Below are 72089 nucleotides of genomic sequence, written 5' to 3'. Positions count from 1 at the left end.
CGATACATGGCCCAACGGACCAAAAACGGTGACGCAGCACCGGGACAGATTCTGGACGCTGACTTGTTTTGACTTTTCCCATTGACTTAGAAGGAATTTGGACCTCAAACCAACGCCATTGGTTTCCTTATGAAATTATCTTTCCAACCATATGTGAATCGTCGAAAACGGAGTCCGGATGCGTCCTGGGCGTCCGTTTTACTGCTCGCTGGTCCTGGAGGTCGAGGCTGATTCGGACTCGAGTTGGACTGGACCTCCTGCTGTTGTTGGACGTCCTAGCTGCTCCTCCACGCCTCCAAGCCTTCCTCTATGTGTCTCCTTGTCCTCTCCATGATTCCTAAGCAACACATAATCATTAGGTAGTAATCTATTCTCAAAATTATATAAAGAGTTGCTTAGGAACGAGCTCACCTCTAAATTTAATTGTCGTGCGCGAGCCCTTGTGATTGGACCTTGAAAGTTCAATGGAGGATCATTGTATGTATCCGAGGGAGTGATGTCCTCATCATCCTCCCCCTCTTGAATTGGAGTCGTCCTCGACTCAAGCTCATCATCGGCTCCCAAGTAAGGTTTCAAATCTGCAATGTTAAAAGAAGGACTAACCCCGAACTCTGGTGGCAACTCAAGTTTATATGCATTATCATTTATTTTCTCAATTATCTTATAAGGACCAGCAGCTCTTGGCATTAATTTAGACTTACGCAGCTCTGGAAACCTATCTTTTCTTAAATGTAACCACACTAAATCACCCGGTTCAAGTTTGACTTCTTTCCTACCTTCACTACCAGCAATTCTATACTTTTCATTCATCTTTTCGATATTTATTTTAGTTGTTTCATGCAACTTATGAATAAAATCAGCACGTGCACTAGCATCACTATGTGTTCTTTCAGTGGTAGTTAAAGGCAAAAGATCAATAGGAGCGCGAGGGGTAAAACCATACACTACCTGAAAAGGACTTACCTTGGTGGTAGAATGTGTTGCCCGATTATAAGCAAACTCCACGTGGGGCAAACATTCTTCCCACATCTTCAAATTTTTCTTCAAAATAGCTCTCAACATGGTACCCAAAGTGCGGTTCACTACCTCCGTTTGGCCATCAGTTTGTGGGTGGCAAGTAGTAGAAAACAATAGTTTTGTACCCAACTTATTCCATAAAGTGCGCCAAAAGTGACTCAAAAATTTAGCGTCGCGATCTGAAACAATAGTAGAAGGCATACCATGCAAGCGAACAATCTCTTTGAAAAAGAGGTCAGCAATATAAACGGCATCATCACTTTTATGACAAGGTATAAAATGTGCCATCTTAGAAAAACGATCCACAACAACAAAAATGCTATCCCTCCCCCTCTTAGTCCTAGGCAATCCCAAAACAAAGTCCATCGAAATATCTGCCCAAGGAATAGAAGGAACAGGAAGAGACATATACAAACCATGTGGATTCAAACGAGACTTAGCCTTTTGACATGTGGTACAGCGTGCCACGAACCGCTCAACATCTCTCCTCATCTTTGGCCAAAAGAAATGTGTGGCCAACATATCCTCCGTCTTCTTAGCACCAAAATGTCCCATCAATCCTCCTCCATGTGCTTCCTGCAACAACAAAAGACGAACGGAACCAACTGGAATGCATAGACGGTTAGCTCTAAACACAAATCCATCATTGATCACAAACTTGTTCCACGTACGTCCCTCTTTACAGTTCAGCAATACATCTTTAAAATCAGGATCATGCACATATTGTTCTTTTATTGAGTCAAGTCCAAAAATTCTATAATCAAGTTGGGACAACAAAGCATATCGTCTAGACAAAGCATCAGCAATTATATTATCCTTCCCTTTCTTGTGTTTGATAACATAAGGAAAAGATTCAATAAATTCAACCCACTTAGCATGTCTACGATTCAGATTATGTTGAGAACGAAGATACTTAAGCGATTCATGATCTGAATGTATAACAAATTCTTTAGGCCACAAATAATGACGCCACGTCTCTAAAGAACGTACAAGTGCATACAATTCCTTATCATACGTAGAGTAATTAAGAACAGGGCCATGCAATTTTTCGCTAAAGTATGCAACGGGCTTACCTTCTTGCATCAAAACACCTCCAATGCCAATTCCACTAGCATCACATTCTAGCTCAAAGGTCTTACCAAAATTTGGAAGTTGCAGCAATGGCGCGTGCGTAAGCTTGTCCTTCAAAGTGTCAAAGGACTCCTCTTGTGCCTTACCCCAATGGAACACCACACCTTTCTTTGTCAACTCGTGTAAGGGGGCAGCAATGGCGCTGAAATCCTTCACGAAACGACGATAAAAACCTGCAAGTCCAAGAAAACTTCTCACCTGTTTGATGGTTTGGGGCACCGGCCAACTCTTTATGGCTTCAATTTTCATCTCATCCACCTCAATTCTCTGTGGAGTAATAACATAGCCAAGAAAAGAGACTCGATCCGTGCAAAAGATGCACTTCTCAAGGTTACCAAATAAACGTGCATCACGTAAAGCATTAAAAACAGCACGTAAGTGATCCATATGTTCATCCAAAGACTTGCTATAAATCAATATATCATCAAAGTAAACCACCACAAATCGTCCAATAAAAGCTCTTAAAACCTCATTCATCAAACGCATGAAAGTGCTAGGTGCATTAGTTAAACCAAAAGGCATTACTAACCACTCATATAATCCGAATTTAGTTTTGAAAGCTGTTTTCCATTCATCTCCAAGTTTCATTCTAATTTGGTGGTAACCACTACGCAAGTCGATCTTTGTAAAAATTACAGAGCCACACAACTCATCAAGCATATCATCAAGTCTAGGAATAGGATGGCGATATCGAATAGTAATGTTATTGATGGCTCTACAATTGTCACACATACGCCAAGTACCATCTTTCTTAGGAACCAAAATCACAGGAACAGCACAAGGACTAAGGCTCTCGCGTACATACCCGCGGTCCAAAAGCTCTTGGACTTGCCGCTGAATTTCCTTAGTCTCCTCGGGATTGGCTCGATACGCAGCACGATTTGGCAATGTTGCTCTCGGGATCAAATCGATTTGATGCTCTATCCCTCTCATAGGTGGCAGTCCCGGGGGTATCTCAGCTGGGAAAACATCCTCATACTCCTGCAAAAGGTTAGTGGCAGCAGGAGGTATCGAACTAATAACATCATCAAGCGAATACAAAACTCGTTTGCAAACCAAGGTGTAGCAAATATCATTATTAGAAATTTCAGCAAGGTCACTTTTTAGTGCAAGCATAACACCACCCTTCAATTTTATGCCCTCTACCTTAGAACTAGGTGCAGACTTATCCTTTTTAGGTGGGTAAAGAGAATTAGCAACTTGCTGATTTTCAGATTTAGTATCACGCAAATTAGCAGCTCGTTCTTTATCAGCTTGTACAATTTCAGCAGGGGTCATAGGAACCAAAGTAATTTTCTTTCCTTTATGCATAAAAGTATATGTATTACTTCTACCATGGTGTATAGCATCATTATCAAATTCCCAAGGTCGACCCAATAAAAGTGAGCAAGCTTCCATAGGTACCACATCACAGTCAACATAATCAGCATAGGAACCAATGGAAAAAGAAACTCTGCAAGTTTGTGTTACCTTAGCTTTTCCAGCATCATTAAACCACTGAAGGTTATATGGATGGGGGTGTTGGCGTGTGGTCAAGCCAAGCTTCTTGACCAAATCTGAACTCACCAAATTATTACAACTACCTCCATCGATGATGACACGTGCTCGCCGATTTTGGATGACGAAGAAAATCTGGAACAAGTTATGGCGTTGCAGCTTCTCTGGTTGTTGTACCTTTGTGCTGAGCGCCCGCTGCACAATGATGCTCCTATAGGTCGCTGTGTCATCACTGTCCAAGATTTCGTTGCTCTCCTCAACAACTGGTTCTTATTCTTCTTCTTCCTCAATGTCAGAGGCGCTGATGTACCCATCTTCCGTTGCAATGTATGCCCGCTGACTTGGGCAATCCTTCTGCACATGACCGAATCCATGGCAGCAATGGCACTGAATGCCAGAGGTGCGTCCCGTTGATGCAACAGAGGAAGCACTCTTGGAAGGTCCCTGCAAAACAGAATTTTTACCTGAGCCTGAAGGTCGTGTAGTGACCGGATTTGGTGCCGTAGCTGCTTGTTGCTTGCTCGCTGGTGAGGGAGCCCTATAAGTGGATGGTTTGGACAGCCCAAAGGATGGTCCTGTGCGCGGCGTGTATGTGGTGCTGGCCTTGTACTTGCCCTGCTGCTCACGCCCCTGCAACTCCTTCTCTGCAAGCATAGCAAACTGAAACAACTGGTTGACATTGTTAAATTCTTTATAATCAATAATATCCTGGATTTCACGTCTCAAACCCGAATAAAATCGACAAATAGAATCTTCGTTTCCCTCTACTATGCCACAACGCATCAAGCCCTTTTGAAGCTCACCATAATAATCCTGCACAGATTTATCTCCCTGTTCTAAGCGCATCAATTTCTTACGCAGGTCTCTATGATAAGATGGGGGAACAAATCTATCACGCATAGCAACCTTAAGCTCTTCCCATGTACGAGGTGTGGCACCATCTGCAGCTAAACCAGTCCACCAAATAATAGCAAAATCTTTAAACTCACTAGTGGCTTGTCTAACTCTATTTTCTTCAGGTACTTGGTGGGCACTAAATTTTTGCTCTACTGTCATCTCCCAATCAAGATATCCCTCAGCATCATAATGTCCCGAAAAAGAAGGTATAGTAAATTTAACCTTAGCATAAGGATCTTCAGGAGCTCGATTATACATACCTCGATGGTGGTGGTGATGTGGAACGCCACCCATACCTGTGGTGTTAGTGCGAAGACGACGCCGTAATCTGTTTTGCAATGTCGCCGCTGGATCAACATTAACATCGTCATCATACAACTCATCACCGGTGTTGCTTCCATTCACATCTTCGTTGTGCACAGGACGGTTTTCCAACGCATTTACCCTGTCGGTGAGCTCAGATAACCGTTTGTCCACCCGCTCAACCGCGTTTGCGAGTTTCATCTCAATTATCGCTTCAGTGACAGCCTTGATGACTGTCTCCTTCATCTCCTTCTGAGCATTGTCTACAACAGCTTGTAGCTGCTCTTGGCTGACACACTCCTTGAAGTCCTTTGGCGTTTTATCTCCTTCAACTGACATTGTGGAAACAAACACAACAACAAACAGTGAAGGTTATCCCTAATAATCGTACTACAAAGGTGGAGTGGTGCCTCTCAATCAAGATCAGCAAAGGTAGACACCTTACCAAGCTCTTACCAGGGTTCTTACCAGCAAAGCAAAGGATACCTGGAAGGCGTGCGAGCGATTGCAGGGATGCAAACCAGTGCTGTCCAGAAGAATCTGTGGAGCTTGGAAGGCACACAAAGAGAACAAATATGTATATGTGGAACACAAATCAGAAACAGATAGTAATGCTGAATTATAGTCCCAAGTACTTGTTCTCGTTGCTGGCCTAAAGTGTTGCAAGTACCAAGTATGTGTGATAAACAAGGTGGAGAAACAAGTATGATGGATAGCAAGAGCAACAGAAACAAAGAACTAAACAGCACACGCTAACACAGCTCACTTTGCCCTTCTCTATATGCTCCTCTAGATATTGTTCCTCTTTTGCCCCTCTCTTTTTTCTATTTTTTTGGGCTGTCGTTGTTTTTTTGAGAAAATTCGACTTTTTCTTTTTATTTTTTTGATATTTTTTTTTCACTTAGGAGAACACAAGAGGGAACCACAGAAAATTTGAGCTTAAACAAGTGAAAGATGTGGCCTGTAGAATTTTCTGAAGTTCAGCCGGAAAATGAGAAAAATATTTGGAAATTGAAAACTCAAACTTCGGAGGCGAATTCGGGAATTCTGATTTCGCCGAACCCGGCAAAGCCGGGGACGAACGGATCCGAAACGCCATTTCGATGCGAAAAACTCTGTGACTTTTCTGAAAATGGAGTTCGTACGCGAAAGTTATGCCCGATTTAAGAAACGACTCCGAATTAGAGGACAAAACGGGAAGAAAGTGGGGAAAATATGCGACGGAGGCTAGGGTTTGATGGAAACGGTGGGGAAAAAACACACGAACTGGACTCTAACACGACCTAACCAGCAACAAGACCTTGACCAGGACACAAACTCAACACGACGAACTCTGAAACTGAAATATGCAAAAGCTAAAGGCGCGGAAGGGTTGTAGGACAGGAAAAAAAAACGATATGGCAGTGGACTATGGAACGAAGGCGAAAACACTCGAAACTAAGGGTAGATATGAACCTGACGGTATACCTGAAGCTCTGAATACCACTTAATATGAACAAGGGTTCCCGATCTTCCGAAAGGTTCTGGTAACTCTCGATTTGGTGGAAACGAGACACAAGTCGATCCGGCTTCCGAACAACACGATCCGAAACCCCGCAATCGCAGCACCACGTCTCCTCTGGTTATCAACCGGCGTTGCACGGTTGACCTCGCCAAGAAGGCTAAAATCCTTGCCTGCGAATCGAAGAACACAAGCAAGAACAAGGAAGAATGCAACCAAATTGCAGATGAATGATTAATCTCACGAGTTGGGGTCTCACAAACCGACGAAACGGCGAAACTGTTCTTGACAGAATAATCTAAGCAAAACCCAACCCTAATTAGGGCGGCGGCTACTGTATATAAAGGATTAGGGTCAGACAAGGACCCCTGGACGCGTCCCTAATGGACTCCAACACGATACATGGCCCAACGGACCAAAAACGGTGACGCAGCACCGGGACAGATTCTGGACGCTGACTTGTTTCGACGTTTCCCGTTGACTCAGAAGGAATTTGGACCTCAAACCAACGCCATTGGTTTCCTTATGAAATTATCTTTCCAACCATATGTGAATCGTCGAAAACGGAGTCCGGATGCGTCTGGGCGTCCGTTTTACTGCTCGCTGGTCCTGGAGGTCGAGGCTGATTCGGACTCGAGTTGGACTGGACCTCCTGCTGTTGTTGGACGTCCTAGCTGCTCCTCCACGCCTCCAAGCCTTCCTCTATGTGTCTCCTTGTCCTCTCCATGATTCTTAAGCAACACATAATCATTAGGTAGTAATCTATTCTCAAAATTATATAAAGAGTTGCTTAGGAACGAGCTCACCTCTAAATTTAATTGTCGTGCGCGAGCCCTTGTGATTGGACCTTGAAAGTTCAATGGAGGATCATTGTATGTATCCGAGGGAGTGATGTCCTCATCAAGGGCCACCATGAGACAATGTTTTGTCCCTTGCGTGGGATCAAGAGGGAGCCACACTCTTGCGTGGGTGCTCCAACGAGGACTAGTGGAGAGCGGTAAGTCTTTGATACCTTGGAAAAAAATGAGCGTCTCCTAGTCCCTCTCTTTACATTTTACATTTATATCATTTCTTGTATGTTTATATTCCACAATTTATATTCCTAGAATTGACATGCTAGAATAGGATAGGAACTAGGTTGCACAACTTTGTGCATTAGATAGTAATACTAGGAACTAGAGCATATCTAGGTTAATGTTATTTTCATTTGTTGCTCTTAGTTTCTAGACTTCCAAAAAGTTTAAGAACCCAATTCACCCCGTCTTAGGCACCTTTATCCTTCATGGTGAACAAATGAGGGGTAAGCGGCGCGCAAGTTGGCTATCAATTCTTTGGCGGACGACTTCGGTGTCGGTGTTTTCACATGTGCGTCAGCAGAAAATGAACTGGGTGCACAAAAACTGGGTTGGGCAAGCCACTTTTTTGTCCTCATTCAAACCCACGCTAAAAAGCATGGGTGTGGCCAATTTTTTGGTCAGGCTAGGATTCACAACAATCCAAACATGTTGCATGTAGGATGCAACATAAAACTTACACATTTCAGTATTTCACTAATAGGTTAGTGAAGAAAAACAACCAAGGACAGCCAAAAGACATCAATTTTTCATAGTGACTAATACCAAATTCATTAGAAGTTATAACTATATGTTTAATACAATAGAATGATCCTTTTGCTAAGCATATATATCCCATGGTACTTTGGCTAATAATGTCTTGTCAAAACATTAAAACTTACAAAGAAACACCTGAGACTACACATTAGTTGCTTGGCAATATCAACTGAACTTTTTAAGATAAAGGACCACATTTTGTAAGTTTGTCTTAGTATGTAATTTATGTAAACTTCGAATGTATCATGTAAATCATCAATCTATCATCTTCTATTGGTGAGTAACACTGTAGAGTTTAGAAAATTCATTGGTAAAGCATAACATCCAATAGAATCCTGAAAAAACAAAATGAGAAATGACAAGAGATAAGCATTTCAAATTAGGGAAATATCAGATATAACTAACAAGTGTTATCTAAAACTTATTGGGTTACAGTAATACAGGTAAAAGGTAATGTTAATGAAAAAATAATTGTTCTAAAGCAAAGAAAGCATGAAGCTTTGTGGAGCACTCATTCTCCATACTATAATTCTTCTATTTATCTTCCTTCGCTGCACTCAGAGAATTATGATGTTTCCCTTACCTCAATCAGATTTTAGGACATATCAGATAATAGAAAGGCCTAATACTAAGTGGATAGATTGGCTATTCAGTAGTATCAACATTGAATTTGAGTACTATATCAAAGGTCCTAAAATTAACTAAACACTCAACTTATCTAGCTAGTCTGGTAATGGGCCAGTGTAACACCCTAGTTTTCAACTTTTTGGAAATAGTAATAAATATCCTTTTCCTTAGAATAGGGTGTTATTCTTTGCCTCAAAATCTTAGGAGAAAGAAATTATTTTCTAAAAGCTAGAAAAAAAATGAACCTAGGCTATATTATAGTTTGTTGCATTCATGTTGAGTTTAGCTGCATTAGAGTTTTTATTGTGTGAAAAATAAACTATTGAAAACCCCGAGCGCGTCGTTCGAATTTTGAAAAATAAAAGTTTGAAAAGGTTTTATTAAAGGAAAATCCTTTTTCTCTCTCTGGGCCGAATCTTCCTTTTCCCTCCCTTTTTCTTTTCTCCTTTCCGGCTATTTCTATTTTCCTTCCCGGGCCGGCCCGCTCCCTCCTCCCCTCACTCCCGCCTAGGTTGGCTGAAGGCCACGGCCCAGCAGCGCCGAGCCGCTCCTCCCAGTGGCGCCCGGCCAAAAGCCGCCTTCTCTCCGCAAGACGTCGCCAGGGACGCTCCTCCTCCATGACATCCTGAAGGGCTTGGGCCCATGCTGAGACGTACGGAGCCAAGCGATCAGACCAGAGGTTGCCAGCCGGCTGGCCCTTACGTGTATACCTGCAAGTGAACCATGTTAAATATAATTGACAGTAAGATGAATGTTATGAATTATTGAATTCTTTATATGTACCTATGGACGTGCACTGGAACAGTGTGAATGTGGACGAGAGGGAAAGCCTCGTGGAGGCCAAACTGTTGCATGACGCGGTGCGGTGAGTACTCCTCGACGTAGATGTCGAAGACAAGCAATGTCTCCGTAAGCCAGTACTCCTCGTCTCGGGTACACAATGGTGACAAACCCAAACACGCACGGCCTTGGACGGCCAAAAAGCTGTATGGCTGCCATATCACGTCGTCCAGACAAAGCCGGTCGAACTGCGATCAAAAATGCTCATAAGCGCTACAAGGCTGCTCATGCGCCCAGTGTGGCTGTGTGACAAACACCGTTAGAATTAATTAGAAATAACGTGTGCCAATTAAAGTGTTAAAAAAAGTATGTACCGGCGTTGACACCTAAGCGAGGCCATGGTAGGCGCGTCCTCCTCGGGCTCGCCGTACCATTCCTCAGGGTACGGGGAGCGGTCCACCACTAGCCGGCCTATGGCGAACCGCTCGTAGGACCATAGCTACAGAAGAAGTGGGCACCCAGCAAAAGTAGCAAGTGGCTCCTTTGTGCACGAGTCGCACAGCGCTCGATACATTGCAGCAAGGATAGCATATGCCCAACTGAACTGTGGTACCTCCTCGCCAACAGCATCCGCTATCAACCTGGCGTACGGCACAAGGGTCCTCGCAACCAGGTGGCCTTAGCCGCTGGTGAACATAACCCAGTCAAACAGCCAAAGCAGATAGGCCTCCAAATGCCTGGACACCGAGTACGCGTTGGCCTGCGGGTGCATGTACGCCGGCTGCAAGTATGGTAGGTGGTAATAAGGAACATAACTAGATACTCAAATAGTAAATGAGAGGTTGCATTGTACGGTACCTGGAACAGTAGGATCCACTTCTTCGTTGGCCCTTGTGGATCGGACAAGAACTCAGGCATGTATGGGGGTGCGTCGTCTGTCCACTCAACCGGGGCAAAGCGCTGATGCATGATGTTGATCCAGTAGCATTCATGTCGATGACCCCAACCGTAGCTCCCGCGCAAGGTAAGCCTAAGAGGTAGGCTACGTTCTGCAAGGTCGGGATCATCTCGCCGCAGAGGAGGTGGAATGTATGTGTCTCCGGCCTCCATAGGTCAACCAGTGCTGCTATCAATGAGCGGTCAAAATAGAAACGACGCGCCGCTGCCTCGGGGTTCTCCGTCGATCGGGCCTCAACCAAACGGCAAAGCGGTAGGAGTCCCGCTGCTGCCAACCTGCACCATTGGGAATATAAATAAACTGGGAGATGCAATACAAAAATGAAATGGCACATGCGTATGAAGGTATCGACATACATGTGCTTCCACCGATCGTCGATCGTAAGTAGCTCTCCAGGGCCACGTGGTCGGAACACTCCTAACTCCGTCTGGTGCACAACAGATAAGAAGTTGCGTTGTCTCTTGTCCACTGCAGGGTCGAGAAGCTCGGGGGTCGCAGGGTCCGCCATATCTGCATTTGAACGATATGTATATTAATACATTGCAACATGTAGACAAGAACAATATATATTGAATGCAAATTCACTTTACAACTATATGCAACATGAATATTGTCGGAGGGTTAACTCCTATGGCAGGGATCCTGAGGGACCCCTTTTTAGAGATTCGGCCGAGGGTATGATTCTGAATATGTTTGCTAGAGAAATAAATTGATGTAAATGCGATGGCAGGTGGGGTGGAATGATCTGATGCAGAAAAGAGTAAATGCGCTGTGGGATTTTTAGATAGGTTCGGGCCGCACTACGCGTAACACCCTACTCCTGTGTGGATGCTATAAATGCCCTGAGAATGTCTCTCAGGAATGTGCTGGTTATAAGAATATTTGTCTATCCTAGAGCCTAGGGCTCCTTGTTCTTCGGTGGTCACAGCTTCTATGCCTGTACGAAGGCGTTCTTCAATCTCTGAGTAGGCGCTAGAGAGTTTGAGCGCTCCTCTGTACCAACTCAGACTCAATCTCGATCTCCGCTCTCTTTTTTTCTCTTCTGTCCGCGCCCGCCAGCTTCTTAAATATCCGCCGGTGGTGGCGTGCCCCGAATGGGAGGGCACGAGTTCCAAGGCGCCATAAATGGAAAAGGCAGTCATCATGGCCTCTGCGCGAAGTGACGGGGGTTGAAAACGCGCCCCGCGCCTGGTCTTCAGTCGTCATGATGGCGCTGGCAACGGGCGCCGCTGAGAGGGCCCACCGGGCAGCCGCAGAGTGGCCCGGCGTGCCCACCCGGTCTTGTTCGCCTGCCACAGCAGCGCGGCAGACGGAACGCCTCAGGTCTCGCGATGCTATCCCGAGGCGCGCCGGATGGCGCGGGATGGGACCCGTGCATTAAATGTCCCCACGCCCTTCTGCCAGAGTATGGCAGGGACTGACACCGAGCGTGGCGGGAGCAGTTGGAGGTGACAGGCCACGCGCGCCCTTAAATGCGGCATCAGGCCTTTCACTGGCTGATACCTCATCGCTGGACCCCTGTGGGGGCCACTGACGGGGGGCTTCCTGGGCCGTCGGGGAACCGAGTGCTCGGGGGTCACTGTTCACCTTCCCGGGCACTCTCTCCCGAAAATGCCCTCTCTTGGTCCTCGGGGGACCGAGTGCTCAGGGGTCACTGTTCACCTCCCCGAGCACTCTCTCCCGGATTTGACTGTTCGGGTCCTCGGGGAACCGAGTGCTCGGGGGCCACTGTTTACCTCCCCGAGCACCCCCTTCCTGGTTACTTGGTTTTCGCAGATCATCGGGGAACCTGGGTCCTCGGGGATCACTGATTGTGGCCCCGAGCGCCCTCTCCCGGGACTTAGTCTTTTTTACCTCGCGGAGATGACCCCCGCGGGAGGACGCCACGTGGCGGATTGCTGGCCTGGCCTCGGGATTCGGGGACCCCTGGTTCCTGATTCACCGACAAATATATTACGACATGTACTTACAAATGAAAGGTTCAAATGCTAGACAGTGAAGTACAATTAAGACAGCAAGCTACGCTAAATACAATCACACTAGAACGCGTCGTAATACTCACCTACACAACATGTGCATTTTTAGGATAATACTTGTACGTGTGACCTATTTCATTGCACTGGTTGCATCGCTTGACCCTAGGACCCGCCTCGGATTCATCCATATCATTGTGAATTCGGCGAGTTTGTCGACGGCCCAGTGCGTTCTTCATCTTTTCCAATTCAGGCACATAGATTCGTGAAGGGCCTGGATTACTAGTAAAAGTGTCAACAATGTCGTAACCTTACAGCTCATGATTCCAAGTGTTCAGTATCTGATCCTTCATGAAATACTTTGAAATATATTGCCAGGGAAGCATATTGTGCTCCACACACGCAGCTATGACGTGTGTACAAGGTTTGTGGAGTAATTGTGGCTTCTAGCTAGTACAAATGCATGTCCCACTCCTAAGCACGCATTCTTGCACATGTCGCTCACGTCTTCCACCCCTCCGACCCTTATCCCGGCACAGGAACTGAACCTGTGCTCTGCAGTCCCCTCTTGATTAGCGCGATGCATATGGGTATTCTTTGTGGCCTTCTCCATATACTCACATAGCATCCGTCCATAAAGCATACGATTATCCTCCATTACTTTTTTAGCAGCTGTGTACCGATCAATAAAGTATTTACAAGTCCCATGCAAAATGCCTTCTACAATTCCAACAAGTGGGAGGGACCTCATTCCTCGCATGACCCAGTTATAAACCTCAGTAAGATTTGTTGTCATTACTCCATACCTTGCCCCACCACTGTCGTACAGCAAAGCCCATTTTTCATTTGGCTCATTACGTATTCACTGTGAAAAGCTCCTAATAGCTGACCCTGACCTCCTTACTATCTGAGGAGTATCTGTTGAGAGAGGTCCAAGAGCTATCGGTTCATCACCAGTGGGTGCAGCCTCCGCTGTCTATTTTAGGGTTAGTTCGTCCAGTCTTGCCCATAGGGCATTGAACTTCCGTTGCTGGTTTTGACTGTATAATTTTTTGAAAAGCTTCATCAACTCTTTGTTTTTGAACTATCTGTAGAAGTTCGCACCCATATGGTGCATGCACCACCTGCTCTTCAGGTCGGACCACTGTGCTGCAACACCCCGACGAACACTCCCATGTTGCATATCCAGCAAAGCCTGCAACAACCCTGCATGTCTATCATGAATCAGACATACATCTGGCCGGTCAAGAACAATAGCATGTTTCACCCGCTCAAGGAACCAATACCAGTTGTCCCCGTTCTCACTCTCCACGAAAGCAAACCCCAGTGGCAGGACTTGGTTGCTACCGTCGACCCTAATTGCAGACAATATCTGTCCTTCGTACTTCCCAGTCCGGAATGTCCCATCCAGGCAAATGATAGGTCGACTGTATCAAAATGTTTTGATGGTTGCAGCGAATGCAAAGAAAGCACGCTGTAATACTCGTTTCCCACTGTACTCCGCATCAGTGGAGGGGTAATGCTTGATATCATAGTAACTGCCTGGGTTCCTTCCACATATTATGGCTAATTAACGAGGTAGATTGTGATATGAATCTTCATATGTTCCGAACCTCATCTCAATAGTCTTCTGTTTCGCCCTCCATGCTTTCGCATAGTTTATTGTATACTGGAACCTTTGCTCAATAGCTCGGATTATTGATCGTGGCTCATACCTTAGGTTGTCCACAATCTCTCCATACATAATATTAGCAATAAAGGCAGATGACAGGTTCCGGTGGGAGAACTCTATTTTCTCAATGTGACAATTATGTTCCCTGACTATTGAGCATTGCCAGTAGTCTACCCATTTCCCTCTGAATGCGTGCACCCGCCAAGGACATTGAGGCACCAAACACTTCACATCATACTCCCTTTTACTAGATTTAACAACCTTGAACTGCCTCTGAAGAGACAGCGATCAGAATTTAACTGCATCAATAATAGCCTCCTTTGTAGGGTACATAGCACCCTGAGATACCTCATTCTCATGATACTGCCACGGTGTCCGATCAGCCTCGCTAACCACCAGCTTTGAAAATTCATGATCCCTCCACTCTGCAGGCACTGGAGCATTACCCTCCTCGTCAGATGAATCCCCATCGACAACGGCTTCCTCCAGCTCTTGATCCTCCAACTCCATCTCTTCAATTATACTAGGGATATGCTCCCCACATCGGCTACACCCATCGGTTGCATCTCAGGAATATCCCCAACATCTGCCTTGGTCCTGATATTTACCGGGTCTGCTTCATCTTCCACTGCCTCACTTGGTCCCGCTACTACTTCCGCAGAGTTCACCTCTGTTTGATCTTTCAGGTAAGCCTCAACTAACAAAATTAGAGGCAGGCCACGTTCACAAGATATATCTATATACTGCCTCCAAGTTGATGTCGCTTCGATAGGAACAAGCTCGTCAAAGTATCCCTGACTAGCACGGCTGAGGACAGCTTTCAGCTTAAAATCATGTTGATGCAGATCCAGTTGAAAAAACCGCATCAGCCACTTGCACACCCGCAATGGTCCTCTCATTAGCTTTACTAAAACCCTTCATGACATGATGAAATCCAGACAGATCTACACCGTTAGGACCACAACTAATTTCACCCTCACCATAATATATCTGAAAAATTAATATATCTGACATCCCTGGAAACATCCGCAAATATAACCAATGTTAAGACTGACGAACTATATTTCTGAGTATTGGAACTAAAAAATTTACCGATACCGATTCATACCTAACAATAGGTTCTTCAATAATACCCCTAACCAAACTTACCTACAAATATTATTCCATACAATCTACATTTAATAGCTATCCTACCATGTCGGAATTAATATTCACAATATACTAGCATTTTCTAAACTCTAAATCCTAGGTCATACCGTTATCATACAGTGCTAATTTCTATGTCACACAATATTACCCTACAATTATTACTCTGTACAATCTACATATTCAAAACTAACATACTACAAAAAGTATTCTGCATTTAATTACTATTCTACCATGTCGTAAGTAATATTGATAATTTTCTACTAAATACAATATTTTCTAAACCCTAGGTCATACATGTCTAAACCCTACGTCACACAGTGATACTGTACTTATTAACAACAATAAAAGTATACAAGAACTTACGGAAAGTGATCTTCAAATCCGCGGATCAAATGCAGTAGGACTTCACCACGCTCTCTTCCTCTCCTCTCCTCTCCTCTCCTCTCCTCTCTCTTTAGAACTTTCTCTTTTTTCGGATTAAAATGAGAAATTTTTCTCACTTTTTGCCCTTTTATAGAGAAGGGGGAGGGGGAGGTGGGCAAGCAGCCTCCCTACCGCCCCTTGAGAGAGCGGCAAGGGCCCTAGCCGTCCTCTGAGGAGGCGGTTAGGCCTCCTTACCGCTCCCTAAACCGTCCTCTGAGAGGGTTGTAGTCCTCTTAGGGGACAGCTCTCTCAGGGGCTGCAGGCGTTTATTTATGTAATTTTTTCGATAAGGAATCTATTTATTTAAATTTTTAATAAAAATATAAAAATAAAAAAACACGTCCAGCTCTATGTGTTTTGGGAGTAGCCCCAACCATTGCCCAGCCCAAACCCCACTCCAGCGGTCCAACTCTATTCAGTGATTAGACCCAAATCTGGCCCAATCCTTGACCCAAAGGCCGGCCCATCATCAGGCAATTTCTCCTGGTCAGGCTTCCCTAAAAAAAACAATCCACTGCATCCACAGCCGCGAGGGATATGCTCCACCTCGGCCAGCAGCCGCCAGAGCGAACGCGAGGCGAGTCCGTGGCATCAAGGTCAGTGGATTTGCTGCCTCCGGCCAGGGACGACAAGCTCGCTTCCTCCGGCCTGCAACAGCGTTGTGGTTGTCCTCTTCATCGATGGCATCTTGGCGAGCTCCTCCTTTTTCACGTTGAGCTCCTCCGTGCCGTCATCCGCTTGCAGACGACATTGTTGTCGTCCGCTTTCTTCAACGGCAAGCTCCTTAGCGGCTTCTTCAAGTGGTCTTTGGCTGTGTTAGTGTGCTAGAGTGAAGTCAGCCTTGCCCTCCGCGATGAGGTAGACAGAGGTAACCACGCCTCCCGGTTGCTAGCTCCAACCATGGATGTGGGCTTGAGGATTGGATCTAGGAGATTTTGATGGGAGATTGGGAGGGATTGCAATGTCTGACGGGATGGAAGGAAGAAGAAAGGTTGGGAAAAGAGATACAAGTCAAGTGGGATTAGATCTTTTGTCAGCCTCCCGATCCCGATGGACGCGCACCCCACCACGCTTCCTCCTCTTCTCCTTCGTGCCCTTCTTGGCTCCTCCCTTCAGCCGCTGACATTGCTGCCGCTGTCGCTGGTCCGTCTTTGTTCTGCCCACTGCTACCGCCGACTTAAAGGTGTTGGTGCTGGGCAAGCCGATGTGCACGACCACTGTGACCCCCGGCCTGATCGACGCTTCTTGGCCGCTGCTGTTGCAGGAGGTGACGAGCACGGTGTCATGGGAGGGTGCGGCGCGACGACGGATTAGGCTGACGAGCAGCCGAGGAGATGCGAAACTGCGAAGTACAGCTTTTCTTGCCCTTTTTTGTTTTCACATCACACTGCGGGCTGAGCCCTTGCTAGCCTTTTTGTGTCAGGACCTAGTCCAATCCTACCTCTCCTTTATACAGCCCATAATGGCCTAACAGAAATTAACCCACGGATCGGCCAGCCCTTTTGGCCCACGGATCGGCCGGCCAATTGCCAGGCCTAGGCATAACACACTTGTCAAACTCAAGTAAGCAATCAAATCCAAAATCAGAGGAGATAAAAACCAAAAGAAAACCAAAAGTACGTAAATGAACATAAATCAGCGACTATTGTATAGGAGTTGCGTTTTTTTAATTTTGCTATTTATCTGATGATAGATTTCTTGATGTCAAATCTATCTAATTTGTGGCTTTTTGATATACTTTGAAAGTTATGCTAATTTTAATTAGTTTTGATTGATATGCTAACGAGTACTGCTGTTATCGAATTTAGATGTTCTCCCGCAATCCACTTTGATTTTTTCGAAGACCGCGGGCCTCTCTCTCCCCCACCACGGTGGGCTTGGCTAGGAAATCAAGGGAGGGGATCATTGTGGTGCTTCTCCAAGCTCGACGTGCAGGGGAACGGCAGAAGGAGCACCGCCTCGGCCATCCCACGCTGCCACTGCGGTCATGCCCATCCCACGCCACCATCGTCGTTCTTCGTGAGCTCCACATCGGATCTCATGTTGCCATCGCCATTCTTCACGAGCTCCACGCCACTGCCCTCCTCATCAATACTGCAACCCACGTTATCACCGCCATCCTCGACACCCCACCATCCTCAGAGCCGTGGCCGCCATACATTCTCACCTCGGCCCTGACACGCTTTGCAACCCTCCCCCCCCCCCCAGTGGCTCCTCCCGTGGCTGGTTTGGTGGCTAGGATTTTGGATACTAGCCACCCTGTTGTCGTACTCCGGCCAACTATGTTTAGCACCACCACATCTCTGGCTACCTGAAGTTCGACCTCCACTGGTTTCTCTCTCTCTCTCTCTCTACCTGAGCTCCCCCTCTAATCCCCATGATTTTTGTGTCAAATTTGCACTGCTCGATAAATGATGGATGCCTCTGTCATGAATGAGTGATATAATGATCGATTTGAGCTATATTAGTGATAGAGTTGTTCATTTGTGATTTTAGTGGCTGATTAATGACATCAATGCTTGATTTATGATTTTTCTTTCTAAAATTTATGTTACTGTCGCTGAGATTTTTCTCTCATTTTTAATACATGAAGGAGTATTAAGCTACATGTAATCAGTGTCTCTGGTTAATTTGTCTTTGTTGTAGAATGCTTTTGTCTGAAGCATATAGGAGTAGCATATTCAGTTATCATAATAATATATCTGAATGCTTTTGTCTTGCTTCATACAGTATACTTTCATTCATAGGTATCTCTCCCATCCCTATCGAAGGTAAAAATAAATTATATATGTGAGCTCAATTTTTTCATTACTAGCTGATTAGTGACATTAGTGCTTGATTTGTGATTTTTCTTTCTAGAATTCATGTTACTGTCACTAAGACTTTCCTCTCATTTTTGAATACGTGAAGGAGTATTATGCTACATTTAATCAATGATCTCTGGTTAATGTGCCTTGCTGTAGAATGCTTTTCTCTGAAGCATATAGTTGCTATATATATGCATGGGATAAGTTTTTTCTGTTTCTATACATGTATTGGTAAATTAAGCTGAATAAATAGGATAAGTTTTTGTCTTTCTATACATGTATAGTTGCTGTACATATGCATGTTTGTCTCTCCATGTATCTATTTTCTCTCTCTCTCTCTCTCTTTGTCATGCTATCTCTCTCTGTATCTATTTTTCTCTCTCTTTATCCTTCTATCTGTATCTTGTTATCTCTTAATCTGTATTTCTCTTTATCCCTCTCTATATCTCTGTCTCCTTTTGCTTTTCTCTATCTCTCTCTGTTTGTATATGTCAATTTCTTTTCTTAATCTTTGTTTTTTTTCTCTTTCTCTATCTATGTGTGTCTATGTATATATCTTTATTTTTTTGATAGATTTCTAAAATGTATTTATCTTTATTTATGTAGTTATATATATATATATATGTATGTATGTATTTACCTATTTATATATCTATCAATATTTCATTATTGATTTCTATATTTGCTTCCCACTGTTTCTCTCTTTCTCTTTCTCCCCCTTCTTTATGTTTTTCTGAGATATCTCTATTTTGAATCACCGTCTTTCTTTGTTTTTATATGTTGGATGTATATTTCTATCTATTTCTCTATATGTATATTTATGTATATAGGTATTTATGTATGTAGCTATTTCTCTATATGTATATTTATGTATCTCTCTGTCTATTTTTTTATGTTTAAAATATTTCTCTCTGTATCTCTTTTTATCTAAGCAAAAATCGACCACATGGCTCTCTATGTGGACTACTGACTAGGATTATGTAATTTTGACTGTGTTTGGATGAAGGTGTATGGGATGATCTAATCTTAACCGTTCGACATAGATCGGATGACTCCCAAATGATCGCTCTCATCTCCGGTGTGACAGAGTGCGACTATGACTTCTACATGGTGGTGCAAGACTAGAATCTCACCGGAGCTAAGTTCCCATGGTCCAAAAACTCTGCCAAGCGGTCGATTTTTTTATGTTTAAAATATTTCTCTCTGTATCTCTTTTTTATGTTTAAAATATTTCCTTCTCTATTTATCTCTGTACCTATCTCTTTTTATTTTTCTGATGTTTAAAATCTTACTCTCTGTATCTCTCCTTTTCTTTCTCTTTTGTCTCTCTCAATCTTTATCTATCTGTATTTCTCTATCTGTATGTTTGTATGTATATATATATGAATATATATTTGTATGTATATATATATGAGAATATATATATGTATGTATGTTTCTCTATTTCTCTATATATTTTTTCTCTTTTTGTCTCCCTTTCTCTTATGTTGTTTGCTTCTTTTTTTTGTCTATTATACTGATTTTTATTCTGGAATCATGAGATATTTGTTTTTTTTTTAAGGTTGCAACAAGTGGTGATGTCCCTCATGATTAGAGCACCTAATCTTGGCCATTTTTATGCAAGTGATAGAGATTATGATGTACGAGATTAGCACCCAACACCACTCTCACCCGGTATAATATTCAGATATTGGAAATGAGCCGAAAACAGTTAGTAACCGAGATAATACCGGCTACTAAATGCAGACAACCTTTCAGATTTGAGCACATAAAACAAAGAGAGTTTGTCATGTAGTTGTTTTAATTATAAGATATAGCAGATTATCAAGTATTTGTTGTTAGCCTTTGTACGTTATGGCTGCTTGTTTTAGACTCAAAACTAAAATGCGTTTAATAATTTGCTATTGGTTTATGAGCTTTTTAGGAAACCCGTTAGTGGATTAATCTGGCCGTCAATTTGTTTGGCTGGTTGATAATACTTTTGCTTGTGTATGTGATAAGTAGCTATTGTCTTAAAATCTGACAATTTTGTTACATAAAATCTGTTGCAAGACAGATAGCGTGTTTATTTTTTTTCTAACCGATCATTTACTTTTATTAATAAATAGTGATTCTTTTATAGAGGAGTGGTAGTAAGTACTCCATCTGATTATAAATGTAGATCATTTTAGCCTCCTCAACTATTCTCTAAATATAAGTTATTCTCAAGTTTTTATGTATTTTTTCTCTTTTATTCCCGTTTTACCCTTATTTAATAAATACTATCACCCTCACAAATGAATGAGTTATATTTTTTAATGTAGAATAAATAAAGAGTAATAAGATTATTTAATCTACTTTTTTAATCTTTATGTATAAATTTAAAACTTATAATGAGAGGGAGAAAGTATATACTAACGAGAATGAGGTCCTTCCTGATGAAAAAAAGAACCGGTCCTACGGAGTTTACATCCCGCCGTCCCAACCGCGTGAAGTCACGGGCCACTCCCATTCTCGAATCGAGCACCTCATTCCTCCGTTCCCCAACCCCGACTCTTTTTGTCGTCTTATCCACCCCACTTCGCGCCGGCGCGGAAACACCGCCCAAGCCCTAGATCCATTCATCCGTCCACCGCGAGTCCACCACCTCCCTCCCTTCTCCCGCCGTCCCCGCCGCCTCTTCGACCACGGGACCGCGCACGCAGCGGAGAACCTTCGCGGCTTGGGATCAACTCATTCCTGTGCTGGTAAGATAAACCCTAGCCTTTCTTGGACGACTTGTGTTCGGTCGGAATCGTTTTCTTTTCTTGGATGAGCTCTGGAATCCGAATCTTCGTTTCTACGACTCCAAATCTTTCCTTCTGGTATGGGCGCTTGTGCTCTAATTCCAATCGATCGAATTTGTTTGCTGCGCGGCGGAGTACTAGTCGCATTTTGCTTTCCAACACTTTCGGGGTTCTGGCTGAACCCCTCTGCCCCCAAGTTAGGCCGGTCTATTGAAAATGACTTCCCTCCAATTTCCGTGGAGTACGGATGCTTGGAATCTGCAACGTACCTGAGGCGTAGCTGCAGATGGAATCTGTCTATCTCTAGTTTCGAGGATTTGGAGTTCAGGATGTATTTAGCTTTTGCTTGGACCTGAATGTTAACTCAACCTAATGGAGCGGGGGTGATGCCCTATGTTTCTAAGAAAGATTAAGTGACTGTATGCACATAATTAGTGCGTAGAGATAATTGTTTATGTATGCTGTACAGATGAAAATTGATGCTATTTCATATACTAAACGTATGCTCCAGTAGTTATTTTTACTGCTAATCAACAGCGATTTTAATAATGGGGCAACAAAGAGAAATGCATTCTTCTAGTTATAGTTGAACTTGTGTGATGGGTTAGTGTTTTTTTCTTTTCTTTTGAGAGCTCAAGTGGATGCTCCCATTGGATGAGTTTTAAATATGTGAAAAGAAGACTTCAGCTCAGAGGATGTTAGCATTTCATTCAACGTTCGTGATAAGTTTTTAACAGGGTAGCTGTTTATGGCATATGTAATGGTTGGTGTGTGATGAATTTATTGCGTGGTGTTTTTAATAAAAGGGATACTTGGGTAGCGATTATGTTTTTTGTCGGAATCACTACTTGTTTGCCTTAGTTTACAATTGCATAGAATTAGTGTTTAGCTTTGAGTTTGAAATATTCATTCTTTGCATATTAACTAGTAATATGTAGGACCCTTTTGCGCTGTTTTGTTTTTTGTGCTCCGGTAGTCAACTTTTTCTGTTAGTACGGCTGTGGTGTTAAATTTTGTATTGTCCATTTTATTGCAGGTTGTAGTACGCTGTGATAAACATTAAAGATCTGTGGGGTTGCCTGAGGAAGCCGCTTTAGACTTCACTGCTGTGTTTACATTTGTTTCTGAAATAATATTCTCTTCCATATCATGGGGTTTGAATCCACATTACCCCTAACAGAGCATGTAGATTATAAGAGTGAGATTGAAACCTCACAAGTTTTCAGCTGTGATTCAACAATTGTAGAAGAGGTGGAAAAGAGTCTCAGTGAGGAACTTTTACTGCTAGTTCCTGTGGAAAATAAGGAAGACACAGAATCCCTTTGTACAATTTGTGATCTTGAAAATAACAAGGGCGATGTTGCTTACGCCATCACTCCAAGGGTTGTTACACTAGAACTGTCAATCTCTAGCGAGGCTCCAGATGACAGTCTTTCATTGGGTTGTGAGACACCACGTGAAAGCATCTTTGATCCTTTTGCTCCAGGACCAGTGGAGGTGGCCTGTGCACCAAAAAAGAAAGTGATCAGAGGTGCGGAAATTCCCTCTCGAAGGCAGCTGAATTTTGATTCAGGTGACTACCCAGTTAAAAGGTTAAGTTTTGATTGGAGCGATTCTGAAGAGGAGGATCAATATCTCCAAGTCATTCACAAGATGATTCTTGATCTATTTATTTCAGACGGTTCTCTTGATCGACAGGAAGAAAATGAAAAGATACTGACAGATTCAAGCCCGGATGAAAGCTGTAAGACACCTTTTTCAAAGCCTCTACTTACTGGCGTTGCAACCACATGCCCAGATGCTCCTTTGAGGCCATCTCTTAAAGTGTTGAAACTCAGCCCAAGCTTTTGTCGAAAGATCGACTTTGATTCAGTTAGTCCAAGGTCTTCAGTTGTTAAAGAGAATAATTGATAGCCAGTTCCTCCTGTTTGATGAGTAATGAGCTGCGTTTTTGGGACTGAATTATGCATGCTGGTGATCTGTGCCTTGGTAACAGCATTTGGTCTTCCTCTGTACCGCATGCCTAGCTAAACCTGGACCTGTAGGGACTATTGCTGATGTTAAAGAAGTAGCAAGCAGTTTTAGGTATACATGTAATATATGTTTGTTCTTCTTTTGTAACTCTCAAATTTATGTTAGTACATGTCGTCGCTGACCATGTGATTTTGTCAATCTTAAATGACCGGTTCAGTCTGATTGATGTAATGCAGCTAGTGCAGTTTCTTCCTCGTTATCTTTGTCTGACTCGTTCTATGCTGAGCTTCTGGATGATGCAGTGCATTGTCAAGTATGTCCTATGCGACTCACATGAGAGCTGAATATTTCAGGTTGGTTGATTGACATGCAAAATTTGATGTTGCTCTTTGTGCGTAGACCTTTGTGATGTTTGTCGATATCGTTTTTCACTTTTTGTTTAGCTTGTAATATACCTATACCTGTAGGGACAATTGCTGATGTTAAAGAAGTAGCAAGCAGTTTAAGTTATACATGTAATCTATATTTTGTTTTCCTTTTCAACTGGGTTAGTGTTACCTCCCTAATTTATATCAGTATATGTGGTCTCTGACCATGCGTTTTAAATCCTAAATAACTCGTTCTGTCTGCTTGAAGTAGTGCCAGTTTCTTCATGGTTAAATCTTTCTGTCCGATTCGTTTCTAGGCTGCGTTCAGGATGGTGGAGCGCTTTGGAAAATATGTCCTCGAGTCCAATAGAAACTGCAACAATCGATCATTTTGTTCTGTGGAAATGCATTGCAGTTCGATCATATTTGAATATTATGGGTCGGTTTGGTCTCGATTTAAATTCTTTGTAGGGAATGAATTTTATAAGAAAAATAATTTTATAGTTAAAAATAATTTTATAGGGTAAACTATAATATGAAGTGATTCTGTATAGGAAATAAATCAGAATTTTTTTTTCAGTTTTCAATATTTAATTTATTTTAGAGAATCATTCCTACAAATTTCACTTTAAAAACTAAAAACTAAGCTCTATCAGTCCTACGTGTTGGTTGATTGATTTGCTAGCAAAATATGATGTTACTCTGTGCATGTTAGAACCTTGCGATGTTTGTCGATGCATTTCTTTTTTCTTTCTGCACCTCTGCGATCAGACGCTCTTGGTTGGGTCACCGTGAATGCTGGCATGCTGCTCTTGCCATCCCAACATCCCATCCCCTTCTCGCAGTCTTGCTACTAGTAGTATTTCGTTCGTCAAGAGCTCCGTGCCTCCATGCCAACAGATCAAAAGCAATGCGCCATTTTTTCGTAGGAATCGCAATTTGCGATTGGTGTACTTTCAGATGGTAAGCATGCTGCCAATGTCACAGACAAAGGAACGCAAATGGGTTATGTTTTGCCAATATTATTATCACTCAGCTCACCCCCAGATCCTGTTGAGATTTGTGCTCCGGGTGCACGGCTGTGGCCATCCCACATATCAGCAACAGCAACAGCAGACGCTGGCGTGCTGCTATGCACCGGTGCAGTTCACAGTCTCATGGTAGCTATTGTCCTACCTATCGTTAGAGTCTCATCCAAATTATTACTTAACAATGTCACAGTATCTTCAACAGCTTACCTATAATACTCTATTTATAAATTCATATAGAGTGAGCTCTTATTAGAAGGTAAACTCTTTTTTACACCTACATCAACAGCTTACCTATATGCTCACTCTATATATATTTTTCTTCTATCTCTCTTCCTATTATGCATATATACTCTATATTAACTTCATTTTCACATCACAATAATTCAAACTTTTATGTTTCTACCACATACAACTCAACAACATTTCAAATCTATAATTTTTGAAATTCAAATTCAAACATAACATAGGATCCAAATAAACCAAATAAAACATGAAGAAACATGAACAAGCTATTGGTCATGGAGTTACCACATATGCTCCACAAGATCGTCTCGAAGTTGTTCATGTGTCATGCGGTCTTCCATCTATCGATGCACTTCAAGAAACGCCCATAATTGATCTTCATTCCTCTTAGTCCTCACAATTGTTCCCACATTCTCATACTCGAAGTCTTCCTCTTGTCCTCGCTCATTCTCAATTATTATGTTGTGCATAATCACACATGTTGTCATGATCTGTCAAAATGCCTTTTGGTCCTAGAATCTAGCAGGTCTATGAACAATTACAAAATGAGATTGCAACACCCCAAATGCTCTCTCAACATCCTTCCTCATAGCTTCTTGAGCCTTGGCAAAGAGAATTCTCTTGTTACCTTGAGGGTTTGATATTGTCTTCACAAATGTGAACCATGCGGGATATATGCCATTTGCAAGATAGTAGCCCATTGGATATTGCTAACCATTGACTTCAAAGTTCACCAGTGGAGCTTCCCCAACAGCTAGCCTTGCAAAGAGTGAAGATCATTGCATCACATTGATGTCATTGTGAGACCTAGGTAACCCAAAGTATGAATGCCAAATCCATAAATCCTAGGATGCAACAGCTTCAAGAATGATGGTTGGATCATGGACATGCCTAGTGAATTGCATGTGCCATGCCGCAGGGCAACTCTTCCACCTCTAATGCATGCAATCGATGCATACAAGCATCCCTAGGAACCCTCTTGAAGCACCAATTGCAACAAGCCTTGTAGTGTCCTCTGCAGTTAGTGCTCTCAAGTACTCCTCTCTCAAGACCTCAATCAAAGCTTTCACCATTTTTCTCAAAATCAATATGGTTGTGCTCTCTCCAATCCAAAGGTAGTCATCAACAAAATCAGCTGGAATGCCATATGCAATCATGCGCATTGCCGTTGTAATCTTCTGCAAAGCACTATGCCCAAGTTCCCCAGCTGCATTCCTTTTCTGCTTGAAGGATGGATCATAGGCTTCTTGTCACATCTAGTTTTAACGGACAAAATCAAGTATGACTTATGTGTGCTTAAGAGGTTTAACATACATAAGGAAGTCACAAATGAAGATAAAAATACCAATACTTTAACTTAAAATCGTTCAGCTCTTTAAAAAAGACTTAAACTATTAAACTAAACAACTTTGTTGCCTAAACGATAGCAAACTAAACGATGGCAGCGGGACGAAAGCATCGGCGACCAAGCAACTCCACATGCACTGACCAGAAGACACACTCCTAGAACACCAAGTTGTCGTCTTGGAAATCTTCAAAGTCCTCCACTGAGCAACATATGTATTGTAAGAGATAGCAAGGGTGAGCACATGGAGTACTTAGTAAGTGTGGTAAAGTAATGATATGCAGGCTTTCAACAAAAATAGGCTAACACATGATATATTTGCATAAATACGAGTAAATAATAATAATGTAATTAAAAAGCATTAAGTAGTTATTAAGTGAATGTAATCGATACAACCCAATAACTATCACCCAAGATTACCCACCTTGCAAACCATAACCATCTAGTACCACTAGTACTACCATACTATAACCATGACCATTCCACCATCATATCCAAAATCAACAAATCATATGAGAATCCAAGTCTCTCATAATCATGAGCATGACTAATATATTAGATTTTACACTCTGTAGATGTTGTCAACCTTTCCCCACAAGTCAGTGAATTCCATGTTATCGTGTTGCACAAGACACTTAACACACGTCAGTGGTGTGCCGCCAGAAGATCACTGCATGATATTACAACTAACTAGAGCCCACTTCAGTATGCATCTGCCCACTAAGTTTCACCACCAGGGATTATGGAATATCCTTCCAACCCAGAAGGCCCCTTTTGTGCTGACTCGACACACACTAGAAAGATCTCTAACCAGTATGCCAAGCCTTACCCATATAGCCTCGTGGTTGGTACGTCACTTCTTAGGTTATTGCTTCATGAACCGGTCTTTATTTAGGTTATTTGAGCAAATACTAACCAACAACATAACCATGATCACTATCGCCATCATCACTATGCTCAAGGCCTAAAGTTCTATGTTACTAACCATTAACAAATTAACCATCATTGTTGCTTATGTTCATGAATCAGGTATAAGACACTTCCCAACATCCTAAAAGCATGGCTAAGCACTTCTACCCACAAAAGAGTCCTAACCATAAACCACCTAGATTCTAAGGGTTGGTAAGGGAAAAACTAGGGCAAACCCTAACATAGGTGACTACCTAGTAGATTAACAGACACTGCATACAATTTCTAAAATAAAAATATTTAAAAACATAGGTTCAAGATTATCAAGGACGCTTGCCTTCTCCTTTCAGCTAGTCAGTGTACTCTAGCTCTTAGTCCTGACGTTCCTCAAACTGATCCGGGGTGTTGTCATCTAATCGCACAATTACCGACAAAGCACATAAAACAAATACACTAATACCAATACACAAAACAAAATAACAACAAGACAAAACCTATCTAGAAATATAGATCTCTGAAAAACAAATCTAATGGCGCAACAAATGCTAAAAAAGGAGCTAGGACGACAAAGTTACGCTAAAAACAAGTTTAGGGTTTAATTCTGAAAAAGAAAAGGACTTAATTTGAATAAAACAAAAAGATTAAGGGCCTTTTTGTAAAAGTAGAGGGATATTTTTATAAATATAGAAATGTTTAGTGACTAATCTGTAAAAAGACAAAGGCTTTTAGGTAAAATATAAAAGTTTAGGGGCTTAAGTGTAAAATTGCCAATTAAGTTTATACTGAAAATCTAATTTATTGCGCAAGCATTGACTGGTCTGCGGACTAGGAATGATTGGCGTGACACAACAGCACTTCTGCTGACATGGCAGCTGAGGTGGTTCGATGACGTGGCAAAGTTGCTGACTGTGTTTATGATGGACACGTGTCAGCTTCCTATTGGACACCAAAGGGATAAGGGCTGGATCTAATCTAGTCCGCTCGTAACAAATCTAACGGCCCAGGAGGAAAGGGGCAACAGGAGGGGAGAAACACGGTGGCATCGAGGGAGGCACGACAGTGCACAGCAGGAAGGGTCGTCAGGAAGGCATTCCGTTTCGTCGACGGCAACGATGAATCCATTTGAGGTCTTACCGAGAGAGCGTGAGGCACTTGAGGAGGGTTGGCAATGGTGGAGGCGGCGAAGGAGCTCGGATCTCGTCTGGACGGTGGCTCCAACGATCAAAAGGTGAAGGCAACGATGACATGAGGTTTGGGAGACTGCGGCAAAGCTTCTGGGCGGCTCGAGTGGGGATAATTGGCATTGGAGCGGCTTGGCGATGTGCTCAGCCGAGTGCGGCGGCTATAGAGATGGCGGGGATTAGATCTCGGTGGATTGCTCGGGACTCGGTGAGTTGGATCGATGGGAAAAAGATGAGAGGTGGCGGGGATATATATAGGCAGGCAAAAGGGCTCGGGGAGAGGCAGAACTCTAGGGTGACGAATCAAGCTCAACTTGGACTCGAACAGTGGTGCATTCAAATCAGAGACGGAGATGGAGGTGCAGGCACGGGACGAAGGCGGAATGGGATGCAGGCGCCTTCGCTAGCGCGAGGCGGGTGAGTGGGAGGGAGGAGCAGCTGGCTTGGCTCGGCTGATCCCAAAGGAGAAAGGGGCAGCCCGGGTAGAGGTTAGGTTTTTCTTCTTTTTTTCTATTTCTATTCTATTACTTTTGATTTTCAGACTAAGCAAAACCAAACCAAATCAAATCCAAATAAAATCAAATAAACCCTAATGCCTATTTCAGCGTGAATGCACTTCAATCAAAATATAACCTATGCCAAATTGAATTTATTTTAAAAAATAGGTTTTAACCTATTCCATTTATTTAAACACTAGTTAAATTCTAGAACATTTTAGAAAATTGCAAAAATCGAAAATCAGGGTGTTACAAACCAACCGTCTTGGAATTAATCTCACCCTCGAGATTCGGATAGATCTGAGAAGAGATGGGGAAACTCTATCTTCAGATGTTCTTCTCTTTCCCATGACTCCATTGCACTTTGCACATTGATAATACTTGTTCTGATTACTCTTTCTGATCTTTCAATGATCTTGACCGGATACTCTATCTGGGAGAGATCCTCTTGAACATCCAATTTTTTCATTGGTAACTGCTCTTCAGGCACTGGAAGACACTTCTTCAACTGGGAAATATGGAACATATCATGCACATCCGACAGTTGAGGTGGTAACTCCAACTAATAAGCAACTTCTACTCTCTTATCAAGTATCTTAAAGGGTCTAATGAATCTTGGTGACAACTTTCCCTTTGACCTTAAATCTTGGAAGACCTCTGGTGGGTGAAACCTTAAGATGGATAAAATCTCCAATTTCAAACATCAATTCGCTACGTTTGTTATCCGCATAACTTTTCTGTCTCGACTGAGCAATCCTTAGATTCTCCTGAATTATTTGAACTTGCTTTTCTGCATCTCGTAGAATTCTAGACCAAAAACTTAACTTTCTTCGGTCTTATTTCAGAAAAACGATGTTCTACACTTTTTTCCATACAAAGCTTCAAACGGAGACATTTGAATACTTGCCTGATAACTGTTGTTGTATGAGAATTCTGTGTACGGCAGACTCTTATCCCAACTTTTTCCATACTTTAGAGCACAAACTCTTAACATATCCTCGAGTATCTGATTTACTCTCTCAGTCTAACCATCTATTTGAGGGTGATACGTATAACTGAAATTTAGGTTCGTATCCATATACTCATGTAGCTTCTGCCAAAACTTAGAAGTAAACTGAGTTCCTCTATCCGAGACAATCTTCTTCGGCATTTTGTGCAAACATACTATTCTTAATATATACAACTCCGCTAATCTGGCTCCACTATATGTAGTCTTAACCAGGATAAAGTGAGCGACTTCAATCAGACGATCAATTATAACCCATATTGAATCATATCCTCCTTGTGTACAGGGTAATCCAACAATGAAATCCATACCGGTTTCCTCCCATTTTCATTTAGGTATTTTCAAAGGTTGTAGCAATCCTGTTGGCCTCTGATGTTCTTCTTTGACCTTCTAGCAAATATCACAAGGAGCTACATACTCTGCAACATCTCTCTTCATTCTATACTACCAATAGCGATTCTTGAGATCCTAATATATCTTTGTATTTACAGGGTGAATGGAATACCCTGAATCATGAGCTTCTCTCATAATCAACTCTTTAATGTCCTTCTAATTAGGCACATAGATTCTCTTTTTGAACCACACGGTACCTTGACTGTCTTTTGCAAAAACTGGTGCTTTATCATCCTTGATTAATTGCCTAATTTCCTTAAGTTTCTCATTCTCAAGTTGACTCGTATGAATATCTCGTTCTAACGTGCAATCAACTTCCATGGTGGTTTCCTCTATATCTGCCACAAATCCAAGATTAAGCTTCTCAAACTCTTCTCATAACTCGGGTTGACTATCTCGAGTCATCATTGAGTTACAATAACTCTTTCGACTCAAAGAATCAACTACTACATTAGCCTTTCCTGGGTGATAATGGATTCCCACATAATACTCCTTGATTAACTCTAGACATCAGCGTTGATGAAAGTTTAGATTCGGTTAAGTGAATATACACTTCAAATTCCTGTGATCTGTATATATCTCACACCATTTTCTAATGAGATAGTGTCTCCAAATTTTCAACGCATGAACCACTGCTGCTAGTTCTAAGTCATGAGTAGGGTAATGGTCCTCATGCTTCCTTAACTGCCTTGACACATAGGCCACGACTTGACCTTCTTGCATGAGAACACATCCAAGTCCTTGTCATAAAGCATTGAGTAGATATCAAAATTCTTGTTGATGTCCGGTAGAACTAGCACTGGGGTGTAGTCTATCTATTCTTCAACTCTTTAAAACTTGCTTGACAAGCTGGACTCTATTTAAAAACCACGTTTTTCTATAGCAATGAGGTGAGAGGTTGAACTATCTTTGAGAATCCTTTTATGAAACAGCGATAATATCATGCTAAACCAAGGAAACTCTGAATCTCTGACATATTTGTAGGCGGTAACCAATTCAACACGTCCTTTACTTTGCTTAGATCTACTACTACACCACCGCTGTTATGATATGGCTGAGGAAAGCGATTTGATCTAACAAAAAATCACACTTGCTAAGCTTGGCATACAGCTAATGCTCTCTGAGTGTTTGCAACACTTTTCTCAAATACTCTTCATGTTCTTCCTCACTCTTGAAGAAAACCAAAATATCATCAATGAACACCACCACAAACTTATCCAAGTAATCCATAAACACTTTGTTCATAAGATTCATGAAGTAGGTTGGTGCATTGGTCAAACCAAAAGACATAACAATATACTCATATAATCCATATTGAGTACTGAAGTTGGTCTTGGGTACATCTAATGATCGAATCTTCAACTGATAATATCCAGCCTTAGATAAATGTTAGAGAACACTTAGGCTCCTCTCATCTGATCAAACAAATCCTCAATCCGAGGTAACAGATACTTGTTCTTGTTCTTAATAGTTACATTATTGAGTGATCTATAATCTACATGCATTCTTCGAGTACCATACTTTTTATCCAAAAAAGAACTGGGGCTCCCCAAGGCGACATACTTAGTCTAATAAAACCTTTACCTAACTACTCTTGAATTTGCTTTTTTAACTCAGCTAGATCATTAGTGGACATTCTATATAACCTTTTAGCTATGGAGGTCGTACCGGGTACCAATTCAATAACAAACTCAATATCTCGATCTGGTGGCATACCTGACAATTTATCGGGGAAGACATCGTAAAATTCATAAACCACTCTGATCTGATCAATGGGTGTACCTTCAAGTAAATTGAGAGAACACTCTTCTACTGCTAGAAAAATAGCTATGAACTAAACTTTGGTTCCATCTCCATTGGTCAGGTAGATTTCTCTTCTAGCACACTCTATTACTCCATCAAACTTGGCTAACCAATCCATTCCAAGGATGACATCTATTGCATCATTCAAACCTTCCAGGAAGCGTTCATACTTCTTCTTATCTGTATCCACTTCATTTGGGGTATACCTAGACAACTGGGTGAACTTGGTCACATACTCCCTCACAGTCATTGGTCCTTGCTTCAAACTCATGAATTATTTCTTCTTCAGACGAACATCTCTTGATGACACATGATGAGTGCGGAAACTGGCTTTGAATTCCATCCAAGTGATAGCTGATGGGTTATCATGTGCGGCACAGTATGCTTCCCACCGGTCCAAAGTTTGACCGGCGAGCTGGTGCGAAGCATAGAGAACCATCTCTTTGTCAGTGCATTGTACGACTTATAGCTTACTTTCTATACCCTTTAGCCAATCATTTGCATCCATAGGCTCCATTGCATGACTGAAGACTAGGAGCTGAGTTCTCTTAATTCTCCAAGTCTTGATGGTTGGTAGGGTTGAGGAGTATGAATTGGTGGTTGTTGCTGCATTTGCACCATAGTTTGAGTTAAGGCTTGCAAGATCTAAGTCTGCATAGCCATGTGTTGTTCCAGGGTCATTGGAGGAGGCGGGGTGGATTCTAGTTGCTATTATCATCCTCATTGTTACCATTGATGTTACTTCTTATGTTAACCATCTGATTGGGGTTGAAAAGAAAGATAGAAGCAGATAAGCGAGACTAGAAAAGATTTAACTAAGAAAACCCAACTATATTATATTATATAGATATTAAAGATGTGTCTATGGATAAGGTGTCAAAGTATTCCACAGCTCATATCGACACTCAAACAAAAAATCAAAATCACACACTTAGCACCATAACAATTCTCACACTATCAATATTATCCTTCACAATTACCTCAACGCTCGACCTAGACGAACGATTCTACTAAAAGACTCTACTATTGGGACTCCTCTCTAGTACGAGATCCCGAGACGGAAATAGCTATTCCTTCTTCTTCTATGGCGAGGGCATTGAGGCAGGTTCTCTTGAGCGGTGGTCAGTGGATAGACATGTCTTCTTCTTTAGCTTCTTCAAATTCTTCATGGCTGACACAATGCTCATCCTCAAGAAGTGAAGTGAAAAAAGCAAGGCATTACGGAACATCTCCCAATTCCCATAGGGCACAGTCCAACTCATCCTCCAAGGAAATAATGAGTGCCACTTGCTCACATAGCATGGGGCTTTCTTCGAAAAGGCGCTTCATAAATGGTTCATCACTTCCACGAGTTCTCCGGGGACAGTATGCATAATGAGAGTCAACCATCTTGCTATTGTGTTGATCTAGAACACGGGATATGGCTTGACGTGTTGCATCTCGAACGCCGGCGGTGAAGGTTGCTCTTGGGGACATTGCTAAGTGAATGTCCACAACTTGACAAATCCAGACCTTCATCTTGGTTTCGCTCGTAGTTGTAGATAGTGACTTTGACCTTCCATTCTACATATCTAGAGTGTTGCTTCTTAACTCTCCTGTAGACTAGCTTCTGCATATGTCTAAGTCCAAAAAGTATTCCCCACAGTAAGCGAGGAAGGTGTCCAGCATGAAGATCATCACTCTTATAGACGTCAGAAATGGGGTGCATATTGCGGAAAGTGGGATCATCAATCTCCTCTTCGGTTGGGACATGCTGAAGGACGGGCAGATGACCCCCAGTTGACTTGCGAGCAGTGAGAAATTGATGAACCATCTATAAAGGAGAAGATATGATATAAGAACTAGCCTTAAAGATAGCAAGAGGCAAGTAAGGGAACAAAGGAAAAGCTTCTATAGGTTCATACGGACTAGGGAAAACCTTAGAGATGATCATTCTAGCTAGGCTTGCGGTCGTATAGTCAATATGGTTTTGATACCACCTCTCTCACACCCAGCTTTAACGGACAAAACCAAGTACGACTTATGTGTGCCTAGGAGGTTTAACACACATAAGGATATCACATGTGAAGATAACAATATCAATACTTTAACTTACAACCGTTCAACTGTTACAAAAAGACTTAAACTAAACAACTTTATTACCTAAACAATAGCAAACTAAACAACGACAGCAGGACGAAAGCATCGGCGACTAAGCAACTCCACAGGCACTGACCGAAAGACACACTCCTAGAACACCAAGTCATCGTCTTGGAAATCTTCAAAGTCTTCCACTGAGTAGCATATGTATTGTGAAATATAGTAATGGTGAGCACATGGAGTACTCAGCAAGTGTGGTAAAGTAATGATATGCATACTTTCAACAAGAATAGACTAACACATGGTATATTTGCATAAATGCAAGTAAAGAACAATAATATAATTAAAAAGCATTAAGCAGTTATTAAGTGAATGTAACCCAGAAACTCAATAACTATCACCCAAGGCTACCCACCTTGCAAACTATAACCATCTAGTACCATCAGTACTACCATACCATAACCATGACTATTCCATCATCATATCCAAAACCAACTAATCATGTGAGGATCCAAATCTCTCATGACCGTGAGTATGGCTGATATATCAAATTTACACTCTATAGAGATTGTCTAGCTTTCCCCATGAGTCAGTAAATTCTATGTCGTCATGTTGCGCAAAACACTTAACACACACCAATGGTGCGCCGCTCGGAGATCACTGCATGACATCACCACTAATTAGAGCCTAATTCAGTATGCATCTACCCACTAGATTTCACTGCTGGAGATTACAGAATACTCTCAACCCAAAAGCCCCTTTTGTGCTGACCTGACCTGACGTACACTACAAAGAACTCTAACTAGTATGTCAAGTCTTACTCATATCAGCCTCGTGGTTAGTATGTCACTTCTTGGGTTGTCGCTCTACAAATTGGTCCTTATTTAGGTTACTTGAGCAAATACTAACCAACAACATAATCATGATCACCTATCACCAACATCACTATACTCCAGGCCTAAGGTTCCATGTTGCTAACCATTAACAAATTAACCATCATCGTTGCTTATGTTCATGAATCAGGTATAAGACACTTCCCAACATCCTGAAAGCATGGCTAAGCACTTGTACATACAAAAGAGTCATAACCACAAACCACCTAGGTTCCAAGGGATGGTAAGGAAAAAACTAGGGCAAATCCTAACATAGATGACTACCTAGTAGATTAACAGACACTAAATGCAATTTGTAAAATAAAAATATTTAAAAACATAGATTCAAGATGATCAAGGACACTTGCCTTCTCCTTTCAGCTGTTCAGTGTACTCTAGCTCTTGGTCCTGATGTTCCTCAAACTGATCCAGAGCGTTATCGTCTAATCGCACAATTACTGGCAAAGCACACAAAACAAATACACAAAACAAAAGAACAACAAGACAAAACTAATCTAGAAAAATAGAGTTCTGAAAAACAAATCTAACGGCGCAAGAAATGCTGAAAAAGGAGCTAGGACTACAAAGTTACGCTAAAAACATATTAGAGTTTAATTCTAAAAAAGGAAAATGACTAAAAAAATAAAAAGATTAGGGGCATTTTTGTAAAAATATAGGGACCTTTTTATAAATATAAAAAAGTTTAGTGACTAATCTGTGAAAAGATAGGGGATTTTAGGTAAAATAGAAAAGTTCAAGGGCTTAAGTGTAAAATTACCAATTATAGCATTTATTGGAATTATTTTTATACTGAAAATCTAATTTATTGCGTAAGCGTTGACTGGGCTGCGGCCTAGGCATGACTGGCCTGACACATCAGCACTTCTGCTGATGTGGCGGCTAAGGTGGCTCGATGATATGGCTAAGTTGCTGACTGTGTTTATGATGGACACGTGTTAGCTTCCTATTGGATACCGAAGGGGTAAGCACTGGATCTAATCTAGTCTGCTCGTAACAGATCTAACGGCTCAGGATGAAAGGGGCGACTGGAGGGGAGAAAGGTGGTGCCAGGGAAGGCACGATGGCGCATGGCCGGAAGGGTCTCTAGGAAGGCGTTCGGGCTCACCAGCGGCGACGATGAGCAGCGAAACATGTAGAGGGGAACATGACGAATCTGTTTGAGGGCTTACCGAGAGCGGTGAGACACCTAAGGAGGGTTGGCGATGGTGGAGGCGGCGAAGGAGCTCGGATCTCATCAAGACGGTGGCTCCGATGGTCAAAAGGCAAAGGCAACGATGACACGAGCTTCAAGAGACTACGACAAAGCTTTTGGGTGACCCAGTTGGGGCTAATCGGCACTGGAGCGGCTTGGCGATGTGCTCGGTCGAGGGCGGCGGCTATGGCGACGGTGGTGATTGGATCTCGGCGCATTGCTCTGGACTTAGCGAGTTGGATTGATTGGAAAAAGTTGAGAGGTGGCGGGGATATATATAGGCAAGCAAAAGGGCTCAAGGAGAGGTAGGACTTCAGGGCAGTGGCTCGTGCTCAACCTGGACTTGGACAGTGGCGCGTTCGAATCGGAGACAAAGACAATGGCGCGAGACGTAGGCGGAACGGGACACGGGCGCCTTCGTTGGTGAGCACGTGCTTGGGCAGGGTGCGGCCCACGCGGGAGGCAGGTGAGCGGGAGGGACGAGCGGCCAGCTTGGCTCAGCTAGGGTGAAAAGAGAAAGGGGCAACATGGGTAGAGGTTAGGTTTCTCTTCTTATTTTCTATTTCTATTCCTTTTTATTTTTAAACTAAGCAAAACCAAACCAAATAAAACCAACAAATCAAATCCAAATAAAATCAAATAAGCCCTAATGCCTATTTCAGCATCAATGCACTTCAATCAAAATATAATCTATGTCAAATTGAATTTATTTTAGAAAATAGGTTTTAACCTATTCTATTTATTTAAACACTAGTTAAATTCTAGAATTTTTTTAGGAAATTGCAAAAATTGAAAATCAGAGTGTTACACTTCCACAACATTTGCAATGTGCAAGAACACCTCCATGGACGTTATGAATCGTCGCCTGAAATTGCATCACCATACACATGGACCTTCGCAAAGTAATCATTCACAAGCCACGCATGGCCTAGCTGCATGTTTTGACAAAATCCTGACATGCATAGGCACAGAACCACCATGTTTCGGACGCTTGTAGGATTCAATGTTAGCAAGCAAAACAACCACCATCTCGAAGTCGTCATCATCATCCGACTATGAGTCATCAAAAACATATTGCATAAGTGAACTCATCTGCACAAAATCCATTCACAATTCTATTCAACTACACCGCACATCAGTTGGCATTGATCATAGCAATTGCAAAAAAAAAAAAAACCTTGCAGGAATTTGGACGAACACCTTACGGGCATCCACCTCAACTACAGCGGGAGGCGACAGCGAGGGTGGTGGGGGGTGTGCCGGGGGTGTGGGAGCCCATGCCGGTTGTGCGGCAGCTCACGTCGATCAAGCTCGCCATGGTGGGGAGTTGCACGAGGAGAGGGCAGGATGGAGCTCGAGGAGCTTGTCACGGGGGTGGGGCTCTTCCAGAGGGCTGAGGCGGTCCTTGAGGCGTAGGACAGGTGGTGGTGGAAGCGAGACATGGCGCCGGACTAGGAGACGAGAAGCGGCAGGTGGTCAATGCGTTGCTCTGCCTTGATTCTGGCAGGGAAACATAGGTGGCGAGGGCGAGATGAGTTGTGGGGGGCGACGTCGGTTATTCCGGCGGTGGTGGGTGGCTGAGGTAGGCGACAGGCAGTGCGGGGGCGGTGGCATGGGCAGCGGTGACTGAAACCTACAATGTCTACACGTCGTTTTCAGAGGAGGTTAGGGTGAGCTTGGTTTTCACCCTATATCAAAGGTGAGCTTGATGATCTAAATTTTTTAGGTATTGACATTTATATAGGGGATTATTGGAACAACAAAAGCTTCTATTTTAATAGTTTCTGGTATTAATACTCATATAGGTCAGCTGCTCAAGATATTCTTACCCTGCAAATTATTGAAAATCATTGCTCCCGTTCTTAAAAAAATAGTCGCTGTGGATAATGTGCCAATACCACATGGCTAGTTTGCAGACAACTTGCGTGTGACTGCAGCGTGGCCCACTGGCCCCTCGCTCTCAGACAACGGCTTCCCGCCGCGGGGTTAATCAGATGCAGCTGCTCCTCTCCCTCCGGCCGCCACCCGCCGCCGCCGCCGCACACCCCCGCGCGGCAGCATCGTCCCGGACGCCGCAGCTTCCACCACGCCGGTCCGCCTTCCCTCCCCAAGCTTCTGCCTCCGCCTCTGCTGATTTCCCGGGTAACCTTTAATCTTGCTTTGTTAAAGATTCCGGAAGACGATGCGGTCTTCTTGGAGAAAAAAAATTCTGAAAAAATCGCTTTTTTCCCTCCAACCATTTGAGCTCCGAATTTTATCACGAAATTATTTAACTTTCCTGGGGAAGAACCCAGCTTGACAGTACAAAACCCCGGAGCAAATGCAGGATCGGTTCCAGACGGCGCCCAGATGCCACCGCGCCGGCGCCGGCGGCGGAGCGTGGCTGGCATCGACCAGGACGAGCTCCTCGACCCGGACGCCCTCGCCGACCCGGACAGCAGCTTCTACGAGATCAACGGCGTGAGGGTCCACCACAAGGTTTGCAGCCATGAGGATGAGGACTCGGACTCACCCTTTGACCAATCTTTGGATGCCACCGCCGCGGACGACGGCCGGAAACAGATTGGCCTTCCCATAGTGCTGCTGCACGGCTTCGGCGCGTCGGTGTTCTCCTGGAGCCGCGTCATGCGGCCTCTCGCCCGCATCGCCGGCTCTAAGGTTCTTGCATTCGACCGGCCGGCGTTCGGGCTGACGTCCCGGGCCAGTTGGTCCCGTGATGACAGCAAACCTCTCAATCCATACTCCATGTCGTTCTCAGTCATGGCCACATTGGCATTCATCGACTACCTTGGCACCGCGAAGGCCGTCCTTGTCGGGTACTAGTACAGTGTGAATTGCATCGTTTACTTCTGTCTATGTGCATTTCTTTGTTTGACGAAACAGATGTGTGTGATGATCATGGTCCCAGGCACTCAGCTGGCTGTCTTGTAGCAGTGGATGCATACTTTGAGGTGCCAGAACGGGTTGCTGCGCTTGTGCTAGTTGCACCGGCGATATTTGCACCAAGGAAGGGGTTGAAAGAGAGCAGTTTAGGGGAACAAAAAGAGCAAAAGCAGAACGTTCCCAGTGACGAAAATTCACCTCCAAATCCGTTTGCTAGGATTTGGGGAAGATTTCTTGAGCTATGTAAGAACATTGCAGGGATTGTTTTGAAGATGATAACAGCAATACGAGATGTGGTTCGATCTTTGTATGTTAAAGCTCTTGTTGCTGTTCTTCGGTCATCGTTGGGCGTGATGCTGGTAAGAATTTGTTTATGTTTTGTGCTAAAATGCTAATATGACAATTATTTTAAGTAATGAAAAGGACTCTTATCAGATGCTGCTGCTAACTATGTGATTTGCGTAGGTGTACAAGTATAAATTTGAGAGAATTCCAAGTTCACGTTTCTTTACACTCCAGCTATTGTACCATTCGACTATTTATGTGATTACTGGTTTTGTTGTACTCTAATGTGGAATAGCTTGATCAGATGCTCCAGTTGCATCTCACTTTTTATGTTTTAATTAGCTACATTTTGTTTCAGCTATAAGTAACTAGTCTGATTTCTTTCTTTGACTCAGACTAGGACTACTCTGATGATAATGTTGATCGATGTCGCTAAGATTTATACAATTTTCAAAATCCTAAAATATGCACAAAAGAAGATATTTACTCAAATACAAGCGTATTTAGTAGACATGTGCATGTATGCATTCAAAATTTTAGGTCCCGTTCTTTTGTTGATTGGACTTTGGTGAACCAGGTAAGATGGGCCATGGATAAATTTGGTATTCTCGGTGTCCGTAATGCATGGTATGACCCAAGTAAAGTAACTGATCATGTCGTACAGGGGTACACAAAGGTGAGATTTCTGCACTACAATCCAGAAAATTATCCAATTATCAAATATTAATTCATGCTGTAAGATTTCAAAACTGTGCTTGTGTTTTAAGCCGCTAAGATCTAGGGGTTGGGAGATGGCTCTCTTGGAGCACACCGTATCCATGATCACAGATTCTTCAAGAGTACCAGTCTCAAAGAGGCTTTCAGAGATCTCATGCCCAGGTTCTATTCTATGCTTCTTCTTTTGGCCTTCTATAAGGATGTACAATTAACAGAAACTGTATAATTGTCTTGTTTGTGTTTAAATAGTTATAATACCCTTGTATTTGAGTAAACATCTTGTATAATCTTATATGAAGGCTTAGGGCCTTCATATATAAAATTTTATATGAAGGCTTGGAGTTATACGAAGTTTTATATACAAGATGAAGGCTTGGAGTTATATGAACATCTTGGCACTGTATAATTTTATATGAAGGCTTGGAGTTATATGAAGTTTCTATATGAAGGTTTGAGGCAGATAAACAAATCTACCTCTGAATTCTGAATACAGATGTCTTAACATTGCAGTGCTCGTGGTGACTGGTGACACTGACCGCATTGTTCCTGCTTGGAATGCTGTGCGTGTAGCGCGCGCTATACCTGGAGCAACGTTTGAGGTGATCAAGAATTGTGGTCACTTGCCCCAGGAGGAAAGACCTGAAGAGTTCCTGTCAGTCGTTGAGAGGTTCCTACGTACAGTGTTCGGAACTCCGAATGAACAAGTGTTCCAAACAGCTGTATGATGAACTATGTATGATCTGTACTTGCAAACACAGGCCGAAAGGATGGATCTAGATTCACAGAGTGGAGATAAGAAGAGAAATTATGGCGAACTCTTATTGTGGGAAATCATTGCATAGGAAGGGTTTTAGAATATCGGGATTCTATGTTGTATCAACCTCCCATTACTCTTATGTATATAATTGGAAACCTACATTACATCTCCCTTGATTAAGCAATCTTATCGTTTATCCTTTAACCATTCATTATTAGAAGCAGCGAAATCATGTATCACCATGAAATTGTAGTGGCTTATTTGGATAGGTGTCCTGATCCAAATGCTTGTAATAAAATACTGCTCAGTTGGTTAATGCCTTCAGGGACGGCAACCCGGTCTCGAACCCAGAGTGCACCAATTTGTGGCTACATCCGTGAGAAACTGGTTTTAGCGAGTTTTCTAACTAGCCAGAGTTTGGTACTCCCTACCTTAGAATTAAAAAATTCCGGGGGGAGGGGGAGGAGCTTCTCGTGGTCGAGAAAAAAAATACAAATACGAATGAAATCCCAAAAGGATCCTAAAGTTGATCTGAATTCTCAAAAATGCTAGACAATGCTATCTTGCACACATACTAATATGGTATACAATGGCTTCTCTAGAATATGTGGTTACTCCATCTAATAAGTGGGTGCACTGAGATAAATGCTGCATCGCATAATTTCCTTTATTGGCAGGAGTAGTTTCATGTAGCAGCAGTAACATCGACATAGAAGCTATCGTTAACCAGTAAACATCGACAGATGCGCTAACGTCAACCAGGTCATGTACCGATATGCGATCTTCTGCATGAATTCTATTTGCGCACGTTTCTACTATACAACATTTTTGTTGAGCATCATCACCAAATCCACAAGCTTGAAAAAAGGGCCTGCAAAAGGTACCATAAAATGAATAATAAATATTATCCTATAATGGTGAAGATTAATTGATCCATAATTTTGCATTTATGATAAGAAAAAGAAGAGAACACAATGAAACTCATATGAGGTCTACCAATTCTGTACATAATGTGGAAATGTCATATATACCTCTGCTGTGAAGTACCCTAAACATATTATTTCAGTATTGGGCTATAGATGAAACTCTAACGTTGGACAACAAATCAAGTTACCGCAGATTACAAGTTTTTTTTTAACTGATTATTGAAGTTTTTCACATTGCGTAAATTTCCTGCTGTTTTATGTTTAGTCAATTCGGAGATCTATTGATTATTGGAGTTGAACACACAATGCAGTTAGATATATCACTCAGTATCTATACTTCTGTAGGCCAACAGCCAAATGTACTTGCTAAGCATTGATGCTTTGGTCTTTCATAATTTAGACAAAGATCGCATATGTAATAATTTTACAGTAAATTTGAGTAAGTTACCATGTAATCTTCTCAACCAATTCCTCTTTGTAGTGACGGTCTGACGGATGTACCTGTAAGTCAGAAGATAGTCATATGAACATATGCGACAGGTCTTTTTTTCTTCCTCTGTTTGGGATGTTTGGGAATAGAAGTTGGAGATATCAAAGCAAGGCTTCTGCGTCTCGACTAGACTGTACTGGAATGCAAACATTACACACTTTGATGGACAACATTCGCTTCCAATCAATCAAAATATACATGCCAAGTCGCACCTAATGATATATAGGAACTTGCAATATAAATGCACAAAACAGCACTTATAGTTGGAAAGCAGATTATTGACATATCAGCATTGCAAGGAGTACATATGATTCCGTTGTCAATGTAGAAACTTCTTCTGTACTTCCTTCCCAGTCAATTGTCCTAACCTGCTGTCACACTTTAACACACAGCGCCATTGTTTCTTTCAACAAGGTTACAACATTCCAAGTCTTTGTTTTCTTACTAGGTAATATTTGCTTGCTATTCAGAAAAATGACTGCATCTTTGCAGGACATGCAAGAACGAAAATGACAGTGTTCAGAACTCGGAATGAACAAGTGTTCCAAGCAGTTGTATGATGAACCATGTATGATCTGTGCTTGCAAACACATAGGCAATCTTCTTGGTTCATCCTTCTACCATTCATTACTAGAAGCAGTAAGATAATTTATCCAGGACATTGCACAACCAAATAAATAAAAAAATCCTAAAGTAACCCCCCCCCCCCGCCCCCACAACAGACACGCACGCTCACATCCAAACACACGAACTTTACACAAACAGGAGCATATGATCGCTCAAGGTTCCCGTCCTTTCATCCACTCTTTTTTCAAGTATTATTTGCAAACAACTGTGAAAAAAGGAGATTGTTGGAATCTGTAGAAACATTCATTCCATATATACAGATCTCTCTAATCACAGTGAGTTTTACAGTCAGCGGCTGTTTTTACTGATGTTGATCTGAATTCTGAAAAATGCTAGACAATGCTATCTTGCACATATACTGATATGGTATACAATGGCTTCTCTAAATTCTTCTTGTACTTATTCCCTCCAATACGTGGGAACACTGAGATCACTGCCGCAGCTCATCATTCCCTTTACTGGTAGTAGTAGTTTTAAATAGCTCCAGTAAACATCAACAGCTAAGCTATCATATCAACTAGATTATTGTGCCGATTGGTGAGCTTCTGCATGAATTCTATTTGTGCACTTTTCTTGTATACAACATTGTTGTTGAACCCATCATATCATCACCGAAACCACAAGCTTCAAAAAAGGGCCTGCAAAAGGTACCATTATATAAATAAACATCATGATACATTGCTGATGATTAAGACATTCACATTTTTACATTTATTGATACAATGTGGCCAAAAAAAGCATAATGAAACTCATATTCTGTACATAATGCCATACCTCTCCTTTTTTGTACACAATGCAGAAATGTCATATATGCCTCTGCTATGGAGTGCCCTGCAGATATTTTCCCAGCAACAGAATATTAGATGAAGTCTAATTTTGGACAAGAAATCAATATATTGCCGCTTACAAGTATTTACACTGATTACTGAAGTATTTCACATTGCATAAATTTGCCTGTTGTTCTAAGATTAGTCGATTAGACATCCATTAATAATTGGAGTCGAACACATAATATGATTAGAAAAATCACTCGGTATCTGTAGGCCAACTGTGATTGCTATCTATGAGCTCCCAAACTAATGTGTTCAATAGCAAACATCTATCTTTTGTTTACTTCCTCTTTATCATTTCGTTCTTAGTTTGCTTGAAAATGTGCACAAGACCTCATGTTTCAGTGCTACGGAAGCCATGTCAACCCCCGTTCCAAAAATCATCACCTTAAACACCACCCCCCCCCCTATCAAAAAAAAAAGTATTTATAAGTTACCTTGTAATTTTCTCAACTATTTTTCGGCCAATTCCTCTCCTCTGCAGTGATGGATGTACCTGTAAGTCACTGAAGATAGTCATATGAACACATGTGTCAAATCCCTATTTCTTTTTTCTTCCCCTTTCTCCCTCCTTCTCTCTTCTTCCTCTCTCTTCCGTCTCTCCCGTCCCCTCCCTGTGACCCCGCCGCTTGCCAACGCCGCGCCGCGCAGTCCCGTCTCCGCACCAGCAGTCCTCGCGCCCCGTGCCGCCTCACGCCCCGCGCCGTCACCTCGCGCCCCGTGCAGCTGCCTCACGCCCCGTGCCGTCTCGCCCCGCGCGCCCGCCCGTCGCCAGTACTATTTAAAGAGATGAACAGTACACAGACTCCCCACCCCCCATCCTCACCTCCATCTCTCCCTCCGAGCACTCCGCCGCCTCCCTCCGAGCGCCACCGCCGCCGGTGAGCCCCCCCGGCCCTCTTCTCTCTCTCCCTCTCTCCTTTCCCTCCCCTGTGGGCGTACCTGGGCCTCCGGTCGCCGGCCGTCGCCCTCCCGATGCCGGACCGCTGCCGGCCGCCGCCTTCCTGTCGCTAGCCGCCGTCCGCCAGCCCGGCCGGCGAGGCCCGCCGCCGCCCGTCGCCCCTCCCTCTCTCTCGCCCCTCTCGTTCTCTCCGCGCTCGAGCTGGGCCGGTCAGCCGACTCCCTCTCTCTTCTCTCTCTCTTTTATCTCTCTCTCTCTCTTCGTAGCTGACAGTTGGGCCCCACCGAGCCGAGCCGTGAGCCGAGCCGAGAAGCTGAGCCGAGCCCTGAGCCGACCCAAACGGAATATTCCGGGAATATTCCCCTATTTTCTTTTTCTGAATTTCTCTCCCGGCAAAACTTCCGAAGCTCATTTTTCCTCCATCCTAACTCCGCTTTCAACGATTCTTTCACTGATATTCATCTAATTTCGAGATCTACCTAATCATGTCAATTTCATAATTTTTGTAAATTGTTTAGTCATTGTTTTAACCGTTTGATTGATCGTGTGCGTCTTTGTCGTTGTTGCGATTATTAGAGGAAGGAGCATTCAAGAAAGATCCCGAGGATCTGGAGTTTGAAGAAGGAGCAGATGGGGACTTCAACGAAAGCAAGTCCTACAACCGTTGATCATATTGACCCTATGTTTTCAAATACAACCTGTAGAGCCGCTGTTTCAAATAATAGGATTATGCATGATTAAGTTAATAGTTGTGATTTTAAAGAAATGTTAGAATAGTTATGACCTAGCTTGTTTATGCCATGCCTTGTCATTATTACCTTTATTCCGTTGAAACTCTAGAAGATTCCCAACATCAACTATAATGATTGTTTGGATGAATGCTTGTTTACTAGTATGCTTAGGATTGCTTTGCTCAAAAGAAAGAACTAGATTATTTACATACGTTAATCGTGCTTTTCAAAAATGTGAAGTGATGTGTGCTTGATGTGTGTGCGTGTAAAACTTGTGTTCATGGGAAAACTCTAGAGTAGTGTTGACGAGGGTGAGTAAGGTGCCCCACAAGGGTGGGAACTACCTTGGAGCAAGGTTCACCTTTGTGGTGTTCTTGCTGAGAGATTCTTGTCTTGGTTGTATAAGAACCGGTTCGTTGTGACATCTCACCTAGTATCTACTCGTACAACCACATGGCTTGAATGGGCAAGACTTGACCTAACCCCTCTGACTTAGTTCAGTACCCACCCGGAGGCCGGTAGTGGCAATGGGGACCAAGAGAAGACTTGGGTGGTGCGTAGCCCAAAGTTCGGCTGGTGATATTGTTAAGGCTAAGTCAAAACCTTGGGATTGCCAAGTGGTCCTTCGCGTGGATCTTCTAAGGCCTCTGGTATCTTAGTGCCCTATGGGTGGTTATTGTGACTACGTTGTGAGGTCGTTGCATCTCGTTATGACAGCTCCACCAGTTGCTAAGATGGGAGCTTATGCATATCTTATGGGTAAAATGTACAACCTCTGCAAAGTGTTAAACCTATCCGGAGAGCTGTGTCCTCGGTCAAGGACATGCTATGGTTTGGTCACAGTGATTAGCTTTTCAGCGTGAGTACCTCCTTGGTGTATGAGTGGGCAACGTGCCCGTGTTTTCGAAAAGAAGGGTTTTGGCTTTGTGCCAATAAGCCTCCTGGACTGTGTGTCCGCCGGCAAAAAACTTGTGGGAATTGGCGGGATGGAAGTATCTCCCCCAAGGCCGTCAACCCCCATAAGCTCAACTTACGTGTTCTCTTCGAAAATGTATTTATTAAAAGTAGCTTTTGCAAAATGAACCTTGCATCAACAAAACTAGCTTTCCGCAAAACCTAAAAGACTCTACAGTCTTATCCTTGATCTACCCATAAGCATCTAATATCTCCCTTTGAGGTAGGACTTGCTGAGTATCTTATGTACTCATACTTGCTAATTGTGGACTCAGATGATCCAGAAGCCGACTTTGTTGAAAGGGAAGATGAAGAATAGAGAAGCTGGTTTCGTCTGCACTCAAGCTACCTATAGGGCATGAGTCGCTTTTGCGTCGTTTCCGTTGTGCTGTGTGGGTTTGATAATTTATACCTACGGGCTTTTATTGTAATTAACTTTGTGTTGTACCCTATTATCGTACTTAATCGATGTATGTCTGTGATGTCTACTTCTGTTGAAATTCGTGCGTACCAGTTACTGATCCAGGGATTGGTATGAGCTACATGAGGTGACCCCAAAGGAGGTATCCGACAACATGCAACACTGCTATAAGTTTTCTATTTGGGAACAGAATTAGGGGATATCAAAGCAAGGATGCTGAGTTACACACTCCGATGGCCAACATTCCCTTCTAGAATAAAATCAAATAAGTTGCCACTTGCCAGGTCGTACCTAATGCTATAAAGAGAGTTCCAATACATATACACAAAAACACTACTAATAGTTGGTTAATTTGAACAACATAAAAGACTATTGACATATCAGCACTGCAGGAAGTACACACGATTCTAGCAATTATCGTAACCTGAACTGCAATTAAAATCGCCCTCACATGGTTACATTGTGTCAGAACTATTGTTTCTTTCAACAAAATCACAATATTACGTATTTCTAATATTTGTTTAGAAGATGAAATCAACTTGCTATTTCAAGTTACCAGTTGGACCAACTACCCATTTCTCTATTATCCATATCCCAATCTAATGACCGTATCCAGAATGTCATCAATAATTCCGTAAAGAAATAGGCATTTCTGCAGGAAATGTTAGAACAAGAAAATGTTCTAATAAAAAAGGAGATATTACGTTATCAGGAACGAAATGCCTCAAACAGTTTGTACACCGGCTTAAAAAAAAAATCATTTTTTACATACCTAATCAAAGAGGAGAGCGCCCCCAATGCCAATTTCACAACAACAAGAGAGAAGATTACCACGACGTCATGGACGGAGGCGGTGAGACCGACGTCGGAGACGGCGCGTCCGAAGCCGACAAGCCTCCGTTCCCCCAGCCGCCCGAGTTCGAGGTCCAAGCCCAGGCCCAGGAACCTATGGCCCTCCCCGGCGTTAGCCAAGGATCTGGCGCTGCAGAAGACGGACACGACGATGAAGCTGTGGGCGAGCGCCGTGCGGAGCTTGTGGATGTCGACCGGCTCGCCGGGGGAGGCTGGCTGCGCCGGCGACGGCGACAGGCGGATGGCGCAGGAGTGGGCGCAAGCGAGCATGAGCGCCTGCAAGTGGGCCGGGTCGACGAGGGCGGGGTCCATGGAGACGGAGATGGGCGGCGGGGCCCTAGCCCTGGGCTTGACGGGCTTGGCGCCGGAGGGGCTTGGGGTCGGCGAGAAGAGGGCGAGGGTGGTGAGGCGCGCTACCTTGGCGGAGGCGGGCATGGCTGACCGGTGGGTGGCTCGTTGGTCGGATGGTGATGAGAGTGACGATGGAGGTGTCGTGTGGATGGACCAGGGCCGAGATTTGGGCACTATGGCCTCTCCTTTCTCTCCTTTTCACTAAGGTCTCGTTTAGTGTAATTTCAGATCTAATTTTTTAAAGCTGTTTAAATATAGCTTAATTTTTTTAATTATAGATAAATTGATAGCATTTAATTAAGTCATCTGATGTTTATTTTAAATTAAAAATAAAAGTTTAAACTATTTTATTTTATTATATAAACTTCATATATTCAATATAAATCTTAAAGCTACAGCCGTACAAAACAAACTATAAATATTATCATTAATAGCGTGACTAGAGTAGATGGGATGGTAGGACGAGGAAGATAAAGTGATGAACAATATAAGATAATGGCGATGCACGAGTAAGGTCTTGGATGCTCCACGTGTGGAAATAACATTGTCACCGTGGCTCGGGTTAGCTAGAGATCTCTTCGTTTGATTTTGACTTGGTCAAGGAGAAATAGAAAGAGAATAAGGAAGGGGAAAATAGAAATGGAGATCAAAATTGGGCACTGCATGTATTAACTAATGGTGAATGCTAATGGTAATTGCAGTCGTTGCATGAATGACATCGAATTTAAGAACTAGTTGCACTAGAAGAATGGTATACTATTTTTGTAATTGCGAATCTGTTACTGGGAGGTATCCAATTAGCAAACTGAAAGTTACCTTTTCAAAAAATTCATTTCTCGTGAGAATTAACTTAGTTCGAGAAATGTTTCAAGTACACAGACTATCAATATAACATATGTAGCTGGCTAAAGCTACTTGAGGGAGATGAGTGTTTTGAAGATACCCACATGTACACCGACGAAGGAGACGAGTGTCACCATGGGCTTACAGTGATGGCTGAAGATAAAAATATAGACGGGTTTTGATATGCAATCACACGGAGCCGGATGCAATGAATATGGTCTGATTTTGATAATTAATGATAATATAATTAATAGATTAATATGTTTATTAAGTATATATTGTTGGAGCAAGAGTTGCCCAAGTCAGTATGGTGTGAGTTTTTTTTAAGGAGGAGACTTAAGTTTGGAGACGAAGTTTAAAAGGAACACCATAAATGTATTGATGGTAGAAAAAATGGATTGATCTGGAGGGAGTATCACAGCGTGACTTGGTGTTTTTTCACCTTTGTGTCTTTTTGCTATCTCGTCCTCTCCTCCTTGCCCGGGCGACCAGGGCTCTTATTTATAGGACTATACGTAGCTTGACGTACAAGTTATCACAATGTACAAATATCTAGCATCTGACCAAATCACTGGGCCTTATCTCGGATAATTACTTTCTACCCTTTTTAGGAGATAAATATCCACTATAGTAACTATCGTGGTGCCTGTCCCTTGAAGGGGGCGAGTCGATCGCCAATTGCGGCCGGGTGCCGTACTGCCAGGGGTGTCAGGATAGGTACCATCGTGCTGGGGTGTCAGAGCGGCGTCCACTAGCCTAGGTATTTAATACCGGTCATTTCCTCGTAGGTAAAGTACGACTAGTTCTTCCCTTTTGGCAGATTTTTTCTGAGGCCTGATGACTCACCCAGTAATCTCCGGGAAGCCGGCCCGAGCAGCGGGAGGCCGAAGCCTCAGGGATCAGGCCCTTTGGGAGACTAAGCTCCGGAAGGCCAGGGCTTCGGAAGGGGAGGCTTTGGCCTCGGAAACCGAACCTTTGAGAAGCTGGGCTTCGGAAGGCGGAGACAGGCTCAGCCTTTAGGAGGCTGAGCTAATTAAGCTAAGGGGTCGTCAGGGGTCCTTAATAACAACCCCCACAATAGCCCCTTGCGGGGGTAGCCAGTGGAGCGGTCGGGCCCGCGGTTCCTTCGGAGCAGGGCCTCCGGTAGTCCCTGCCTTGTGGTTGATGGCTCGTGGTTCGAGAATCGCTTGGCTTGCCCGGGATGATTTGACCCGGGTGACGGAACAACATGTTGGATGACATTGGCGACAGGGGGCATTGAATGTGCCCTGGGGAGAGGTGTAGTCCTGTCCTACCTGGCGGAGCGTGGGATGCGTGTCGTCTTGTCGTTGGGGGATAAGGGAGTCACTTTCGCTCCCCTATGATTTCGACGTGGCAGACAAAAGGACGGCGCATGCGCCCACCGCCTAGAGGGGGCAAGTTGCTCCCTATTTGTAGAAGGAGGGAGATTGCCTAGAGCAACCCTTTTGCCGACTCCTCATTCTCATCTACCTTTGTCTTCGGCGCCTTTTGCCTTGCGTGAGTTGTTACTTGATCTCTACTCCCCTCTCTCTCGTAATTCAGCGCCTTTCGCCACCCTCTTACGGGTCATATGGCTGACCTGAGTACCCTGAGTGAAGTCAAAACTCGGGCAGCAGGGGAGATAGCCGGAGTAGCCGTGGCGGGGACCCTCAGGTGCCATCGGCTTCCTCGTTGCCGATGGGGCCACCATCGAGAGTGGAGCTCCAGCGTGACAGCAAAAGCCACTCCTGGCAAACCACCGCGCTGGGATCGTCTATCATAGGTGACGAGGAGCTCGACCGGATGGTTAGGGAGGGGAAAATCCCCTCCCGAGCCGTCGCTTGGCCTTCGCTGGGCGAGGAAGTCCCGAAGCCTCTGGCCCATGAGGTCGTGGTGTTTGAAGCCTTCTTCGAGGCGGGCCTGGGTTTTCCTTCGGTGTCGTTGCTTGAAGAGGTGCACCGCCACTTCTACGTGGAGCTCCCGCAGCTCCACGCCAATGCCATTGCCCGCCTAGCCACCTTTGAGTGGGCCATGCAGACGGAGGGGTGTGAAGGGAGGGCGGATTTCTTCGCAGCCCTCCACTTTGCCAGTTGCCAGCCGAAGTTGATCAAGGTCAAGGGGACGAAGAGGCCCCTTAGTTTCGGGAGTATCAACTTCCAGATACGGCCGTAGTATCGTGATGCCTTCCCGGTGAAGGCCATCAACGGTTGGTGGTCTACCGGCTGGTTGCAGCGGTGGTTTTACTACAACGTCGGCCTTGCATCGCCCCTTCGCTCCACGAATCAAGATATCGCGTATGTTCCGGAGCCGGAGACGGGGATTACGGATGAACTAGTTCGCCTCACGGCTGGCCCTTCTCTAGAGGGTGGCCGAGAAGATGAGCATGCGTGACCTCGTGGAGGAGTTCACCATGTTGTGTGTCCGGCCCCTCCAAACGGGCTAGAACTTCGTTTTTGAGCAAGGTACGGAAGAGTGGCCGAAGGTGTATTCCGGTCCGCTCGTCAGCGATGGTGAGTTCCTTTTGTAGTTGGATTCTCGATTTGCCGATGTGAGCCGTCTTTTTTCTTTCAAAGAGCTACCTCCCGCTGGAGCACGCGGCGGAGATCACGGTGGTGATCCTGGGCCCCCTAATATTGTGGAGCGGGAGCAGCGGGTGGCCCTGGCACGGAGTTGGGAGCGGTACAATCATATCTGTTTTTACCTTGGCGTGGGGGCTCCGGCATGGCGGGATCCTCCAGAGCCTAGGGTTGCTGGAAAATGAGCGCGTGCAGGCCCCCCCCCATTTGTACGAGGATGCTCCAGGCCCAGCGGCCTTCAGCATTCGGAGGCTCGCATACTATTTCGATGCCGAGTCGTCGGAGGTGCCCCTAGTTCGCAAGAAACGCCTGAGGCAGGTTGGGAGTTTGAGCGATCAGTCCGGAGGCAACGGCCAGGGTGGCGGCGATGACCGAGGGAAGGACCGAGCCTCCCCGGATATTACTGGTCACGGCCAGAGCCAACGGAAAGGTGTGGCCTCCGTGGACTTCGATTGCGGTCTTGTTGACTCGGATGTTGAGGATGCTACGAGTCCTCTTGTAAGAGGTTCGGGGGAACCAGGTGTAGTTTGCTTTGTTAGTCATACCCTTTTGGTCGTGCGCTGGGATCTTAATTTGTATTTCTTTTTTGTAGCGACCTTCGAGGTGGATGCGACCTTGACTCCACCCCTTAGGGCCTCGGAGGCCCAGCGATTGGCGGCGGCGGTCCTTCAGGTCGGTAGTATTAGTTATGATCGTCGGGTTCAGTGTTCGGTCCTGGGTAGCTTATCTTGTCTTTTTCTATCTTTTTGTGGTGCTTTGTAACAAGTAATTTTGACGAGGGCGCTGGGAGGTGGTGGACGGCAGGCTTTGGAAGAGGCCCGAAAATGGGCAGTGTTCGCGGAGGGCCGTCTTCATGAGGAGATGTGCTTCATGAGCGTGCGGAGGCTGAGGCACAGAAGGCTGCCAAAGACCTCTGGGAGGCGAAGGAGGTTGTCAATGTGGCCAACGTAGCCCGTGTGTCCGCCGAGAGTGACGTTGACACCCTTCGAGCGGTGGTGGTAAATATGTAGCGAGAGCTGGAGGAGGTTCAGGAATCGAAGGGGGCACTGCGTTTAGAGTGCGAACAGTTAACGGCGCTAGTGTCGGAGGTGGCCTGGATTACCTTTGATGCCTTGAGCGGCCTAGGAGCTTGGTGTCTGCCACTGCCCTCTGACTCGGAGGCATCGATCATGCCGCTCTTCTGGCTTCGGTCTGCCACGAAGGTTATGGTTAGGGTCGCGAGGTCTATGCGAGGTCCAGCGTTCATGTGGCTGCTGCACTTCAGCTGACCCTGCTACACCAGGCAGAGGTTGGTCCCTTCGAAGCACTGGAGCGGCAGGTGCCGGACTTTGTGGTCGAGGCCTTCCAGCCAGAGGCACCTCCGGTGGAGATTGGCGCAGCCTTGGAGAGCTTTCGTCGTGGAGTATGGGCGAAGCATGGCCGGAGCATGACGCTGCGCTTTATGGCCGGTCATGGGACTCCGGGTGCCTCGGGGGACTTCGCCCGAGTTCTTTGTTGGGAGGCCTGGTGCTTCACTCGGAGTCCACGAGCGCTTCGCGACCCTTTGGGGGAGCTTTGTCTGACGTTGTTGCCCCTCCGGAGCCAAGCGTGGATGCCCCGGAGGTGTAGCTCTATCACGGCTGTCTTTGTTTTCTTTTCTTTCCCGGAGAGGGGGGCTAAGTTCTAGTATGTTGACCACCTTCTTCTGCTTTATGTATATAACCTTTCCTTTATTTGATGGAAACCACGCCTATCTTCCTGTGTTTTACCTGTGTTGTTTGTGGGATGTTTGAGCCTTTGAGTTTCAACCGGAGTCTGCTCTGCATGTATAGGTACGGCGGCACGAGGCTGGAGGAGGCCTCGTCCGTACCTTGGATAGTGCCTCCAGGGAGGGATCGAGTGCGTCTGGTGCGTTGGGGGCTACTCTGTTCATTCGTCGGCGGAGTCGCTTTGTTATGCCCCGCGATTCCGATGGGCATGTTGACCCGTAGGTGGCTGCCGATGTTTTGGTTAAGATTGAGCCAGAGGATCCCCCGGTGTTCGCTCCGGATGTATGCTTTACTGCAAGAGATGACTAGTGTGTGGCCCGAACAGCCCGGGAGGTTGCCGGCTCACGCTTCTTACCTCGCTTCGTCCTTCCCCAGGGTTCTGACGGAAGGGTGCCTTTGGAAATTCTTGAGTCTATCTTGGGTGAGGTGAAGGTGGAGGAGGCACAAGCCATGGAGGCCTCGTCGGCGGGGTAGGGGGAAGAGCTGAACTTCTCGGCCTTCGACTCGTATCCTTTCCCGGCGGATCTTTCGTCTTCCCGAGGTCGAGTCTCTATTTCGGGCAGCAGCCCCTTTGGTGGAGGGGGCTCGCATCGGCCTCCCGTGCGCAGTTGTCGTGGACGACTCTCCAGGTCCCGTGGTGTGTCTGGGAGGTGTGGCGGTTGGGCACCCTCGTCTTCCCATAGTGGTATAGGGGGGCGTAGTAGGCTAGCCAATTTTCTGGGCATAGATTCAATGTATAGCGGTTAACTGTATAAAAAGACTTTTGTATGTTCTTTTTCCTCTCCCTTTTTTATGATTGATCGCGCCGACATTTCGCCTGTGCCCCTTGTCCCAACCCCTTCGCCGACATTTCGCCTGTGCCCCTTGTCCCAACCCCTTCGCATCTTGTGGTTGTCTAGTGGCCATGGGGTGTGAGACTTCAAGGGGCATCGGAAGGGTCAGGTGACAGACTCAGTTTTGTTGGGGTTTTTAACCCCTCTACATGTCTAGGGCGGCCTGGCTTTAGAAATGATGGGGGTGTTATGCCTGTCCAGTATGAAGGCACTACGTTCAAGATGCCAGAGCGATCTTTGCCTATCCGATATTTTAGGTTTGCTAGGCCCAAATGATGACGGATGGAATGCCTGTCCAGCATGGAGACTTTTATCTTCAAGATGCTGGAGCGATCTTTGCCAATCCGCCACGTAGGTTAGCTAGACCTTAAAGATGATGGACGGAACGCTTGTCCAGCACGAAGGCTTATGTCTTCAAGATGTTGGAGCGGTTTTTGCCTATCCGTCACGTAGGTTAGCGAGACCTTAAAGATGGCGGATGGAATGCATGTCCAGCACGGAGGCTTATGCCTTCAAGATGCTGGAGCGGTCTTTGCCTATCCGCCACGTAGGTTGGCGAGACCTTAAAGATGGCGGACAGAATACCCGTCCAGCACGGAGGCTTAAGCCTTCAAGATGCTGGGTTTTTTGGGGTATTAAGGTTGGGGTTCTTTATAGATAATACATGCGGAGGGTCTCTGCGTTCCAACTGTGTTCGAGGGGGGTCCCCACTGTATGGGCCAGTCGGTAGGAGCCGGGTCTGTTAGACTTGAGTACCAGGTATGGGCCTTCCCATTTGTTGCATAGCTTTCCCTAGGCTAGGGCGCGTCGAAGCACTAGTTTGCCGGGTTTGAAGTTTCGCAGCGTAACCCTTGGATCGTACCAAGCCTTAATTTTCTTAATGTAGTGATCTAGGTTCTGAATAGCATGGAGTCGAGTGCCTTCGGTAAAGTCGAGGGAGAGCTCCTTTTCTCCGTCAGTTTGTGGGAGTTGTACCCTGAGTGAGCAGGCCTTGACCTTGGTGGGGGTCATGGCTTCATCTCTGTATAGGAGGTGGAAGAATGTGAACCTAGTGGCCCGCATGCGATGAAACGCATAAATATATCCCTCTTTCCCTTCGATCCACTAGTCTGCTATTCTCATCTTTTAGAAAGCAAACCTTTTAGCTTATAGACCCATGAATGCAACTATGAGTTCACTTATAGAAAACAGCAGAAAAATTCTCTATGAATTTCATTTGATCGATCATCTCTCGGCAATTAAGTCAAATTAACTCAATAAAAACACTTGACAAAGTATTGCGGACCTAAGCCGAACAACCTCTTCTGAAAAGACCATGACTGCCATGGAAGAGATCCAAATATTACAAATAAACATACCGCGGATATGGTTCAGATTGGTCTACTACTACGGTGATTAAAAGTAAGCCTAATTCAACCATTAACAAGGTTAATAAGTGGAGCTTAGAACCTCCCAAAGTTGATGAAGTTTTATCCCTATCTGATTTATTCATTAGAACTCATCAGTTAATCGTAAATAAAAACTATTCTACAAAAAGAATTATCAACAATAACAAATTAAACTCATCAACTGATAAAATGAAACATTATTCTCTGAATGTTTTCTAGCCCAAATGGCATTGATCCAGAAAGATCAGACCCAAATAAGTAAATAGAGCAACAATAGAGCAATATCAGAAATAAGTCAATAGAGCAATAATAGCCTATAAAGTTTATAGATACACACTGACAGTTCTTTCAGGCATAAACACAATGCCATATTCCTTTCATCACTAGGACCTAAATAACCAACAGAATAAAACATCATCCATCGATAGAATGTGGAACGCCAACACATAGATCGGTACCCTATAGTCTACACTGAATTTTAAAATGTCTAGACCATTATTCAAAAAGTAGGCGATAGGTAGCTGCTCGGCCAGCCAGGGAGTAAGCATTAATCGGTTAGTCGGTGATTAACTGAGTTAATCGATCGACTATTAATCGGTTGGTATAAATTATTTATATAAACATGAATAAGATGCTAAGAACTAACTAAAACAATAAGGTGTTATCTTGATTGCCTGATATTGTAGTTTTGATGATGAATGCTTGTTTGGAAAGCGGTAAATCTGCAAAATAAATAATAATCTATGAGTACGTGCTTCAATATAAACTATGAATTCTAAAAAAAAAATAGCAATCATTCTCATTCAACCAAACACAAAAAAATAGACTCAAATGTCTCAAATACAATAAAAAGGACAGCAGTCCAGCACACATGATAACAGTTCATGTAATCACAATTCACATAAACACATAGTTCATCTAACTCAAATAAGTTCTATTTAGCAAAATAAATAAGTTGATAAGTTGTAGGCTCAAATATCCATTAGTTTATCCTCTCCATTCTCTTTGGTCAAAGCTTGGAGCAAGACGAGTCATTTAGCGACCAAGTTAGGGGATTAATCGTCAAGTAAACCCGATTAATTAGGTTGTCAAACCGATTAATCGATCAGTCAATTTTAGAGCTGATAACAGGCTAATCTACTTGTTGCCTTGTTGATCATCAATTAATTGACTGATTGGCCGATTTTTTTCATCAATGGTCTAGACCCTATTGTTGGTTTAGCAAACAATTGAGTGTGATCTGCTATAGCTCCTTACTAAATGACTGACAAAGAGGATCAATCACAAATAAATAACTAATATCAAATCATTAGACCATAACGATGTGACACATAGAAATTACAAAGTTACTAATGCAGAACTGGCTCACTTGCCAGACAAGCTCCATGCGTGAGCTCTTGAGCACCGAAAGGAAGGGCTAAATGCCGCTTAAATCCAATCCAAGATGGTCATTGACACGATATTTGACAAAAAGGGAGCAAAGAAAGATTTAGCATGCGGGTGGCTCTAACTAATACAGAGTACAAGAGGAAACGACCGGGGATTTCCGGTGTTAGAAATAACTTGTTACTGTCAGCTTCTATCTTTTGTAGGTCTTTGTGTTTGAGTTAAACGCATGTTGTTATGCTTGTATCAGGAACGTGCAGATAGGTATAAGACTGAGACGTTGGACAAAACGTATGAATGTGAGTGCTTATGTTAGCTGCGACGTGCGATGCAGCATAAGTTACGGAGCATAGATCACATATAAGGGTCGATCTGTAAGAGTCTATAAATAAGAGAAGAAAGAAACCTGAAAAATCACGGTGGTTGAGCGGCACAAAAATCTCTCTCTCTCTCTCTCTCTCTCTCTCTCTCTCTCTCTCTCTCTCTCTCTCGCATACAAGTGTTTATGTGTTCTTGCGAGCAGTGCTCGAGTGGGCCTGTGTGTGGTCGCTAGCATTAGTCCAGTGGTCATGAGTGGTTGTGAGCGATCGCGGGAGTGGTCAGAGAGTTCAGTGAGCAGTGCTTGCATACGCTCGATAAAGATCAAAGGTCAAAAATTGGTATCAGAGCCTTGGTATCTCCGCTCCTACGCCATGTCAGAATCATGGGCTCCAGCAGGCTCGAAGCTTTCCCAGACTCCACCGCGACGAGGATGGGTCTCCTTCTCCCCCTCCGCACTGAGGATGGAACCATCGTGACGGTGGCCATGTGCTCATGGTGTAGCAGACGGTACGAGAGGTTGGAGGCTCGACGGCGTATCCAACACTCACTCGAACAAACTACAGTGATTGGTCTTTGATGATGAAGGTGATGCTCCAAGCTCATGGGCTTCGGGACGCCATCAACATTGGCGGCGCCAAGGAACAAGAAGACTGGATGGCGCTAGAGGCCATTCTCTGGGCGGTTTCATCGAAGATGATTTCTGTGTTGGCATCCAAACCCACCGCAAGGAGGTTTCGAGCAGCCTCAAAGCCATGCGCGTCGGCACCGATCGCATATGGAAACTGAAAGCCCAGCAGCTACGCAAGGAGTATGAGGCGATCGAGTTTCGTGACGGTGAGATGATGGAGGATTTCGCTGCGCCTAAGCAGTCTAGTGAACTAGATGGCGACCATCGGTGAGGTCATTGATGGCACGGTTGTCGTCGAAAAGTACATGTGTGTGGTGCCTCCCAGGTTTGCACAGATCGCCATGTCCATTGACACCCTGCTTGATTTATCCACTCTATCCATCGAGGAGGTGACCAATTGGTTGAAGGTCATCGAGGACCGGTGCACGCTAGTAGCTTCAACGAATGCAAGCGGGTAGCTCCTATTCACCAAGGCGAAGTGGGTGGTGTGGCTGAAGGATCGGCAACCAGGGGAGGTCTCCTCCAACTCAGGCAAGGGTGGTGGCCATGGACACCACCGAGATAGGCCAAGCTAGAAGAAGGGTGATTCCAACGGACATGATGATAAGCAAGAGTCCAGGCGTGACATCAACAATGACAAGTGCCGAAACTAGGGAAAACTTGGACATTGGGCCAAGGACTGCCGGCAGCCAAAGTGCAACAAGCGAGCTCACTCGCACAGGGTGACGACAACGAGCCAGGTGAAGGTGCATCTAGCCCCTAAGTGTGATTTTAGTAATTAATGATAATACCTATAGACTAACAATTGTGTTGAGAATTGTTAGTAGGTTATTTCCATAGGTAATGCATGGAGGATTGAGCATAGATTCATCAAGGAATGCCCTAAGATGAGAAGATATTCATCAAGGTTATTGAGCTCTAAGTGATACTCATGTGAAGAAGAAGAAGCTAGAAAGAAAGAGACCTTAGAGTTTGAGGATGGTCTTAAGAATATTGCCAATAAACGTGAAGACCAAAGTTACTTGCGGAGATTAAGTAGCTAAAAGTATGAAATTATCAATTGAGTTTTATAAACTAACTCATATGCTATGTGCTTGAGAGTAAGTTAGAGTTAGGTTCCATATCAAGGCAAATATTGAATTGAGATATCCAATGTGCCGAGTTGGAAGAGTAAGATCAAGACAAGCTTAGTGAATAACTTGTATGCTTGATGTTTGTGGTTCATACCTCGGTGGTGAACCGGATGAAGATGACGTGAAAAGAGAGAAGTCTTCCATGCTTTTTCAAGGGAAGCAATCAAGTGAACTTCACCAAACTTCCGGAAAGATCAATAGAGGATCGATATGCGAAGCGAGGATGAACATCGGCATCAAGCTCAAGTGAAGATTTGATGACAAGCCTAGAAGAAGCATCGGGACTCGGATGATGTGTTTGTCAAGTCCAACGGGATAGCTAGCTCAAGGCAAAGGTATAAAATATAGGGTATTTTCTTTTGCCGGTCAATGGTGATTAGAGAAGAGAAATGACTGGATTGATAGGATAAATACTATACTATTAAGAGGGATCTAGACGATTGCTTGAGTTTTACCATTCGTTGATAGCTCAATCTTGCATATGTATACTCTCTTTGGTAGGATGATATTGTTTGTAAATGGGTTTTGCAAATAGCTCAAGTCCATGTTCCTACTCCATGTGGCATGTCACTAAGTTTGCAAAGGTGTCTTGCAAGTTGTCATAGTGAATGTTGTAAGCCTTGGTCGTATGAAACCTTTAGGTTGCAAATTTGTTTTGCAATGGGTTAAGGTTCATGCAATTTTCATTATGGTGGATCTTTGGACTATGTTTTAGTTTTGATCCAATGTGTTTGAGTTCAAGTAATTAGTTAGAATGTGTAGCCCTCTGAATAAGATTTCCATAGAGTCCAAGATCACCCAAATCTAACATTGAGTTAGAAAGTTATCGCCGTTTCTTTGGGTGTTAGTTGTGCTGGTCAATGAATGGTGGTCTGACCACCAAGAACTCTAGACTGACCACCAAGGTGGCGGTCTTACCATCAAGATGGCCGATCTGACCACTGGAGCTTGCAGAGATATTTCATCTCCCTAGAACGGGTGGCTGGTCTGACCACCAGGTGTTGCCAGTTTGACCGCCAAGGAACAGAGAGTTTCGGACCTCTGTTTGAGGCTCGTGGTTTGACCACCAAGAGGGCCGGTCTGACCGCTAGAAGGCTGAAAAGGATGTAACGACTAGTTTTAGAGCTGTTTGAAAGTGATAGTCTGACCGCCAAATGAACTGCGATCTGACCTCCAGATGTGCAGAGAGGTCGGACTTTGGGCAACGGCTACATTTTGGGTTATGGCCTATATATAACTCATGTCCAGCATCTTGGAGGATCTCTCCTACACCTATTGAGCCTCCTTGAGCTAAGTAAAGTCATCTCTACACATTTGTTCGTGTGTTGCACATAGCGAGGGTTGTGAGGCAAGAATCAAGTGCATTTGCATTAGTGATTGAGCTTTAGAAACTTGGTGAGAGTCGAGTTCGTCTTGGCTTGTTCCTCTTGGTGTTTTCCAACACCTAGACGGCATGATGGCATAGTGATCCAGTGATCTTCTCAAAGAAGCTTGTAAGAAGGTCTGGTGTGATTGTAAGAGGCTTTGTGCACGCCTTGTCGGAGCGATAAAGTACAACTCTAGTGGAATCGAGGTAGTGAGTGGTTCATTGGATAAATCTAGCTCAAGATTAAGTTGTTCGTGGTGAGCCTCTTTTCATGGTCAGAATTGCATACTTGATAGAGGAGCAATTAAAGGCTTAAATCCACCTCAACGTGGATTAAGGGAGACCGGCAAGTCTCTAGGATCACGGTAAAAAATCTGGTGTCTCCTTTATGATTTGCCTACTTAAGCTTATTTACTTTGAGCAATTTTCATTCTTAGAATTATAATTGCTTACATGTCACCCTAGTTGCAAAGCTTGACATAGACATATAATTGATCACTTCTATTGAGACATAGATTTTGGGGGTTTTATTTGTGTTGTAACCGATCATTTTAATTCCATATTAGAATCAGTTATATCTTGTAGAATTTTTAGAACCACCTATTCACTCCCCCTCTAATCGGCCTCCTCGATCATACACCAGGACTATTGATGGCACAAGTGTGCACCCTGGGTGCGTCGAGTTCAACGAGACACGGGCACAGGTGAACCTTGGCTGTGAAGGTGAGAGCCAGAGCGACGTGTGGTATCTGGGAACTTGCGCTAGCAACCACATGACCGGTAATGACGACGCGTTCATGGAGCTTGACACCAGCATCGTTGGCGTGGTCAAGTTTGGGGATGACTCCATCGTCAACATCCGAGGTCATGGCACGGTGTTGTTCAAGTGCAAGAACAAAGAATATCGCGCTGTCATGGACGTCTACTTCATCCCCAAGCTAAAGAGCAACATCATCAGCATTAGACATCTCTATGAGCAAGGCTGCCAAGTGTTGTGACGGGGGAGTGCTATGGATCTAGGATTGGGAGCGCCATCTTCTTGCCAAGGTAATGAGCTCCAAGAACCAGCTGTATATGATCAAATTGAACATCACACAGTTGATGTGACTGGCCGTGCGACATGATGATGAGGCGTGACTCTGGCATGCCCGTTTTGGTCATCTACACTTTGACACACTGAAGAAGTTGGCACACCACGAGATGATGCGTGGTCTATCGAAGATCGACCATGTTAGCGAGATTTGCGACGGTTGTCTTGCTAGGAAGCAACAACATGATGCGTTCTTGCAGGAGGCAAACTACCGCACCAAGGGTCTTTTGCACCTCATGCACAGTGATCTGTGCAGGCCCATCACTCTGGTGACACATGACAGGTGAAGCTACTTCATGTTGCTAGTGGACGACCACAACCGCTATATGTGGCTGCATCTGCTGACCAACAAGGACGAGGCGCCCGCAGTGATCAAGGAGTTCCAAGCGCGTGTCAAGATAGAGACCGAGCGGTGACTGCATGTGATGCGGACTGATCGGGGTGGTGAATTCACCTTGGTTGAGTTCATGCAGTATTGAGCTGAGCAGGGAGTCGAGTGCACCTCACAGCACCATACTTTCTATAGCAAAATGGTGTTGTGGAACAACGCAACCAGACCATCATCAGGATGGCACGCTATCTGCTCAAGGAGAAGAAGATGCCAGTGATGTTTTGGGAAGAGGCGGTGACCACCGCGGTCTTCCTCCTCAACCGGTCACCAACCAAGAGTGTGAGCGGTGTGACACCATTCGAGGCTTGGCATGGGAGGGCGTACGATATCTCGTTCTTGGCACATTTGGTTGCATGGGGCATGTCAAGGTGACCAAGTTGAACCTACGGAAACTTGATGATTGCAGCGTTCCAATGGTGTTCCTCGGATATGAGTCGGGAACCAAGGCGTACAGGCAATTCGACTCATGAGCACACCGCATACACGTCTCCCATGATGTGGTCTTCAATGAGAAGAGGTGATGGGTCTGGTTAACGACAGATGAGCCAGCGACCATAGGTGTTGACAGCAAACTTCATCGTTGAGTACATAGGGTACCAGAGGTCAGAGGCGGTGCGGGATGCTCTAGCTCACCCTGCAACCATAGGTCCGCCTTCTGCGACCACAGGTCCGCCCACTGTGACCTCATGTCCGCTAGAAGCGATACCGGGGAACCAGCATCGACTCGCTTTGCCACACCACCGGTCGATGCATCCCAATACCTCGACGCTGAGCACGATGATGGGTCACTTCGTTTCTGCATTGCCAAGGATATTTTGGGTGATGCCATACCACGTGGGTAGGCAGCTCGAGAATTGAAGGAGCATAAGTAGCACTTGGTGAGTGTAGAGGAGCCAGCTGTAACAAAAAAAGCCCTATTAGGCTATGACTGTGATTTTGGTGATTAATGATAATATAGTCAATGGAAATAATATGTTTGTCAAGAATATATGTTAGTAGGTCTGATGGATGCAATACATAAAGAAGCTACCGAAGTCAGGATAAAGTTTGATTAAATTGGAGAAGTCCTACTAAAAATGACTACACCAGATAGTCCGGTGATACCACAAGTATACACACCAGAGTATTTTCTAGAAGGATGGAAAACTGAGCTGAAATGAGATTGTACTCACCAAAAAGTCCGGTGTTCAGAATCAGTGTACACCGGAGCATTTAATAGAAGCTCTGCAACTGTCGAAGACTGAAGATCAATACACCGGAAGGTTTGGTGATGAAAAGATAGTGCACACCGAAGTGTTTTCTTAGAAATTAGAGAAGATGAAGATATACACACTGGAAGATCCGGTGATCAGAATATCAATACACCAAACAGTTAAATAGTGAAGAAATTGGCTCGGTCAGGCTCAACTATACACACCGCGTAGTCCAGTGATGGAGATGAAGTATACAACGGGCAATGCGGTGTTTAGAAGTGGTTCTAAGTGGGTTTTAACGGCTAGTTTCTCAGATTATACACATTGGATGGTCTGGTACTTGTACTACTAGTGTCACCGGATCATCCAGTGTTCACGGTAAAGTTGAGCCGTTGGAGCAACGGCTAGTTGATGAGTTTGAGGCTATAAATACCCACCCACTCGGTCATTTGAAGGTGTTGGAGTCCAGAGAAGCCCATATACACTTGAGAAGACATCCAAGTGTTCATTCAAGGCCATTAAGCATATCATTAGAGAGTGATTAGTGCTTATAGGTCTAAGAGAAGTGTTGCTAGGTGCTGCAACCTAGAGAGTAGATCAATGAGTGATCCAACCATGTACCGAGAGGTACGTCGGCGCCTTTGAGTCTTTGTGACTCGCCTGTAACTTGTTGACCCACCGACTTGGTGTGCATCAGCGGCAAGAAGATTATACAGGGACGCAGAGTCCCTTATCTTTGTGACTAAAGCTCTGAAGTGAAGATAATGCACAAGCGACCGGAAGAGATGTTAGTGGTGAGACCTCACCTTTGTGGCTTGGTTGGCTCATCGTGCTTGAGGTCTTGTCTTGGTGACTTGGTAGCTCAAGAGCCATGACCGGAAAAGACTTGGCAACCGAGAGTATATCCTTTGTGGAGCTCCAACATTAACTAGGGGTGGCTTGTGTGCTATCGATACCACGGGATAAAAATCCCTTGTGCCGAGTTTGTCTCTCAACCTTATTTATGTTTTCACATTTACATACTTACAATTTACCTTACTAAAGTAGGTTGCAATCCTCTTGAGGTGGTAAAGTAGACACGCTAGATAAATCTAGAGCATATTTAGATAGAAATTAAGATAGATTTATCTTGTGAAGTTTTTGGAGCCATTAGTTTTTAAGTGTCCTAATTCACCTTCACTCTCTTAGGGCATCACCGTTCCTCACAATTGCTATCAATGCCTCATGCTCTTGATAGGTTTAACCGTCTAGACTTGTGATGCCCAGGGTTGGGATAGATACCCATAGAGCTCCACATTTCTACGGCACTGATTTTCTCCGTTAGATAATTCTAATGACATGTTATTTGCAAGCCAAAGGTCTAGATATTTGGAGAATAATCGAGAAATAGATGAGGCAACACCTCACAAACAAAGAAAGACAATTAGATGCATTGATAAATAGTATCATTTTATCATCTTTATGTGTTGATGCATTTAATTGTATTTATTCTCTCACCAATGCACATGATGTTTGGAATAGTCTCTTTGAAATACATGAAGACACAAAGGGTATGTGCAATGAGAAATATCATGTGCTTGTTACTAACCTCAATAGCATCAAATAATTTACCCATGAAAGTTCTAATGACATATACTCACGTTTGAATATTCTTGTCAATGAGATCAATGGGCTAGGATTGACACAAATTGAAGATGTTCAAGTGGTGAGAAGAATACTTCAAGTTCTTCTTCCAAAGTACAATGCTACTATAGAACTAGCCATAAGTAGCGATTCATCACTGCCGGTTGTACAAAAACCGACAACGAAAATGTATCACTGTCGGTTCTTAACCTCTCGCTTCCAAATCATGTTAGAGCCGCTAAAAACCGGCACTGATAGTCGGTATCAGTGCCAGTTCATGTTACAAACCAGTACTGATGTATCAGTGCCGGTTTGTAACATGAACCGGCATTGATACTGATGCATCAGTGCTGATTATAGGACAAATTGGTAGTGATACGATCAGACTCGTAATTTTACTTCGATCTGATTTAGGCTCCACTCGCATCCATTGGCTCAGTCGCATGCGATATTTTCTGAGTCACCGCTCCACCACTCCAGTCTATCTCTCTCTCTCTCTCTCTCTCTCTCTCTCTCTCTCTCTCTCTCTCTCTCCATGTTATCTCTTCCCACCCCTGGAGCTTGTGAATGGTCAACAGCGAGGTCGAGGAGGAATGCACGCGTGCGTCACTACTAGGGAGGTATGAGGTCGGTTGGACCCTCGAGGAGGGCAACTACGACAAGGTCAAGTACGCGCTCCACCTCGCCACTGGTGGCCACTTCGCAGTCAAGATCCTCGACCGCAGTAAGATCCTCTCCCTCTACATTGACGACCACATAGATAGATACATATTCTTCCTCTCAATTTCTAATCGATCAGCTGCTTCGGTTTCACTAACGGTTTCGCCTGCTGCCCTCTAGCCATAGCCGAACATATGGATTAACATCGGTTCATTCCATTGGTATGGACGGATTAGGAGGGAGATCGGGACATTGATGCTGCTCAACCACCCCAATTTCGTCCTCTTGCATGAGGTGCGTGTTCCACCAAATTCGCCATCTTCTTTACTCTGTTTCTCTTTTTGGTTATTGTTTTTGTTGCTTATGATCTTGTGGAATTCTATGGGATGCGTGTTCCACCAAGCTACAGGGGCGCACCACCATCCTCTCCACCAACCCCCTGAAACACTGCTTCAGATCCAGCGACCGATGGCGTCCTTCCCACACGCCCACCACCCCAACCAACGACTTTTAGAACATCACGTCGAGTTCTGAAAGCTCTCTAATTGTTCTCCCTGTTGCAATTGTTTGGATAAGAGCAAATGAATCTTGTGTAAAAGAATAGTAGCGAAATGAATCTTGTGTGAAAGAAGAGCAGTGAAATCTTGTTTGTGATTACCATCAATGTGTGCAATCTTGGTTGTGATTACGTGTTGTGATTTTGTAATCTTGTGTGAAAGATCCCAATCAATTTGAGTTCTAAAGAAGACTTAAAGTCCACATGTCAGCTTGGGGATGAGGATACTTGGCTCGCAAGATGAAGTGAAGGTTCAAGCAAAGAAGCCAAGTGCATAAGATTGGACGCATTAATGAAGATCATGATCATCAAATACCCAAATTCCTATCTAAAGGTAAAAGAGGTAATGGAGCTATATGCAAAATATTTCAATTATTATAGCTCCTTTGCCTTGTCTAGAATTGCATGCTCTCAGTTCAATTTATTACAATGTCTAGTGTAAATTTTTCATATGGTAGGTTGCTTGTGTTTCTCAACCTACATGGTTTATTAGTTGTAGGTTCCTTTTATAACACTAGTTTCACAATTGGTATCTTTCATGTGACATGATCCGATCTATAGAATAAATCCTCCTTATTATCAATAACAAGTGCATATCTCTCACAAGTATTCAACACTTGTATGCACATATTTATGTAGAGTACATCCTATGGGTTATGATTTTGAGACTAACATGTGTTTCAAGTAATTTTTTTTAGTCTCATAGAGTGATCAATAAATCTCCAGCGGTATGCAATGCTTAAAGGCTTAAATTGGTATCATTGTCAATTCATTTGTTCATTTAAGCTACCTCCATGCATGATATGACTTAAATTTCATACCTCTACTTATTGTCTAGATGTGCATATATTGTTACATTACTATAAGTGGTATTCACAAGTGAGTCTCATCAAATGTATGCACACATATAGGGGAGTTTAGATTATATCATGTGAATTTCATGATTTATGATCCTTGTTTATCTTTTTCAATTGATATCAATGTCTTCTATCCTTACAATTGGTATATCTATTAAATTGGTATCATTTCATATGGATCATGATTTTATGAAGCTCTCTCCCATGTGCTCTAATGCTCTTCCTTAAGTTCAACATGTGTTTATAGTTTTTTTTGAGATTATTGACAAAGGGGGAGAAGTTTGACGACTAAAATAAGAGGCGTGCCTAGTAGAGAACAAGCAAGATGCTAAGATTGACAAAGAGGAACTCATCTACATTTGGTATCAAAAGCATGCAATGGAGAAGCTCTTGGATAGATCGATCAAAGGAGATAGTGGTAATGGAGAAAGAGAGAGCCACAACAAAAGGGGGACTAAGTGGTAAGAACATATATCCAAGCAATATAGTAAGGTTTTGTACTCTCTACAATTAGTATCATTTATTAGTTTTCACTTGCTTTGGTTGTGTTATCATCAATCACCAAAAATGGAGAGATTATAGCGAAAATGTGCCTATTAGGTCATGATTATGATTTTGGTGATTAATGACAACATAGTCAATGGAACTAACATGTTTGTCAAGAATATATGTTCATAGGTCTCATCGATGCAATACATGAAGAAGCTACCGAAGTCAAGACAAAGTTGATTGAATTGGAGAAGTCTCATGGAAAATGACTACATCAGATAGTCCGATGATACCACAAGTATAGACACTGGAGCATTTTCCAGAAGGATGAAAAACTGAGTTGAAATGAGATTGTACTCACCGGAAGGTCTGGTGATCAAAATCAGTGTACACCAGAGCATTTAGCAGAAGCTCTGCAACTGTCGAAGACTAAAGATCAATACACAAGAAGGTCCGGTGATGAAAATATTGGGCACACCAGAGTGTTTTCCTAGAACTCGGAGAAGATAAAGATATACACACTGGAAGGTCCAGTGATCAGAAGATCAATACACCAGACAGTTGAATAGTGAAGAAGTTGGCTTGGTCAGGCTCAAGTATACATACCGCATAGTCCAATAATGGAGATGAAGTATACACCGGGCAATCCGGTATTCAGAAGTGGTTTTGAGTGGGTTCTAACGGCTAGTTTCTTAGATTGTACACACTGGATGGTGCGGTGCTTGTACTACTATTCTCACTGGATCGTATGATGTTCACAGTAAAAGTTGAGCCATTGGAGCAATGGCTAGTTGGCGACTTTGAGGCTATAAATACCCACCCACTCGGCCATTTGAAGGTGCTGGAGTCTAGAGAAGCCCATATACACTTAAGAAGACATCCAAGCCATCAAAGTGCTAAAAGTATTCATTCAAGATAATTAAGCACACCATTAGAGAGTGATTAGTGCTTATAGGCCTAGAAAGAAGTGCTGCTAGGTGCTGCAACCTAGAGAGTGGATCAAGGAGTGATCCAACTGTGTACCAAGAGGTACGCCGGCGCTTTGAAGTCTTTGTAACTCGTTGTTAACTTGTTGACCTTCCAACTTGGTGTGGAGCGGCAGCAAGAAGATTGTGCGGGGACACGGAGGTCCTTGTCTTTGTGACTAAAGCTTCAAAGTGAAGACAACGTAGAAGTGAATGGAGGAGGGGTTAGTGGTAAGACCTCGCCTTGGTAGCTCATCGTGCTTGAGGCCTTGTCTTGGTGATTTGGTAGCTCAAGAGTCATGACTGGAAGAGACTTGGTGACCAAGAGCATATCCTTTGTGGAGCTCCAACATGGACTAGGAGTGGCTTATGTGCCATCAATACCATAGGATAAAAATCTTTTGTGTCGAGTTTATCTCTCTACCTTATTTATGTTTTCACATTTATGTACTTGCAATTTACCTTGATAAAGTAGGTTGCAATCCTCTTGAGCGGTAAAGTAGACACACTAGATAAATATAGAGCACATTTAGATAGAAATTGAAATAGGTTTATCTTGTGAAGTTTTTAGAGCCATTAGTTTTTAAGTGTCCTAATTCACCCCCTAGGATGTCACCATTCCTCACACTAGCCACTTTCGCTGAGGCTGAGTGAGAGCTGTGCTGGCGCCACACGATGATGGAGGAGATGGAGTCGATTGAGGACAACAAGGGAGCTCGTTGACTCACTGATTGGACACAGGTCGATCAGGTTACAGTGGGTGTTCAAGGTCTAGCGCAATGAGAACGGTGAGCTGGTGAAGCACAAGGTGTGACTCGTGGCAAAAGGCTACGTTTAGTATGAGGGTGTTGACTTTGAAGAAGTGTTCGCACCCGTCACGCAGATGGAATCGATATGCACAGTACTGGCACTGGCAGCGTATGAGGACTGGTTCGTCCTCCACATGGACGTGAAGTTTACATTCCTAAATGGGGAGCTCGCCAAAGAAGTCTACGTGCAACAACCATCGGGTTTTATCGTCGAGCATCAAGAGGACAAGGTGCTCTGCCTGCATAAGGCTCTATACCCCATGCCTGGAACACCAAGCTGGACATGAGCCTCACTACATTAGGCTTCATCAAGTGTGCCAGCGAGCATGCTCTATACACGCGTCACGCTGGACCAGGACTGCTGTTCGTTAGCGTCTATGTTGATGATTTGATTATCACCGGGCCAAGCTATGGCGACATTGACAAGTTCAAGTGTGAGATGATGTCAATGTTATGCATGAGTGATCTTGGCCTACTCACCTACTACCTCGGCATTGAGGTGAGTCAAGGTGAGGGAGGCATCTCGCTCTGCCAGAGCTCTTATGCTAGCAAGCTCCTAGAGAGGAGTGGCATGGAGGGATGCAACCCGTGTTTTGCACCAATGGAGGAGTGGTTCAAACTCTCTAGGGCGAGCACGACACCACCAGTTGACGCGATGCACTACCGAAGCATTGTTGTTAGTTTGCGCTATCTAGTGCACACATAGTCGTACATCATGTTCGTTGTGGGTACGTCAGCTAGTACATGGAGAATCCGTGGGAAGATCACTACGCGGCAGTCAAGCATCTCCTCCGCTATGTGGCTGGTACTCGCGGCTATGATGTCATGTACAAGAAGGAAGGAGGAGCCACACTGGAGCTGACAGGTTTCAGCGATAGCGATGTGGCTGGTGACCTTGATGGTCATAAGAGCACGACCGATGTTCTCTTCCTTCTCAGCCATAGTCCCATCTCCTGGTAATCATAGAAACAGAGAGTGGTCGCACTCTCCACATGTGAAGCTGAGTACATAGCTACGACTACAGCAACGTGTCAGGGAGTTTGGCTCACTCGATTGTTGTGTGAGCTCATTGGGGAAGAGCTCTAGGTACCAGCATTAATGGTGGACAACAAGTCTGTCATCTCACTTAGTAAGAATCTAGTCCTCCATGATAGGAGCAAACACATTGACACTCGTTATCACTTCATCCGTGATTGTGTCGATGGAGGACAGATCAATCTCGAGTTTGCTGATTCCAAATGGTAGCTCGCGGACATCCTCACCAAGCCACTTGGTCGCATTCGGTTCCAAGAACTTCGTTCAAGAATCGGCATGATCAAGATCAAGAAGGCGCAACAAGATTAGGGAGAGTTTGTTAGAAATAACTTGTTGCTGCCAGCTTCCGTCCTTTTTTACTTTTGTGTTCAAGTCAAACGCACGTTGTCATGCTTGCCTCAGGATTGTGAGGGTAGGTATAAGACTGAAACATGGGACATGACGTATGAACGTGCGTGCCGACGTTGGTTGCGACGTGTGACGCAACACAAGTTGCGGAGCATGGGTTGCATGTAAGGGTCGGTCTGTAAGAGTCTACAAATAAGAGAAGAAAGAAACTTGAAAAATCATGGTGGTTGAGTGGCACAAATCTCTCTCTCGCTCTCTCTCTCTCTCTCTCTCTCTCTCTCTCTCTCATCCAAGTGTTTCTGTGTTCCAACGAACAGTGCTTGATCGAGCTTGTGTGTGGTCACTAGCAGGTTGTTGAGTGGTCGTGAGTGGTTGTGAGTGGTCACAAGAGTGGTCGAATAGTTCAGTGAGCAATGCTTGCGTGCGCTCAACAAAGATCAAAAGCCAACAACTAATGCTGCAAGAAGAAGTGAGGACGGCCTGACGGCGGCTCGGTTGGAAATGGGCAGCGATAGGCAGCTTCGCATAGCTGGGCAGCGTGGACACAACGGTTGGTGAGCTATAGCGCGAAGGGTGACGGCGTAGCACCGGTCGATGGCTGGTTGCAAGCAGCTGGATGGTTGGGTGTCACGGTGAGAAGCGCGGGCGAATGGGGCCATCTATGGCACTGTCGAGCGGCACGATGGTGGCACAGCCGGGCGCGCTAGGGCCGGACGACAGGTGGTGCGCGTGGCTAGGGCAGCGGCTCTGCTCGGCAGCTTGAGCAGTGGCACGGTGGGGAGAGCAGGCGCGTTGGTGTGGTTGTTTTGATAGTGGCAAGCCAGCGGAGAAGTGACTGGGGTCGGCGGCAATCGGCAGGGAGGTGATGGTGTCGAAAGAGTTGCGAGGCGGCTCATCTCGGGAGATGTACGGATGGATCGGGTGTCCACGGCTTTATCCCTTTATTATTATTATTATTATTTAAAAAACGGTCTATATTTATTGGTTTCGCTACGGGTCGCATAGTGTCTGAAACGGATATTTAAATAGCAAAATAGATTTGTCTCCATAAGATCTATGCAGCTATGGTCCCCGATCATTTATTTAAGCAGTGGATTTAAAAGTCAACTATTTGTTTCCCATAGTCAACCCACTCTCTCTTTTTTTTTTAACATTTGGTATTACACTGACTTCAGGCCTTCATACACCATCGTGCTTGCAGCCATGTACTTTCCATCGCATCTCAGCACAACACACCTACAAGTCTCTGGAATACGGGATATTCAGGGTACCTGATACGGGGCGGCTAGATCTTGCGATGGCAATGAGAACACGGATAACTAGAGGGTAGCAACATGATCTGAAAGTGAGACAGTCTTCCACCGAGCACACAACCACAACAATAGCAGTCGCACTGTAATCCTCACTAAAGAACCAATCCACACAAACGGCACGGAGCCAGAGCACACGAATTGGGCGACAGGACTGATCAATTCCGGCAATCTCGAAGAAATTGCAAGAAAAAGGAAGCAGATAATTCTCAAGTTCTAACCCTAAAAGTAGCCCTCATGCTAATAGATTCAATTCTCAGAAAATAATACGTCGTCTCATTACAAAATCCGTTTTCAATGACTTTGTATGCCATTGCATGACCAGATGTCCAGACCAAAGGCCGACTAAAACTCATGTAACAAAACTGACTCGTACAAACTAAACCAGACTCAACTCAACAAAAAAGGAGTTGTAGATCTGATGTGGAGTTCCACTTATCTCCAACCATATTCTCTTCATTTCGTTCCCTTCCCGATTCCCTTCCTCGTTCCCATTCCCTTTATTTCCTCTCATCTCCAACAGCTTCCCTTCGAGGGGAATCGCGAAGGGAACGGAGAGAGAATCCTGTTCTGAAGGGAATGACCCTGAGAATCCCGTCGTGAAGGGAACCGTGAAGGGAAACCGTTGGGAGCGCTGAAGGGAACGAGAATCCCTTCACGACGGGAATTTGCCCGTGAAGAGACTCCCTTGGGCTTGATCTTATTAAGCTCACATGCCTCCTTTCTGATGTGGAGTTCCACTTAACATGTGGGTCTTGTGCGTTATTAAGCTCACATGCCTCCTTTCCTTCC

At 44.1% G+C, this 72089-nt stretch overlaps 3 protein-coding genes across 5 annotated transcripts; 2 read left to right on the top strand and 1 right to left on the bottom strand.

Moving 5' to 3' along the window:
- The first annotated feature begins 20781 nt into the window (after positions 1-20781).
- Positions 20782-23337, top strand: LOC133885653 (uncharacterized). The gene is made up of 2 exons (XM_062325387.1): positions 20782-21071; positions 22147-23337. Exon 2 carries the CDS (start codon positions 22260-22262, stop codon positions 23019-23021), a length of 762 nt encoding a protein of 253 aa, XP_062181371.1. The 5' UTR covers positions 20782-21071; positions 22147-22259; the 3' UTR covers positions 23022-23337.
- A 14587-nt stretch (positions 23338-37924) lies between these two features.
- LOC133885136 (uncharacterized) lies at positions 37925-40870 on the top strand. 2 transcript variants are annotated; one of them, XM_062324791.1, is made up of 6 exons: positions 37925-38166; positions 38351-38840; positions 38933-39266; positions 39770-39868; positions 39974-40071; positions 40420-40584. In XM_062324791.1, exons 1-6 carry the CDS (start codon positions 38019-38021, stop codon positions 40436-40438), a joined length of 1188 nt encoding a protein of 395 aa, XP_062180775.1. In that variant the 5' UTR covers positions 37925-38018; the 3' UTR covers positions 40439-40584. The 2 variants fall into 2 exon arrangements, with proteins under 2 accessions (XP_062180775.1, XP_062180774.1); XM_062324790.1 differs by having other exon boundaries at positions 37929-38166; positions 39960-40071; positions 40420-40870.
- A 2071-nt stretch (positions 40871-42941) lies between these two features.
- LOC133885306 (GCN5-related N-acetyltransferase 3, chloroplastic) lies at positions 42942-47936 on the bottom strand. Of its 2 annotated transcripts, none has more exons than XM_062324997.1 (4): positions 47319-47936; positions 43977-44045; positions 43484-43540; positions 42942-43347 (listed from the first exon to the last, which is right to left on the bottom strand). In XM_062324997.1, the coding sequence occupies exons 1-4, from the start codon at positions 47831-47833 to the stop codon at positions 43266-43268; spliced, it is 723 nt and encodes a 240-aa protein (XP_062180981.1). In that variant the 5' UTR covers positions 47834-47936; the 3' UTR covers positions 42942-43265. The 2 variants fall into 2 exon arrangements, with proteins under 2 accessions (XP_062180981.1, XP_062180982.1); XM_062324998.1 differs by having other exon boundaries at positions 43977-44035; positions 47378-47934.
- Between the last annotated feature and the right edge of the window lie 24153 nt (positions 47937-72089).

Source organism: Phragmites australis, chromosome 11 (assembly GCF_958298935.1).
Source record: "Phragmites australis chromosome 11, lpPhrAust1.1, whole genome shotgun sequence".
Taxonomy (NCBI): domain Eukaryota; kingdom Viridiplantae; phylum Streptophyta; class Magnoliopsida; order Poales; family Poaceae; genus Phragmites; species Phragmites australis.
This window is presented reverse-complemented; position numbering and strand designations above follow the sequence as displayed.

Excerpts from the sequence above, each read along its gene's own strand:
- LOC133885653 (XM_062325387.1), top strand. The coding sequence starts at position 22,260 with ATGGGGTTTGAATCCACATTACCCCTAACAGAGCATGTAGATTATAAG.
- LOC133885136 (XM_062324790.1), top strand. The coding sequence starts at position 38,019 with ATGCAGCTGCTCCTCTCCCTCCGGCCGCCACCCGCCGCCGCCGCCGCA. Across the intron at positions 38,167-38,350 it reads CGCCTCTGCTGATTTCCCGG|GATCGGTTCCAGACGGCGCC; the intron begins GTAACCTTTAAT and ends GAGCAAATGCAG. Across the intron at positions 38,841-38,932 it reads GCGAAGGCCGTCCTTGTCGG|GCACTCAGCTGGCTGTCTTG; the intron begins GTACTAGTACAG and ends TCATGGTCCCAG.
- LOC133885306 (XM_062324997.1), bottom strand. The coding sequence starts at position 47,833 with ATGCCCGCCTCCGCCAAGGTAGCGCGCCTCACCACCCTCGCCCTCTTC. Across the intron at positions 43,541-43,976 it reads ATAGTTGAGAAAATTACAAG|GGCACTCCATAGCAGAGGCA; the intron begins GTAACTTATAAA and ends AAATATCTGCAG. Across the intron at positions 43,348-43,483 it reads TTGTGTACAAAAAAGGAGAG|GCCCTTTTTTGAAGCTTGTG; the intron begins GTATGGCATTAT and ends TACCTTTTGCAG.